The sequence below is a fragment of the Eufriesea mexicana genome, unplaced genomic scaffold (genome assembly GCF_001483705.2).
Source record: "Eufriesea mexicana isolate 0111107269 unplaced genomic scaffold, ASM148370v2 scaffold5767, whole genome shotgun sequence".
NCBI lineage: Eukaryota > Metazoa > Arthropoda > Insecta > Hymenoptera > Apidae > Eufriesea > Eufriesea mexicana.
This window is the reverse complement of record NW_016913695.1, coordinates 834,349-898,854: the sequence shown is the minus strand read 5'-3', so window position 1 is coordinate 898,854 and position 64,506 is coordinate 834,349. Positions and strand designations below refer to the sequence as shown.

Genomic DNA, 64,506 nt, shown 5'->3' with positions numbered 1-64,506 from the left:
ACGTCTTACCTGCTAATGATTATTCAAGAAAAGAACCATTTGGTTGCCTGATTTGTAAATGACTAAAGATTTAATATAAAATATTATTGACGAAGGATTTTTTTTATTATAGGAGACTTACAAACATGAGTAATATTTATATGCAAGAGCCAGCCACTAAGGGTAAAGTAATAAGTATTAGCTAATAATATTTCAATGGATTGTATACCTGTTTTTAAAACTTTAACCGATATACAATATTTACTTCCTAAATTTCTATATTAATATATTAAATAATGTCTAATTTGTATTACAATAATAAATAATAAATTTTAATAAATTTAGTTTTAAAAGTATATTACATTAATAAAACTAATATATTTGTTATAACTAGGTTATAATGAAAACAAATGTTGGTGGTATTGAGTTAGAATTATGAGCAAAAGAAACTCCAAAGGTATGTGGAAATTTCTTACAATTATGTATGGAAAGTAATTAGGATGACGCTGTATTTCATAGAATTATCAAAGGATTCATAACACAAGGTGGTGATCTCACAGGTACAGGAGGTAAAATATATGGAGAACTATTTAAAGTGAGACTATATTTAAAAATAAAATGAATTCCTTTTTTATTCAAAAATAGTTATTGAAGATATGTGTTTTAGAGCAAATTTCATACAAAATTACGTTTTTGTCGACGAGATTTAATTGCTATGGTTAATGCTGGAAAAGATGACAATGGTTCCCATTACTCTTAGTTCTTTGCTCTTACTTTTACACCAGATTTGCAGAATAAACATACAATCTTTGATAAAGTTACTGGAGAAACTATATATAACATACTTAAACTTGAAGAAGCACTTGTAGATGAGGTAAATGTAATGTTTACAAGAAAATATATCAAGAATTGATACAAATATAATATTTCCTCTTTTTTGTAGAATGATAGACCACTTTATTCTCCAAAATTGATGAAAACTATAATATTGAACAATCCATTTTCTGATATTATACCTAGAATAATAGGACAGGAAAGTGAAGAAGTAAAGGACAATGTATATGTGAAATTTTCAAAGTAAATAAAAAGTTCCTAAGCATATAACCATCGTAGTTTCATTTTATTTTTTACCAACAAAATCACTCGCCTTCATCTGACTTCATATATGTCTCTAATTAATTCATCAACCTTTATAACAGCATCGTAAAGGCATAGCCCTAGCGAGCTTTCTAATATAATGCTAAACATGAATTCCTTGTTATTTAATTCATTATTGGTGATTATTGCATACAGTGTTTGAGCCATTGCCGAAGATACTAATGGTTTGTCTTTCCATTAATATAATGGAATAATTAATAATTCCAGTTCATGAATTAATTATAGAAATTTGGAATTTTTCGCAACAGAAATGTATTTATAATTGCTTCATTGATATTATTAAATTAAAGAGACATCGTTTGATATTTTACATCGATACTTTATCATATAGCTATTTCAAAGATGCAACATTTTACCGCTACAAAAATACCTATCGTATCCGGCTGCAACCAACTTCCAGTTGGCGGCAAGCGGGCATAGCGGTAACAAATGGTAGAATATTCTCACGCGTCAAAGTGAAACATTAAATCTCAAAACGTTTCGTGAAGTAGTGATATTGCTGATTGATTTTATAATTATTTTACGAAGTTCAAGATTACTAACTGTGAACATTTCTTCACTGGTAATATACTACATGTGAAAAAAGGAATCTTGCATAGTGCAAATCGTATAACGATACATGTGGAAAATAGAGTGGTGTGAGTGAGGGATCCTATAATACTACCGCATTGTCCGTTACTATACGCTTACTATACGCTATTCGATCCTAGATTTCGACTGATCATTGAAATATTTGATCAACATTACTCTGAATAGGCAGTTTTTTAATAGTTTTTTTCAATTTTTCTTCGATCTTGACGTTCCATTGCAACATAGTTATGTATTATCTCTTTTCATTCTAAATTTTAATTGTGGATTAGAATATTTCGTTACTACTGCCTAGAATAGGCTATTCTCCAACCAATAGGGCAATTATATTACGATTGAAGGTGCATATATGAAACAAAGTAACGGAAAAACAAGTGCCTGTGAAATCGTTCTACACAGTATACTTTTTTCGCCTATATTTCTGAAATTAGGCTTTTCGGTTAGATTTTTCCGGTCTAAAAGCGTAGAGTGCATTCTTCCTTAATGGGATTGGATACTTTTTTTTCGATTCGAGCACGCGTTTTCGAAAAATAGTGCCGAATATGTCAGTGGCCGTCAGATAGTGCTACGCAGATTACTTTCTTGGTTTCTATCTTCAAAATTAGGCTTTGGTCTGCGGTTTTTTTCATTTATCAGCGTAGAGTGAATTCTTTCTTAACGGGATTGGATACTTTTTTTCGGTTTCGAGCGTGCGTTTTCGAGAAATAGTGCCGGAAGTGTCAGTGGCTCTCAGATCGTGCTGCGCAATTTACTTTTTTGGCTTCTAGTTTTTGAATTAGGCTTTTTGAATCTGATTTTTCCACTGATTCGAGTAGAGTGATTTTTTCCTTAACGGGATTGGATATTTTTTTTCGGTTTCGAGCGTGCGTTTTCGAGAAATAGTGCCGGAAGTGTCAGTGGCTCTCAGATCGTGCTGCGCAATTTACTTTTTTGGCTTCTAGTTTTTGAATTAGGCTTTTTGAATCTGATTTTTCCACTGATTCGAGTAGAGTGATTTTTTCCTTAACGGGATTGGATATTTTTTTTCGGTTTCGAGCGTGCGTTTTCGAGAAATAGTGCCGGAAGTGTCAGTGGCTCTCAGATCGTGCTGCGCAATTTACTTTTTTGGCTTCTAGTTTTTGAATTAGGCTTTTTGAATCTGATTTTTCCACTGATTCGAGTAGAGTGATTTTTTCCTTAACGGGATTGGATATTTTTTTTCGGTTTCGAGCGTGCGTTTTCGAGAAATAGTGCCGGAAGTGTCAGTGGCTCTCAGATCGTGCTGCGCAATTTACTTTTTTGGCTTCTAGTTTTTGAATTAGGCTTTTTGAATCGGATTTTTCCACTGATTCGCGTAGAGTGATTTTTTCCTTAACGGGATTGGATATTTTTTTTCGGTTTCGAGCGTGCGTTTTCGAGAAATAGTGCCGGAAGTGTCAGTGGCTCTCAGATCGTGCTGCGCAATTTACTTTTTTGGCTTCTAGTTTTTGAATTAGGCTTTTTGAATCTGATTTTTCCACTGATTCGAGTAGAGTGATTTTTTCCTTATCGGGATTGGATATTTTTTTTCGGTTTCGAGCGTGCGTTTTCGAGAAATAGTGCCGGAAGTGTCAGTGGCTCTCAGATCGTGCTGCGCAATTTACTTTTTTGGCTTCTAGTTTTTGGATTAGCTTTTTTGATTAGGTTTGTTCTACACATCGGGGACGAGTGAATTTTTCTATAAAGGGATTGGATTTTTTTTTCAGTTTCGTCGGTGCGATTTCGAAAAATAGTGCCGAAAGTATCTGATGCCGTGAAATCGTGCTGCACAGTTTACTTTTTTCGTTTTCAAAAGTGTGTAGAAATTGCGTACAATTATGGAAGGTAATGGTGACACTATATTTCATACAATTATCAAAGGATTCATAATACAATTTGGTGATCCCACAGATACAGGAGAAGGTGGTAACATATATGGAGAACCATTTGAAGTGAGACTGTATTTAAAAATAAAATGAATTCCTTCTTTATTCGAAAATAATTATTAGATATATGTGGCTAACGCTGGAAAAGATGACAATGGTTCCCAATTCTTCTTTACTCTTAATTCTTAGTTTTACTGGAGATGCTATATATAACATGTTTAAACTTGAAAAAGCACTTGTAGATGAGGTAAATTTAATGTTTACAAGAAAATATATCAAAAATTGATATAAATATATTTCCTCTGTTTTGTAGAATGATAGACCACTTTATCCTTCAAGATTGATATAAACTATAATATTGAACAATCCATTTTCTGATATTATGCCAAGAACAATAGTACAGCAAAGTGAAGAAGTAAAGGAAAATTCAAAAACTAAAACAACATCAGTAAAATTAAAATCATATGTATTTGCAGAATTTAGTCCTGATAGTATTATTTTTTACAATGAAAAATTTTGTAACAGAGATTTCAATCTTTTATCATTTGGTGAAGAAGCAGAGGAAGATGAAGTAGAATCTGTGATATTAAATAAAAAGTTTACTGATAAGGGCAAATCAGCTGATGATCATTTAACTGATCCAAAGTTAAGCTCACAACCAGCTGTTGAACCACCTGAACTTGCAAATAAAAGAAGGAAGGAAGACCATAGTAGCGAGTGGGAAAGTGACGACAAAGTAGAAACTCAAGAAGAATTAGAAATTATGAGGAAAAAGAAAGAGTTAGTTTATATTGTTTACATTATAGCTCTGCTATAGAAAGTAGAAATTTTTATTGACTGTCTTATATTCATAGTTTCAGAGCAATGAAGGAAAGGATAAACAGTAAATTGAAAGTTACAAGAAAAGAACCAAAGAATTATGTTGTTAACAATTAGCCTTAACAATTAGTTATGTGCATATAACCATCGTAGTTTTATTTTCTTTTTACTGAGAATAAAATCACTCGCCTCCATCCGTGACTTCATGTTCGTCGGACTGTTAAGTGAATAAAGAGAAGGGAGGAAAATGTTATACTTTTTATGTCGGTTTATGATTTTGTTTCAACGCATCATGTGTTTGCGATTCTTCTACTGCAATCAGCGCCATTTACGATGGTATGTAAAAGAAGTTATTATCAGAGTTTTGTATAGAATGTTTACGAGTATTACTCGAGTAAGATTACTCTGAGAGAAAGCGAAATAGAGTGAGTGGAAATGTGCTTTAAAAGGTTCAAACAAAATACTTGTAATTGAAACATTTTTATATTTTTCAAAGTTATATAAAAAATTGCAAATAAAGTTATAAAGTGATTAATCTATAATATTTGAAATAAATTTAATTTCTTTATATATTTTAAGTGTCTTTTTTTTATTCGTAGTTAAATAAAAGTTTCATATTTACAAAATTTGGTATTTATCTCTTTTAAGATAATTTTTATGTTAATAACTTCTTCCAGAAGCTAATTTGTATTTTATGATATTAGAAATAAAAATTAACGACCATAACAGTATCTAATAATACGAAATTAACATATATTTCGATGTTGTAAATTTGTTGACAATTCAAATATATAAATGTGTATAATGGGAAACAAATTTCGGTCGTTGATCACAGTATTAAGCAGTAAAATAAATAAACATCAATTGTTGAATGATACAACTACAAAAATTAATAATGTCAGCGAAAAGGCACAAGAAAAGTTGAATGATATTCAGAATACTGTTGCTACAAAATATAATATTTTTGTAAAGGTAATATATTCGTGTTATTTATTAATAATTAAATAAAATTATAATATTTGTGTTTTTAAATATAGATCATTGAACATTTCTTTTTCAGCGAGTTAATGATGATATAACATTATTTCAAAATTCAAGTATACCCCAAATACAACCAAGTCCATTGCCAAAAAAAGTTGTAAAATGGTGGCAATGGTACCAACAATTAACAGGTTTTGATATAGTTGAATTAACTAAACAGCAAGTGGTTAATGCACAAAACAAATTATTTGAATGTCAAGATAAAAGAAGAACCATGAACCGTGAATTAATTCTCATCAATGATAAATTAAAGGAAATATATTCAGAATTAATTCAAACTAAAAGAGATGATCCAAAATATGTGCAATTAACAATAGTGGAAAATAAAAATCTGCAGAACCAAACAAAAATTGTAACACAGCTTAATTTACTAGAGAAAGAAGAAAATTGTTATTTTACATTATTAGCAACTTCCATCAAAGAATACCATGATAATCAAATACTATACAATCAGAGACAAAAGTATATATCTCTTATTGCATCTGCTATAACAGCAATTGTGTTGTTAATATGTTCAATGATTTACAATAATAGCAGAATAAAAGAAATTAAAAATGTTGTGTTTGAAACGCAACAAAGAAATGAAAACATTTTTCAAGATAATATCAATTCTTTGCAAATGAATATAAATAGATATTTGTCTAATATTGTTAGTGATATTAGAAATAGAGTGAGCATTAGATAGATTTGTTCCAACTGACGGCCATTAATCGTGTATCGATAAAGATGCGTCATCTGATACCTAGTAAAAGTTCAATTTTTTCTATTTGTTAATTAAGATCTGGACTGTCTTCACTCTTCTCTCACCATATATGTAGTAAAATTGTTTCAAACAGTTATACGAAAATAGTTAATGTTATAAAGATATTAATGGCACTTTTATTTTAAAAATATATAAATTATTGCGCGCATTATTAAAATAAATTATCCAAAGTATAATTGTGATCAAAATTAGTAAATTCTTAACTATAATAATAGAGACCATCCTTTTTATGATCGCAGTTACATAAATTTCTGTGGAAGTTATTTGTCCTTTTGCCATCGTAAGGAACACATCGATAATTTAACCGAACAGATAAATTTTTATTAATTAATTAATTAAATAATTCTTTGTGATTTGAAATTTTGCTTTGATTTCGGAATTGCTCATATTTCATTTTAAATATTATTTTCCTTTTCTTCTACGATTTTCAAAACTGCAGAAGTAGTAATTCGGAGATTGTTAACTTGGAATGGGTCGAGAGTTAAATATGCAAATTACTAATCGAATATGTAATATATTTAGCATATATATTTATTCGTATCTTAACTTTTACATGAAAAAATTAAATACAAATATAGATTGAATAACGAATTCTCTGTATTTGATTTTACAGGCGACTAACGGGAATTACGTTTTATTATTTGAAAAAATGAAGACTCTTGTATAAAAAATAAAATTTATTTACGAATTCTTTTAAATAATAAATACGAATGTAGTATAACATAATTACAAAGCATATAAAAACTTATACATTATGTATGAAAACATATTATAAAGCGTTAACTAATTCTAAGGTAATCCTACCACGCTTGGGATCTACTGAAAGTACTTTCACCTCCACACGTTGGCCTATCGAAACTGTACCATTTTTTAGCCATCTCGTTGGTATAAGTCCATCTTTACCCGCTCCTACATCCACGAATGCTCCGAAGTGTGTACTGTTTCGTATTGCACCCGTTAATGACATCCCCACATTTATATCATTAATATTAAACATACTTCTTCGAAATAGAGGAGAATTGTACTTTAATCGTACATCCTCATTTTTCTTCATAGATAAACCCTTAATTATCACTTCCATAGTCGCCTCATTCGTGTCAAATTTCTTAGCTAAGGTAGATATTCCTTCCTCGGCACACAACTTTACTTTCTCTATGAACTCCGTAATTCCCAGGTTTTCTATGTTACAATTACAATACTTCAGAAAACGTTCAGCTATTTTATACGATTCAGGATGAATCCAAGTTTGATCTAATAAATTACATGTTTGTTTAGATTTGTTAATGCTTTTGCATTTCTCTGAATTATCAGTAATTGAAGTTTCTGGTAATATCCTAATAAATCCAGCACATTGTTCAAATATTTTGCTTCCAATTCCTTTCACATCCATTAATTGGTGCCTATTTTTAAATGGACCAAATTTAGATCTCCATTCTATAATATTATTTGCTTTAGATGTATTTAAACCTGCAACTCTTTTCAAGAGGCATCGAGATGCAGTATTCACATCCACTCCTACAAAGCTCACAACCTCTGAAACAACCTGCAATGAATTTTTTCCTTTTATTCATTGTATCAGACAATTATTTTAACTATTGTGATTGTACTAGGTTTTATACTCACTTCGTTTAGTGCTGTTAACAACTGCTTCACTGGTAGATCATGCTGATACATACCTACACCCAAATGTTTAGGTTCTATTTTTACTAATTCAGCAAGAGGATCTTGTAAACGTCTTGCTATAGAAACAGCAGAAATTAAATTCGTGTCAAGATTCGGAAACTCAGATTTTGCTTCTGAACTACAGCTGTAAATTGATGCTCCTGATTCATCAACTATTGTGTATGAAACATCTATCAACCCAAATGCATTAGATTTAATTAATTTATTTATAAATGCTTCAGTTTCTCTGCAAGCTGTGGCATTGCCCAATGCTAAAATTGTAGCTTTATGTTTAGTTACTAAATTTATCAAAACATTGACAGATTTATCATAAGATCCTTCTACATTTTTGTGTGGATAAATTACACCTGTTTCAAGTATATCTCCTTGTTCAGAAATTACTGCTAGTTTGCAACCATGCAAGAATCCTGGATCTATACCAAGTATAATTTTTCCTCTTACGGGTGGTGTAAGAAGTAACTGTTTAACATTAGTAACAAAAACTTCAATAGATGCTATCTCTGCCTTTTGCTTCATTTCACTTCTTACTCGACGTACTACTAGAGGTTTAATAAACTTTGTATAAGCATAGTCAATGCTCTCATTTAATAATTTAGAATGTATTTTAGATACATTCATGGCTACTTTATACTGTTTGTAACAATGTTTTTTAAAATCTCTTTCAAAAGAATCAGGTAAAGTTATTTTTATAGTAAGAATTTTTTGTATTTCACCTCGATTAATGGCTAATATCTGATGAGGTTTGATGTATTTAGTGTTTGTATTAAAGTCATAATATGTTTCATACTTTCTGTGTATATCTTTTTCTTTATTATCTGTACGTTTACTATTGGTTTTATACTTTGTAGTTTCTATTTTTATGACAGATTCACTTTGTAGTTCTTTAACTTTATCAAATACTATTTTATTTTTATTTATAGTATCTGCAATAATATGTATAATTCCATCTATAATTTGTTGTTCAGATTTTAATCCATCTTTTTTACGATCAATAATTGAAGATAACGCAGGCAATGTATGACCCTGTAACACAAGGTCACTTATAGTTCCCAAACCTAATTCTTTTGCTCTTTCTGCTAAAGTTCGCTTAGATGCTGGTTTAAAAAGAGAATATATATGTTCTAAATCATCTAAGCATTTGACAGATACAATAACAGAATATATGTTAGGAGACCAATGTCCTAATCTATCAATAGCTTTTAATATAATTTCAGCACGTTGTTTAATCAAATTAGCATGATTAAGACTTTCTTTCAATGCTCGTAACTTATCTGGTTCCATGCCACCAGTCATATCTCTTCTATATCTTGCAATAAAAGGAATTGTATTGTCATTACTAAAAAGCTTCACAACATTTTCTGTTATATGCCTTTCAACATTATTTGTCTCACTAATATAATCTACAACATCCCATTCTTTACATTCCACAGAATTAAAAGGTATATCTTCCAATATTTGTTTAATATTTTTTTTATCTAAATCTTGTATCTTTTCGTATTTTATTTTCATATCTTTATTCTGTATCTTTTTCTTTAAACCTGTTGATTCTACTGCAGCATTTGGAAATTCTATTTGTACTTTTTCATTTTCGGATTGCATTGCTATTTTATATTGATTGTCCTTTTTAAGTAACTTTTGGTTATTATCATTTGTAATCGATATTTTTCTCTTTTTCCGAACAATTTTAGAAACTGCTTTCTCAGGAACATAATTATCATCGCTTGAGATATATACAGGTTCATTTTCAGAATCACTACAAGAAATTATCACTTCTGGACGAGAAATTTGTCGTGCACTTCTTTTCATTATAAATTTTTCTGTAAAGGATAGATAAATATTAAAATTTCTTAAACATATAATAGTAATGACATAAAAGATGTAAGGTTATCTATTAAATGCATCAAATATGTTTATAAATTTGTTATATTTTTTTTACTTTTCAGTTTCTTTTAATTTAAAATTGATATATAACAAAGAATATAAAATTTTTGTAACTTTTTACAGCAAATGATTATAATACCCAACTGCCCAAACCAATTTGATTGTGATGTTGATCTAACCTTTGGAAATGTGCTTTAAAAGGTTCAAACAAAATACATGTAATTGAAACATTTTTTATATTTTTCAAAGTTATATAAAAAATTGCAAATAAAGTTATAAAGTGATTAATCTATAATATTTGAAATAAATTTAATTTCTTTATATATTTTAAGTGTCTTTTTTTTATTCGTAGTTAAATAAAAGTTTCATATTTACAAAATTTGGTATTTATCTCTTTTAAGATAATTTTTATGTTAATAACTTCTTCCAGAAGCTAATTTGTATTTTATGATATTAGAAATAAAAATTAACGACCATAACAGTATCTAATAATACGAAATTAACATATATTTCGATGTTGTAAATTTGTTGACAATTCAAATATATAAATGTGTATAATGGGAAACAAATTTCGGTCGTTGATCACAGTATTAAGCAGTAAAATAAATAAACATCAATTGTTGAATGATACAACTACAAAAATTAATAATGTCAGCGAAAAGGCACAAGAAAAGTTGAATGATATTCAGAATACTGTTGCTACAAAATATAATATTTTTGTAAAGGTAATATATTCGTGTTATTTATTAATAATTAAATAAAATTATAATATTTGTGTTTTTAAATATAGATCATTGAACATTTCTTTTTCAGCGAGTTAATGATGATATAACATTATTTCAAAATTCAAGTATACCCCAAATACAACCAAGTCCATTGCCAAAAAAAGTTGTAAAATGGTGGCAATGGTACCAACAATTAACAGGTTTTGATATAGTTGAATTAACTAAACAGCAAGTGGTTAATGCACAAAACAAATTATTTGAATGTCAAGATAAAAGAAGAACCATGAACCGTGAATTAATTCTCATCAATGATAAATTAAAGGAAATATATTCAGAATTAATTCAAACTAAAAGAGATGATCCAAAATATGTGCAATTAACAATAGTGGAAAATAAAAATCTGCAGAACCAAACAAAAATTGTAACACAGCTTAATTTACTAGAGAAAGAAGAAAATTGTTATTTTACATTATTAGCAACTTCCATCAAAGAATACCATGATAATCAAATACTACACAATCAGAGACAAAAGTATATATCTCTTATTGCATCTGCTATAACAGCAATTGTGTCGTTAATAAGTTCAATGATTTACAGTAATAGGAGAATAAAAAATATTCAAAATGTTGTGTTTGAAACGCAACAAAGAAATGAAAACATTTTTCAAGATAATATCAATTCTCTGCAAATGAATATAAATAGATATTTCTCTAATATTGTTAAAATGGTAGAGAATAATAATGAACGTATAGTGATTAAGGAAGTACCTACTAATGTAATTAATGATGCAGTTAATGAAACAACTTATCAAACGTGGAAACAGGTTTATATTAAGTTAGGATTATGTGTGATTAGTATTTATATGATAAAGTTATTAATTAATTAAAGGTTATTTTGTAATATATAGTAATAAATAACTAGTGAATTAATGTTATTATCCTACTTGATATTTTTTTTAAGGAACTTATTTATTTTTAATTATTTCATAAATAAATATATAATACAATATATTTAATTATACAATGAAATGAAGAATACATTAATACGTATATATAACAATGGCAATTATATATAGACCTTTTTAATTTATAATTTAGTTACATTTAATGCATATAATTCTATTTTATATAAGAAACAGGGATTTTTCAGAAAACTATATATATATAATAAACTGGGGCAAACATTAATACAGACAATCGTTTAACTAATTTTATTTTTAATAAATGATTTTATTAAAAATAAAAGAAATTGTGTTAAATAATAAGAAATTAAAATTTTAATTATCTGTATTGTTTTATGTATTCCAAGGTTTCCATTCCATACCATCTGGTAGTTTTACTTCAACTTTACCTTTGCTCACTTCTGCCCAATTTGTGCTTAACACTGTACCACCAGACTCTTGCTATGTTTAAAAATATTACTGAATTAAAATCAGTGAAATATATTTATTGTGTCTTATAAGTTGAAATACTTACAATGGATTTATTCATTGCACGTTTTACTTCATCAGATCCACTACCATATATCTGTTGAAATAAAGCACAGAGAGCAGCTTCCCCTACTAATTTCTCTTCTGCTTCTTGTTTCTCAATTTCTTTTTCTACTTTATTCCAGTCTCGTTGTTTTCTTCCAGTTACAAGATTCTTTTCTGGTTGATTTCCAGCTTGTAAAATTTCTTAAAAAATTACAATTTCATCTTCATATAACAATTTCAAGCAGGTATTGTTTGGAAATAATATTAAGATCAAGTTTACCTTGAGGTATAGGTTGTACTGTTTTTTGTGCAATAGGATTTCCTTCCAAAGTAGTCCACATAATTCCATCTTGTTTCTTCAACTTGATTTCTATTTTAGATGGATCAACTTTGTGTGAACATTGATCTGTTACTATTGGATGAGCTAAATCTAACTCCAAACTATATTCATTGCCCGATGGTAACAGAGCAGTTACACTTAACTAAAATCAAATAAAAACATTTTGAAATATAATTAGTATCAATCAAAAGATAAACTTATTTTCACGTAAATATGACCGACAGAAAACGAAACACATTGATTGATGAGATATAGGTACATCTTGCATGATAATATTGAGTACTTACGGATCTTTGCTCGTAAATAACTTTAACATTTTTTGCACCTTTCGCAAGAACTGGAACTACAACATGACTTTCCGTTTGATACCAATCGTGCTTTATTTTTGGAATTGGCATCTGTAAAAGATTAAAATTTTTATTTTACATTAGGGCATCGATGTATTTATGTTTATTTCACGATATATATTTAATTGCGTCTCTAACTTCATTATTATTTACTGCGGTTGGAGTTTCTTCGTTACCCATTAGGTCGATTTTTTGTAATTATCAAACACAAATTATTGAAAGATTTGACACAACATTCGTGTATGCCTTGCTTCTCGAAAGTTCATATAGATAATACAGATCAGGACCGTAATAAGTGATGCTGAACCATCATAGAGTAAAGTTTTAATTGTTTAATGTTTATGAAATATAAAATTTGAACAACTAAATTGTTTGTACTAATATTATTGAATATTATTAATCAAAATATGAAGTAAATGGCAATGAAAAATAAATTATGGTGTGTTCTTAAATAAGTTTGCACTTCTATAGATAGCTTAGAAATGCAACCAAACTATTTGTACTTCCGACAAGAATAAATGAAAACAAGTCAATTTCCGGAGCCGCTCCAATGTTTATACACGAGTGTTTCAAAAATCTAGATATAAATAGATGTGATGTTTTAATTATAAAAAAGAAGTTAAACAATAATTTTAATGAAAAATGAAACGCCTACTTAAAGCGATTATTGAAGATGTAATTATAGAACCATCCAAGATTCAGCCAATCATTGGTATTATATTTGTGTTTATTAAAAATTACTTCAATATTTAAGACAACTCGTGTTCATATTTTTTCGGAGAAAATTTGTTTATTTTATTCATTTTTCTTTTAAGGAAATTTATGTATATCTTTTAATTGTAATTGTGACTTATTTCTCCAAATTTAGTTCTAAAGAAAAGATGGAAAAGCAACTTGTACATTTGTCAATTTATACTGTACATGTTACACGTTTTCGTCTCAACTAAATATTTATAATTATCTTACAGTTAATTTTCAAAACGGAGAACTCAAAGATGAGGAAGCCAAAAAAATGTCATGTGGTTTATTTTATGATGAAAAGAGAAAAAAAACAATGTTGGCTTTATCAAATGGACAGATTGTTTATAGAGGTTATAAACCAGATACAAGCAAGGACTTGATGCGTACTATGCTTGTACTTCATAACAAAAAAACAGGAAAAGTGAGATTAGTTCAGGTTGAACGTTGGCAAGTGACTCCAGTTTTAGAAAAACCAATTGTAGAAGATAATAAAGGTGCAGAGGATGAAAAGATTGCTACATTAAACAAACAGTTTGGTTCCAAAAAGGTGAAAAGAAGAACAGAGCAATATGAGCGGTTAAAAGTGAATGTAGAATCTGTTAAAGAGCAACTAGAACAAACTGTATCTAGTAAGAATTTACTTTTATAGTCATTTATGAAATATATGTATAATTTTGTTACTTTATCTAGAAAGAGTTCAATAAATTTATTTTTGTTTCAGGTGTTGAAATTGATAGAATGGAATTATCAACACAGTTGTCAGATAATGAATATATTACAAATACAACTTTGCCAGATTGTAATAGAGGTGCAACTAATGTAAATGATGTATATAGTATATATGATATTGTACCAGAAAGTAAATTGGAGACTCTGTACAACAATGTTACAGAAATTTTAAATGAACATCCTAGTAGTTCAGAAAGGTATGTTCACTATGAAGTTACTTTAAAACTGCTTTCTATGTCATCAATATTGTCTATAATAATTGTATTATATTAATTATATATATATGTATATATATATATTGTTTTTTTAGAAGTTCAAAATTCTTTAGCCAAATGTTAAAGTATGTGAAGTCTGATTCAAATAGTGTTAAAAAAACTGCATTACTTCTTTATATTCAAGCAGTTGCAACATGGTTAAACATGCCAATCAGGGATGCTAAGAAACGAGGTGTTGAAGTTTGTTCAGTTTCTCATGATATTAACTTGCATGTAATAGATACATACAGTGTCCAAAGTAATCATGGACGGTATGTATAGAAATGTATAATAGACATCATAAATGTTCAATAATTTAATAATTAATTTTAAATGCATATCAATTAATTTTATAGGATGAGACCAACTAGTATAAAAGATAAAGGAGTATTACATTGTATGATTTTGGCTTTAATAATTTGTAACTTTTCACTAGATTTGGAATTATTTTCAACTATATTTAGTCATCGTATAGGTCTAAAAAAATTGACAGACCTTGCCAGAATTATTGGTGCATTACCTAATAAGGAGGATAAGAAAATTGTTACTCTAAAAGTTCCATTGCCAGCACCTGTATCTGTTGTAAAAAAGGGAAAGAAAAAATAGTTATAACATGGGTATAATTTTTACTCTAACATTGTTTTCCCACAAATAAAATAGGCTTAAATAATCTAATGTTTTTTAATATCATAAGAAATCATCTTATACACATTAAAGCCAGATCTATATTTAAGTATAAGAAAAATAAACATTTTTTTTCATAACATGGTAATTTTTAATGTATTTAGTACTTTAAATTTTCCTCCTTATAGTTCTTTTAGTTTTTCAAAATATTTCTATAATTTCTGCCAAAATATAAGTTATAGAAGATCATAAACCAGTTTATGTGTGCTAATTGCTATTGACATAGATTGTAAGGAAGAAAATTATTAAACCAAAAAAATACCAACAGGATTCAAAAGGACAAATTGAAAGGAAAGAAAGAAATAGGAAGTTAATACAATTACGTTAGTAGAAGAGTAATATAATAGGTAGGCCTTTTGAAAAAAGTGGAGGTAAATTAATGGGCTTAAATAAATGGTTAAATGACTTTAATATTATCCTAGAATATCTAGCTTATGTTAACGGAGGGTAAGGTCGAAGAAACTGGCACGTTGGCCGGCCCTGAGCAACTCCCTGCAATGTGGGTCGTCGTCTAACTGTTCCACGTACCGTTCTGTCGACTCTGTCGTCCATTAGTCAGATTCAACTACTCCTTCTCTTTCTTACCTCCATCATTTGATAACCGTGAAATACGGTGGAGTATCTTGACTCTTCTTTTCCTTCCTCATTCTATCGACATCTACCACGTACTAAGGAATCTTTCTACAATCAATTTCAACATTAAGAAAACCTTTGAAAGTTTATTCCTTCGAGCGTGTTATATTTTTTATGAATAAAATAATTGGATTTTTTATTCGAAATAATAGAATGAAATATATAATGAAATAAATAATATTATTTTTTAAGAATTAAATAAATTTTATTTTATAAAATTATAATAAATTTTATATTAATGGAAATGAATTTTTAAAAAATATTAATTATAAGAAAACCCAGAAATGGTAATATTTGCACAAGAATTAGATAAAATCAATAAACTAATATTAGGATAAAAAGTGAAATTGATATTTTAAAAAATTCACAATAGTTAACTATTCAGAAAATTTAAAAAAAATGTACTATGTACTAATTAAAATATATTATCCACTTTAATTTTTTTTAGTATAAGTAATATGTAAAATATAATACAGAACTAATAAAACAAAATATTAAAAGTTGATTTGTTACACAGCTTCTGAAAATTAAAACTATTCAAATTCAGTGATCTATTGTACTTTCATTCTAACTGGAGAATCTTCTCAGACCATCATTTTCTTCCCGTATACTTTCGTTTTGCTCCTGCAGACTGTTTCATCCACGATCCTTCGTGTTTCCACCTCTTCGTCTTGCCGCCACCACTTTTGTCGTCTTCCTTGCATCACCTGGCCGTTAAAGCACCTCAGTCGATGTGTGACTCTCTATCAGGGCTGCAAGTTTTCATGGTTTCGTCGTATGTTTTATTCACCTTTGTCGTGTTCGCGATTCTCGATTGCTTTCCTCGTTAGCAAAAAAACCGAGAGTGACGAACTCAAAGGTAATTAGAGTTCGCGTACATGGAACTTTAAGTGCTGCGCAACTCTGAAAGTCGTTCCGAGACCACTGGAGAACATTCGCGTTTATCCTATTATTGGATCCAGGTAATTGTTTTTATTGCGTATTAAATTTTAATTACAAAAATTAATTATTTTCAAATGAAATAGTATTTGATATACCAAATGCAAAGAAAAATATTTTTTGTATTACAATTTTTCTATTTGTCTAGTGATACCAAAATTACTTTTTTTTATTTTAACTCATTTATTTGATTCATTCTTGAGGTTTAGTTAATAATGATTTTTTTCATTCTTGTTAATATTTATTTATTATCACAAATAAAATAGTAGAAAATAACAGAAAAATTGTTCGAACGAAAGTTAATGAAAGATTAATAGAAAAAGATTATAATAATAATGTCCGATTTTATTTAACAAAATTATGTCATTTTATGGTATATTAATTATATTTAGTTAGCTAAATAGATGAGAATATGGTAATACAGTATATTATTATGAATTTTATGTAGGCAGCGTGAAATTAGAATATATATTCTACAATTTTGCTACCGTTATAATTAGACCGAGTTAGTGTTGTACTAAAAATTTTAAACAAGGGAGCATAAACTAATAAGAATTGCATTAAAGCATCTTAAAAATTGTGTTTGGAATCGGTTACCCTCTGCTTTGCTTTTTTACATAACTCAAAAGGCGAAGAAAGCGTTGATGATTTGACGATTTAACTATCTTAACGCCATCTCCCTATAATAACCCTAATTATTAATCGTCGGTAAAGGAAGAAATGAAGGATCAGGAAGGAAGGAACAGAATAGAAGAAATTCTGAGTTACTAAGCTCTATTAAGATCTTTGTATCTAAGGAAAAAATAGGAATTGGAGAGTGATTTTTTATCAAAAACATCATCTTTTCCATCTATCATTATAATAATTGTATTACTGATAAAACATAAGTAAGTACTTACAAGAAGAGAGTACTTCAAGATCTTATAAAGATTTGAATAGGAGTCCAAAAAATTTCGAATAAAATAAAAAGTGTTATCATGTCGATTAGAAATTCTCAAAGTTCAAAATAATAATTCGAATTATGATTCAAAATAATAAAATTTCCGGATATTAATGGACTAACTATACGATATATAAAATAAAAAATGGTATAAAAAAAACGAAAGATTTTTAATAAAATAATTCAAGTGCTCTATAAAGATCCTAATAATCATATACAAGATTACAATGAACCATTCACAGAAGCACCGTAAAAGAAAAAGAGGTCGAGAAGGAATGGCAACGATGAATATTATTACGGTTCTCTCTGGTAGCTTTGGTCACGGAAAAGTGTATGATTCACGGACCTGTTGTAGTTGAAACAGCTCTTGAGGATGAAACCCCGAAAACAAGCCGGTTAAAGTGGGTCATCCCGATGAACAGTACACGCGTTTCTGTTTCGTGTACCAGTCACCGAGTTAGGAGGCGGTCACGGTCACGAACACGTTAGAGACGAACATTATGGTCATAGGACTTTGGGCTGTGATCTCAGAGATATCAACAACAAAGTATTGTTTGGAAAGACTTGTATGAAGTTTTATGATAGAGTATTTCGTGATTTATGAGAGAATTTATGGGAAAGTTACTTGTTTACAAAATTGTGCAATTTTGCATGAAAACTTATTATTGAAATAAAAAGACAGGATACACTATTTAATCATTAAAAAAATGGCATCAGTGATTTACATAATCAAACAAACATACTTATAGCAAAAATAACTAATTGAAAGGTATAAAAACAATTGGTATAACCTAAAAAATACACAATATTTATTAATATCATAAATGTCCTTTGAATGTATTCCTGACGGTATAGCAGAAATCCTTCGAAACGCTGGTCTCGTTTTGTTTGTGACAACGAAAGCTCTCTCGAAAGTGCGAGTAACAAAATGCTAATGCCAAATACAGTGATCGAGATTGTGGTACAACCTCGACAAAAGCTGCTGGAATGCCACAGGAAGAGCATGAGAAAGAGAAAAAGAGGGAGAAGACGAGAAAACCCGTTACGCGTTGGAACGCAATTCCGCTTGATGAAAGATGTAACAGCCTGTCCTTATTTATCATTCTATTGTGTTGATGATTCTTTCCACGGTCAGAGGATCCGTTAATTACTTCCAGAAGCTTAATATATCGTCAACAATAAACGATTTTGATTTTTGTTTTTGTATAAGATTGAATTACTAAATTTTGGAGATTACTTATGCTTATTCACATTTGATAGTATCTTTTAGAAAGTTTATTAAATAATAATTCCTACGGATGCTGCATGAAATTTCAAGATATAACTCGAATACTTTTATTATACTTAATTATTAATTAATTTATTCCAATCTTTAATGAATGAAAAATTCCCTCATTTAACGAAAGTTAAATTTAAGTAAAATTTAAATTTCTTTGTTTCTTTTTAAATTGTCAAACTACTTTTATGTAAGAATTATAAATGGTATTACAAATAATAGGAAGTAGTACTTTTAAGTTAAGGATCCTAGTAGTACATCTAGATATGCGTTTATACGGTTAATTAATTAATTAATTTGCATTTGTTCGCGTTGTTCTTATTTGAAGAAGGTGATGCACGTTCGCTGACGCGTTTACAGTAATTTCAGTCATGGTATAACGCGACAAATCCGGTGGGCATACCATGAACCGTACGTGTATCCCGTATGCATATTTCACAACTGTATCCAGATATATTAAATGTAGGACACAAGGAACGAAACCTTTCCGGCCTTCTATTTTACCACCCGACACGCTGACAGCCTAGAAAAACAAGCACCATGAATATTCTGAAGCTTCATAAATGTGTAAAATAATATGGTAGCAGCAAAAGAAAGTGGAATATATTTTTGGATGGTTATAATAATCGTTATTTATCTTTGTAAAGAAAAATGTAGAATCCACAATTCAACTGGATATTTAAAAATACAATACTAAATAAATGCAATACAATACAATATAACAATTTGACATTGAAATTTTGTATAAGTGCAATGATATCTTCATCAATAATAACTATAACGTAATACAAATAAGAATCATAGAGTTATATTCTCTTCTAATGAAATATTTTCCATGTAATTAGGTTTTACTTATCATATCTGTTCTATAGTTAATATTAATAATAGTAAAGTTCGTAAAATATATAAAAAATATTTTCATAGATAATTGAAAGTTTTTATTTTATTGTCAATGCAAAATACTTCCAGATTCATCAAGAATGATGGAGTGCAGTTTGTGGATATTCATGGTTATGGTGACCTGTGTGACAGGCGCCTTGTCAGAGTATTTAATGGGCGGCCATATGGACAACAGTCCACCAAAGTCTTTGCTGGAAGAAATTGAATCATCTCCGAGTTTGGCAAAGACGGCACAGCTGGATGACCTTGACCTGGATCTTGATGCAGAAGAGAGCACCATTGCCCTCTCAGCGTCAGACGACGAAGAAGCGCCACGTTATCACCTTCCGTATCCTTTCGCCTTCAATGGTGGTAGGCCGTTCTCATTGGAAAAGGATCCCATCACTGGTAAAATTGACTTTGAGAAGGCACCGCCAGTTAAGGCCCTGAACTTTAGTAATCGTTATCAAGAACATATGAACGAGAACGACCGGAGCAATAATAAGAACTTTTCGAAAGAAAACAGTTCTTACTCAACGAAGAAGAAGGAGAACGACAAGGAGACTGAAGATGTTAGCCCTAATGAGATTAATCCCTATTCACCTAATTTTCACGATTTTCTTAATCTTCCAGTTCATTATTCATCTGATAAGTATGGCAAGGACAAATACCCATTGATTTCAAGTTCCTATGCAAATACAAAAGTTCAGAGTGGATCAAATAGCTATAGTACATACAATCATAAGCCTTATCACGGAGAAACCGTAATGTATTACCCTACCAGGAAACCGTATTTACCTAAAACAAGTTCCATTATGTCTATAACGACGACAATGACCTCTAAACCAACGCCATCTATTACAACCAGCTCTACTACCACTTCTACAACTTCAAGACCGACAGCTTCAACGTCGACAACTACTACGAGTACTACTACTACTACTACAACTACGAGTCCTCCGCCACTTACCACAGTTTTCACTTCTACGAAGGCACCTATCGTGACTACTTGGAAGCCTCCAATCTCCACTCCCAAACGATATGTTGATCGTTTGGAGGATTATGATGATATTCTTCCGATAGAAAAACTTCAATCTTCAATGTACGGCAATAGTCATCAAGAACCAAATAACGTAGAGCAACATAATCGGGACCCTCAGATAAAGCCTCCTATAAAGCATGAGGAATACATTGATAGTTACGAAGATTATGAAATTGGTGAAGGAGAGGATGTAAAGGATTATGTTTCAATAAATACTACGACTAATGAAATTGTAAGGACTAGCACATTGCCTACTACAACATCAACTGTTTCTAATATAACCACAACCATTGGAGCACTAGAAACTACCACCATGACAACAACAACAACGAACGCATCAGTTCCATCATCATCTGTAATGTATTCTTCACTGGCATCCCAGGAAAATAGTTTTCAAAGTAACTCGTTACCGTTTCAAGCTGTTTCTTCGCGTCCAGTAACATCCATGCCTTTGGATAACGAACATAGCGTGTCATCAGCGTTTGAAAATGATAATCGAAGGCATGGTATCGCAGATAATATTATCGTGAATCAGGGGTATCGTCCAAACACAGTTATTAATCAGAGACCAACTGGATTAGGAGGGATTCTGGTAGAGAGCACAAGTAACATAGTAATACCACCTGATCAGGATACAGTGTCCTTTGTTCTTGGAAATAGGCAAAACGTTGAAGGTGGGTACTATTCTTTGGGTACTGCAATTGGGGAGAATCCTTATGGAGGTTCCACTGGATTTGATTCCTCTTTCCGGCCTCTATATAGTGTTCTACCGGATAAAAATGGTTATGATCCACAATCGGACACTCGTGGAACAGTCGGTTTATCTTCAGTATCAGTATTGGAAAATAATCCCACTTATGCGGCTCAAACACGGAGACAGCCTAACCCTACTGGGACTCAAAAGCTGGCTAATGAAATAGAACCTCCTAGAACACAAAATTCATTTGTAAAAGGCTCTGTACTTTTGGAACAATCAGAAGATAAGAAAGATGATAAGGATGTTAACTATGTAGTATTCCCCAAGGATGAGCCTAAACAACCTATTGAGGAACATATCGTTGTCATAAATGAAGCTGATGGTACGGTACATGAAATAACACCTTCTTCTACAAAGCTAAAACCTGTAAGAGTAGATCCTACTGTTTCAAATGAAGAACATCTACCACAACTTTCAGAAAATTTAACTCCACCGGCCGAACGACCAAAGCCAGCTCCACAATTTTATTATCATTATCATCATGGAGGTACAGTAAGACCAGATCATCTTCGACTGCAAAGGTTACCACTACCCTCTCGTGGAAAACAGCCATCACCCCCACTTACACCACCTCCACCTCCTCCTCCTCCACCTCCTCCTTCAGAAGCCATAGGAATAAGGAGACGTCCTTATTCTCCTGATTCTACTTTACCAAATATTCTACCACAATTTCGTCCTAATGCTAAAACATCACATGGACATCGTGGATCAGAGACGATTGGAACAATTACAGCTGGTCAACCTTATTCCACTAGAGTAAGACAATCTGTTCAGCCTCATCCTCCAACTAGAAGACCTTTACCTCCACCTCCATCTTATCTTCAGAGATTAAATCCTCCTCCTCCTCCAATCCACGCTGTCAGACTTGCTGGTGCAGCATCCGCAAAAGCTGATAATATAGTGCCTCCACGAGATACAGAATCTACAGTCAAAAGGTTTCGCCTCCCATCAATGCCAGCCACATCCAGAGGAGAAAACGATGTTAAATTAGTGCATCGATTATCCAACCAAAAATTGCGACTCGAAGAAGAAGAACGGTCAGAACGTTACTCAGAGGAACCACCACAAATGCCACCAAGACCACCCTTGTTTTCCAAGCGAAGAATAGCAGATTCGCCACATGTAGCCACACTTCAGATGATTCAACAGCATGGAGAATTCGAAGAAGACGTGACAGAACGAAATTTGTCCTCAATGAGTGCAAACACAAGTGATGAATCAGACAGAATAGTGACTGAACAAAATGCTGATAGAAGGAAGTTTGATAGCCATGAAACAATGGCTGAGCCACCAGTTTACGTAGTATATCCTGTAAATACTGCTGTGAATATTCACCCTGATGATTCTAGAGAAAAAGACGAGAGCGTAGTAGTTGGAACAAGAGGTCCCCATCGTCCTCTTCCGCCAGAAACATTGCTCCAAGACAATGAGGATCAAGAAATAAATGAAGAAGTAAGACCTTCTGTTCACAATATATTTAATGGACGACCAGTTGCTTCAGACTTTCCATATCCTCTGGAACGTCCTGATCCTTCCATCTTTGTCAATGGAATGAGGGAAACGCCATTATTGGTACCCAGTGATCAACGACATGAAGAGGTCTCTGTGCAAGAAAATACTGAAGAAAAAGATGAAAAGGACTCTAATGTAAACGTTATACCGTATTTACAAGACTTCGTACCTTTTCCAGCGAGGAAGAATGATGTTATTGCGGCTACACTTCATCGTTTGCCAGCCTTACCATCCTCTACTCCAATCGCTTACGTTTATACGCCAACAGCACAAGCTTCTCATCGTCTAGATGTGGATGTGCGGGATGAGGACAGTTCTAAGATTGACAAAAGTGACCAGAAACCCGTTCTGTTACCCTCTCAGCAACCTTCTAGTTCCTCCAGTTCTGCACCTTCGCCACAGAATTTCATGGCACCATTTGTAGCAAGTATCAGCGCAGAAGCTCCTTCAAAAAATGGCTGGAGCGTTGTTGTAGTTGAGCCTACTATTAATAGAAAATCAGATGATGATTTCTCTGAGACTACGTCAAATGCAGAAGAGACTCAGACGGAGAAAACTGAATTCGACGCTGAAAATTTCAAGCCACAACTATTTGGCGGGTTCAAACCAATTTACGAATTTCCATCGGAAGACGGGAATCGGTCAGAGCATCGAGAATCTAGCGATGTGGATACAGAAGTTAGTACTCATCTCCAAGAGTCTATAAATTCGACGGTTTGATGAAAAAATGTGTTTATTAAATAAAAAAGTATAGTAATTAAACGAAGATAGATATGGTTTCGAATATTTTGTTAATCACGGTTTCGTTCTTTTTAGCATTGCCATCTTTCGCCAAAGGTAGAAAAATTGGTATGAATTTTTTCAAGTAATCTTTATAATTAGATAATTGAAGACACATTAATTGAAATGCTACATTGAAATAGAAATCAAGTACCTCGAAGCTATATATATCAGTCATCTGGGACAATTTGTTGTCTTCAGGAAGAGAGGAGGGGGGATGTAAAAACAATACAAGTCTGAATATTCATATGATCTTTGGTAACTTTAGATCAGTGAATTTTGTGAGAAGGGTTAAATGCAATGAGATGCAAGCAATGTGCTTGAATTATGTATTTTTAAAAATTTAACAATAGACTTGTCTATTTTGGTAGTACAATATATTATAAAATATTTTATACCGAAGAACCAAATTTTGTTAAGTGTATTTGCATTGCTTTGCATGTAATCCTCTTAAATACTTACAAGGAATCATTTAAAACGTTTATTATATTAATAAATTACTATATTTATATTAATTTATCTACTTTATTGATAGACTATATAGTAATTTATGAAATCTTATTGTTAAATTAAAACTATCATACTTTGTACATCTAATTCATACGTTATCATATGAGTTATACATTTTCACATAGAAGTTAGGATGAAAGATGTATATTACATTATTTATTTTCTATTTTTTCCTTGATAATCACAATTATATGCTAAGTATTTAATGTAATAAATTATTTTTAAATTATTCATTTATACCCGATTTATTTATACTAATGCCCTCCTAAAATGCTCCCTATTTTGTACAATATGTTTAACAGAAAATAAAAAATGCTTTCTAGTTACATACTATTAATCTTATAATAATAATAATAATAATAATAATAATAATAATAATAATAATAATAACAATAATACTGTAGATTGACAAGAATATAAATAATTAAATTCTAAGGAAGACTAAAAATTAGTATGATCATTTGAGCTTTATACATGATATACATGAACAATAATAGAAGTATTTACTTCCTTATAAACTAATACCAGAATTACCAGACCCATATTATTAAAATAATGCATTGAATAACACTTACTCATCAACTTATTTGAAGTATAATAAATATACAATAAACTGTTTTTTTATATTGTTTTGTATCTCTAGCAGTCACTTATAATTACGAAAATTATCTAATTACATTAAGGAAAGAAATTATTCTTATAAGTAATGATATGGAAAATTTTGTTGGCAGTAATAATTGTAACTATTTACCTAAAAATATGAATCCTTTTATCGATTACCAAAAAGTCGTAGATCCAATTTCATCACAACAATGCCTTTTTCAACTTCATGTAATTGAATACGTTTTTGTATTGGTCCACATGAATCTCTACTATCTCTCATTATGTCAGCAACTCTTATTTCTGCCCGTCCAAGGAATTCTAATGTAATATTTAAAATAACAATTTTATTTTGAAATATTTAAGATTATATTTATATCAGAAATGAGGAATTAGGTTTACCATCTGGGCTATAGTAGCCTTTATCAAAGGCTGTGATACATAATGTATCTTCGAGTAAATCTTTTACTTGGAACTGCATTGATGTATCCCATAAGGGACAATCAGTACCTGATACAACACCTGTTCTTTCTTCTTGTGAACCCATGCTTACTTTACAAAATGTATTACACTTTCCTAAAAAATTAATCGTGTATTATAATTATGACACTTTTTATTATAATTATTCTAATTTTATGTCAGAATAATTTACAATGTTAATACTGTTAATAAAACAAAATGAAAGTGTAAATTGCAGTTGCATAAATTGCAGCTTTCAAAACCAATATATGATAGTAATGTTACTTAGTTTAATGTTATTAAATACTAATATACTATTTCAAAAAATAATTTTTCTTGAGTTTAGTTATAAACAAATTGCATGCAGAATGTCTAAGAAAAAAGAAAACAGTACATATTAAACACAAACTAAAAGCAAAAATTAAATAAAATTTAGATAAAAAATACAATGCATAATTTAAACCTTTGTTACATTTATTTTACTTTATTTATATATCCACCTACATACTGGATTGCATGCAAACAAAAAATTTTACCTTTTTTCAATATAACTAAATCTTCAGCTTCCACAATTACTAATCGAAGTTTACCTTGGGGTGATCTTCTGCGAACTACAATCATGCCAGATTTTTGTTAGTAAAAATGCGTTGTGTAGTTAAAGAAAATAATTTCAATATAAATGATTCTCGGTGTTTTTGCCTTACTTTGTAGATATTAGTATTTTATTTTACTCCCTTTTACTATACATTGGTGCAAAAGATAATATGTAATATCAAGCAACCATACGCAAGCAAAAGCACAAGCATGAAAAAAGCAAATAACTTAAGCATACATATTCGCTTACCCTGTATTGTCTTTAAATTGAAACCTTCAAGCACTGTAACAAGAATTCTGCCACACGCTCCAAATTGCGCCTGCTCTGTTTACTCACACATGTTACATATTATTATATGTCAAATTTATTAACAAATATTTTTTATATGATATATTATATTTATAACATTCACTGTTGCAATAACATTGCAAGGACAAATAAAATAGGACATATTGTAATTTAACAATAATGTTTGAAAATAATAATAATATGACTTACTCGATCTTTGTCTTTGCAAACGCGTCTTTTCATTCTCCATAAATTTCTTCCTTGCTTCTGTAATTCTTCGGACCCATAATGAACATTCACTTGGAGAAGGTGATAATAATATTATTGGTTTCTTTTGATCTTTTAATCTAAGTATTTTAGTTAAGTTTTCTGTGCTTTCACTGAAACCTAAACTGACATCACCATTTGTGTCTGCATCACCCAAGAATGATAATTCATTTAAAAATATTGGCTGCAAAAGAGAAATATTTCAGGTATTTTCCTATTATTACAGCTAGGTAATATCATTATGATAATATGTTATAAAATACCTTTCTATACATCTTAAATTTTTGGTGTTCATTTCTCTCAAATGAAAACTGTTGTCCATTGAATAAAGACTTTTTCGTAAACACTGGTTGAGCAAACAGTAGAAAATCATTTGTGAGAAATCCAACAAGTTCCTTTCCACTTTTTGCCTAAAAAAGATATCAAAATTGTTAGTACATAAAAAAAATGTAATTTTAGATTTGACTTGCCTTATGAAGTATACCAAAATGAAGAAGTTTTCGTGGACCTAAAGAATTGGTTAAAGAATTAAAAATAAGTTGCTCCTCAAGACCATCACAAGCCACATGTGTTTGCAGCCATTCTAATCTATCACTATTTTCTTTCTCCCTAACTCCTTCATTTACCTATTAAAAAAATAAACACTAAAACTTTGTTAGTAATTCTTTTAAGCTACATAATTCACATTTCTAAAGCTTCACCTGAGTACAAAATTCTTCTGCTTTAGCCAATGCTTCTTGAAGATATTGCCTATCAGGATGATCAACTTGAGTATGTTCTAAAATCTAAAATATACATAATATATGTAATAATAATTATTACATCATAAATGCAGTAATAATGATTTGTCATATTTTAATTAAGGACATATGAAGTATAAAAAGTGAGAATACTTTGCCAATTATAAGAGGATATTTTGTTATCCTTTGCATTGGTTTTATTAGGAAGGAACTTAAAGGCATTCCTTTTGTACGTGGATCTTGTTGACAAACTTGAGCAACTTTGACAAATTCTGGTACTGTTTCTGTTAATCTTTGTAGGTAAACAGCAGCAGATATCTGACAGCTGCAAAATCTTATATATGCTGACATTCTAGGAATCTAAAATACAGAAATATATAAATATTAAACTAAAATATAAAATTAATTACAAACAATAGAAAGAATTTACATTTTCACATAAAATGTCTCCAATCATTCTAACAATACCTCCTTCGCTATTATCTCGTCGTATTCGTAAAGTTCTGAAAAATATTTATTAAATAAATACATATTTTTGTAGAAATTATTATTGAAATTATTTAATTTAAAAAAATTTGTTTAAATTATTATTTTGAATAAATATTAATGAAATATTTATTTTAAAAAAGCTACCTTAAAAAGTTATCATTGCATGCAATGATATCTCTCCAATTAACAAATATTTTGTCCACTTCATCTACAGATAAAACTAAACTTTCGATGAGAGGTTTTTCAAATACCTATAAAAAATTTTCAGTTTTTAAAACACAAATTTATGTTTATTACATATAAAATTATTTTGAAAAACTTAAATACCTCATGTACAAGTCTCATGTCTTCTATGTATGCTTGTTCAGTTGTAATAAGTTCTTTAATGTATTCTTGTCGTTTTCTTTCCATAGAGTCCAATCCAGCCACTAGTAAGTCAGTTGTCATCTCATTCGCTACACATAAAATGTATGGAAGTTCATTCAATTTCTTTTCATCTCTCTACAAAAAATTTACTCTAGCTAATTTTAACTGACTTACTCTAAACAACAAATTATGTAGATTCTATTAACAATAATAATATATAATCTTCTAAGAATAAAATCATTGTAATATAGAACTTAAAAAACATAAAATATTCCATAAAATAATATTTTAAATATTTAAATTAGTCATTGGGTTACACTAAGTAATTTATAATTGTTGTACACAACAATACTTTACAACAGACAGATACTTTATTTCAATCAGCAGTTTTGTGAACACGTCTGTATATTATGTATGGATATGTGTACATATGTATAAGAACAGCGTGTATATGCATGTTAGAAATGTCAAATATATCCACATGAAGTGTGAACAAAAACTGTAATAAATACAGAGTGATTTGAACTTGTTCACACTCATACAGTGTCCTTCACTCCAAAGTATACCACACACAATTTGAGATTCATAATGAAATTTGACGGTACAACAAACAAACAATATGGATATTTTGCAAATAGTAACAACCTTAAGGATATAGTACTACACAAGTATTTTTCATCTAAGTATAACCAGTTGCATAACTTGCTTTACACATTGTCAACATGTTCAGATAAAGATTACAAGATTATTGGCGTATCTAGAATATTTAATATTAAGCACACAATATTTAATTTTACAATCAAGCATATTTATACACTTTTTTGTTGCAAAGAGTTATATAGAACGTGTAAAAGGATTAATTAGTGTATAAATATGCTGATCTACTGTGCGCTTTTGCGATTATTCGAAACTAGTTATTCCATCAAACTTCTGAATGTTTCAATGGAATGAATATTAAATATAATATAATTCGATACATTTAACCATTTTTTTTAATAAATATAGAAGTAGTATTACATTACTTCTCAAAATTTGTATAGAATTTTAAACATTATAAACGTAAGAATATTGGAATATTTTATAATGTATTCTATATAAAAAAAATTTAATAGAAAATAGTAAATTATTTCGAAAATAATTGCTTAAAACAATAATGCAATATTTAAGTATTTCAACACCGAGATTCATAATATTAAAGCAATAAATATAAATAAAAAATAAGTCAGTAGTTAAATAAAACATATATATGTATAATATTTAAATATCCTATGTTTAAATTGTATAAACTATTATACTCAGAGGTAAATTGATGGAAAAACTGGTTTACGACAATATAACATTACTTAACAAATTATTCCCACCAGTGGTAATAATATCTATCTAACTTTATGATTGTTATTAGTGATATTTTATTGATGATTTAGGCTCTATAATAAAAGGCTGTGAAGAAGGAGCACATCATCTTATTGGACAAATCAAAGAAAAACAAATAACTATACATATACAGAATAAATAAATAGGAACAACAGATTTGGTTAAACTTATTGGAGTTACAAGAGAGCAATATTTTCATTCCCTTTCGTAAATATTATGCATGATATTACAATATTACTTTTCGATCTTTACACTTATCTAAAGAATTTTGAATTTAAACAGAATTTATGGACTGTGTAATTATTAAAAAATTTTATATAAATATCTCCTACACATTATAATCATTTCCTTGTTTATGTGGTAAAGAAAACGTGAAATGACATATTTAACATTATAATTTAACAACTCCTTCTCCCTTTACATTGAAGGCAAGCAAAAAAGTAATATTCAGTTGCCAGTACTTTTGCTCTAGGCCTTGGCGCAGTATAACTGTACAAACCATCTGTATTGTGCACCAAATAACATACTACTGCTAACAATAAAACGAAACAGGCAGTTTATAAATATTAAAAAAAAATTTCCTTAAGGTATTAACTATACAAATTTAGTACTGCTAGTAACACTTACACATATAATTTTTATTGAACTAACACTTTAAGCCCGATGTTGACTATTTAATAATGTTTCTATATTTTTATTTACACATAAAGCTGTTCAAATGTTGTTAAATACATAGAATAGTATGAATGTTTTGTAGATAAATACTTAGATGTTTATTGTCTTTGATTCTAGCAGAAAGTATTTCTGTTCCACTATAGCTATATTTTCAGATATGACCATCTTCTGTGTATTTTTTTTAATTTTTTTCTTCGAGCTAAAAGTGTTAGTATAAACAGGAAACATATTTAATATTCTTTAAAAGCTAAACTTTTGAAGTAAATATATGTTGTTTTTCATGTTTATTTCATATATTAGCTATTGATATATATTACTCCAAATAAACAAAGAAATTATATTCATCATTTTTTAAGCTCTGCCCTGAATTAATGTAGAGAAATGAGGTAGAATTTGATGCACATATCAGGTGGTTATGATAACATGATATTAAGTTATATAGTTACTCAATATTTAGTACTCTCCTGTACGCGTATATTTATAAATACTGCGCTATGGTAATCGCGTTAGCAAACCATACATAGAGATTCAATAGTTTAAAGGATAATGATTATTAAGACATATGGTAACAATTTGAACGACAATAAAAATAATGGACCGAGTATGACCCCGAACCAGAAGAAAAAGACTCGTAATAATACAGAGTAATACAAAAACGAAGAACCAGCCCTGAGTCTTTTTTTTCTCTTTTTTTTTTTTTTTGCTTTCATTTTTATGCTCACTGTCTCCACCGATAAGACTTGTTGGTTGTCACGTTCAGCGTAGAGACTGCTATCATTCTTATTGCACTTGAGATGCTTTTATTTTAGCCTGCAATGCTGCGGTGCTGCTCTGCTATCCTTTATGCTGCATGTTAAGCAGAGGCGAAAGATAACAATTAGTAAAAAGGATTGTTTCCAAGTATTGTAAGCAAATGACAGATGTTCAAATTCTTTGAAGTAGCTATTTCGTTTTATGGTACTACTCTCAACATTATAATTGCATTTAAATACTTTCTATAGATATGATTTAAAACAGTAAAGCAAGTTCACAATGTTAGTATAAGAAAATAAAATAATAATAATTCAAGTTAATTTCTATTATAATAATAAGATTTTTAATTTTAAATAATATATATTGAATAAAATATTTGACTAATTATATAACTCTTTTTACATTAATGATATGATACTTATAAAATAAGAATATACTTAATATTTTAGATTATATATTGAATAAAATGATGTAATTTTATGTTTTTCACTTATATGCATACGTACGTGCACGCGCGTGTATGTGTGTGTGTGTATATATATATGTATAAAAGATATAAATATTTTATTGAAACGAAGTAGCTACCTCAAACGGACAGACGGACGAACAGGCAGGCATGCAGGTAGACAGGCAGGCTGTATAATAGAGAAAGTACATTTCTCTGATAATTGTTTCCGCAAAAAAACTACCCGTTACAAATAGACCAGAAATGAAATAACGATTATTGTAAAGTACAGATGTACCGCTTTCCAAGCCAAAGTGCTGAATTTTAATGCAGCCATATCAGAGCAGGAAGCACACATAACACCCGTTTTAAAACGATATCGTTTTCACATAATTATCATCAACTAAAATATAATTCTTATAAACCATAAACAATGAAAAGAGGTAAATAATGTTTATATATCTAACTTAATAGAAAATTATGTCGAAATATTTAATAACTATTCTATTTATGCTTGTAACCTATATTTAATTTCAAATAAATTTTATAAGCATGTAACATTATTTAAGTACGAAGGTCATACAACTAAATATAATATATATTTAACATATTTATAACAATTTGTCTAAAAATATATCTTTATCATGTCCTTATAAACATTTTTGATATCTCAACAATCTTTACAAAGTTATACAATATGAAAAAAAATATTAAATATATTTGATTGATAAAGTAATATTTAAAAAATTACTATTTTATCTGGTCCTGCTAAGCGACCATCGTATTAAGTTATACACTACAATTTCAAAATTTTAAATTCGTTACTGTTACAATATCGATTTATATTTTATAAGGATAAATAAAAACTGAAACCTGACGGTCATCCGTCTATCCGTGTATTACAAAGTGAGAATACGCTATAATGATCATATTTGTTTTATATTATTTCGTGTAAATTTTATAGCACTAATATGCTATAAAGTTGCTCCAAAACTGCTTCTTAGTAAACACTAATGATAGACGCAAATAAATTATGTTTCCAGTTCTGTAAACGAAATGTAAAATTTGGAAATGGCAAGAAATACTTACACATAGAGGATACATAATTACTGGGAAAGACGCCAGATACACCATTTAATTCGCCTTTCCACCATGCTGCTTCATCTTTTGCAAGTACAGTTATAACATCACCTTTCTCGAAACTTAATTCATCTTCATTTTGTGCTTGATATGGGTATAAAGCCATAACGCGTTCTACAATAATAGAACGTATTATTCATTCTTTATATTCTTTATATCTAGTGTACATAGAACAATATTAAAGTTAAAAACTGCTTACCAACATTTGGATCTGTAGGGGAATCTTGATATCCATGAGAAACAGGGGTACTTCGATTACTACTACTAGACAAAGGTTTAACATAAGATGCTGGGAACCAACCAATTTGTCTTTTTTTACCACGTGCCTAAACAGAATAGAAATAACATATAATATAATAATTATTCAAATAATAATTTTACTATATTAGACATGTAACGAATAATAAATTGTTGTACCTGTAATTCTCCTTCCCACCAACCACTATCTGTTTTCTTACGGATCATTATTAATTGTCCTTTTTGTAAATCTAATTGCTCAGAACTAGTGGCTTTATAAGGTGCAATAACTTGTACAATTTCTGGTTTTCTTCCTCTCTGTTAAAAAAAAAGACATTAAAATTCATTATGTTTTTTATAATTTTTATATATTATTTCTGATATATATATATTACATATTGTGATATATATATAAATATATATATAGAGAGAGAGATATTGTAATAAAAATAAAAAATATCTCAAATTTAAACAGTTATTTACAAAGCTGTAACATAGATAGTAAGCATAATATTTGAAATATAGAAGATAGAAAATACATTTTGTAACAGATAAAATACCTTATGATACTGCAATAACAGGATACCAGCAATAAAATAAAAAAAAAAAACAAATTTTATTAAACAATTATTATTATATATCTGGTAACTACATATATGCCATAAGCAAATTTTAATTACCTGCTGTGCAGCCATTGCAGTAAAATCTGGCAATTCTGCTCTATCTTCCGCAGCTGTTCTTTCATCTTCGAGTTGCTCAGCAGTTTTTTCTGTTTGCTAAACATGGGATATGTGCATCTAGCTTTATACATTACATGCTAATTATTAATATTACGCACATAAAATTATATCTACTAAGCTTTTTACAATATACAGGAAATATATTCTTAAAATAGGCACACAGTAAAAATATTAAAATCAAATCTTACGAACCAATATTGCCTGGACAACAGAAGCAGTTACTTCATGATTACTCATAGTTGTATCTCCAGTTGTAGTAACTCCAATTGTTTCAGATACGTTAGTAGTTACAGAGACACCCTGATTAATGTTATAGATGTTAATGTTATATACCTTATTAGGAAAGCATTTCATTGCTTTATTCAATAAAAAGTGGAATAAGTTATTCAAACTTCACTCAATAAAAGGGAAAAACAACCATCGTTTTACCTCTTGATCTGGAGCTTCGCACTTTTCTACGTAATTGGCAGGGAAAATTCCATTTCTATCTGCTATGCTACCAGTCCACCAATCACCTTCTTTTTTAGTAACTAATATAACTTCTCCTTGATTGAAAGTTAAGTCTCCAGCTTCTGTAGACGTATATGGATATAAAGCTACGTAATATTCATTAAGACCATCAACCACTGCAGTCTGATTAGCAGTAATTTCTTTCACATATGATTTAGGGAACCAACCCTTAATTCCACTACTGGATATACCATACCACCAATCACTCTATATTAAAAATAAGTATATTAATATGTGTACAAAATAAATATATTCTTATACTAACCTGTTGTTCATCAACTTTAATAATATCTCCTTTTTCAAAGGAAAGATGTTGTTCCATGGTTGGACGATAGTGATATAAAGTTGTTACTTGTATATCACAAGCTACACCTAATCCAAGAGTAGGTATAATAGGATCAACGGGAGGAGGTTCATCACCGAGTGATCCCGTATCAGATACATTTTCAGGAACTTCAGCAATTCCTCTATAATAAATGAACATAAGAGTAAATTATAAGTATCTTTAACAATTAAATATAAATTCAAATTAATTAACTAACTCTAGCGTTCTTTTCTCCACACTATCTTGTTGTATAAAAGCATTATCATTTGTACTTCCGGTATCTACTGGTTCTACGTAAGATTCGGGGAACCAACCAGTATGGCCACGAATTTCACCTGCCATCCATCCTGGTTCTGCATTTTGAACAGGTGGTACCTGTTAGAAGAATAATTTAATTCTTACTTTTTCTTTTATATTAATTTAATGTATGAATATATTTTTATAATAATACCAAGATAATGTCACCAGGTTGAAATGATATTTCATCTTGATTTCTAGCTACAAATTCGTACAAAGCTCTATATTTCATAACTCCAGGAGTGGTTTCTTCCACAGTGTTAGTTGTAGTAGTATCGGTGATAGGCCAAGTAGATTCGTTGACTGTTGCTGGAGTATCATTCCAAGCATTATCACCCCATGCAGAAGTTGTATAATCGGTACCAGTTCCGGTACCACCACTTGTTCCGAGTTCTAAAACTTTTAATTTTTTATCTTCGAAAGTTACATATAGGTTCTTGCAATCAGTCACTAAAGTTTCTAGTTGGGTTTTAATATCTTGAAGCTGGCCATTATTATTTTCTATATCAGCCATTTTAGCATCAATCTATGAACATTAATTTCATATTACAAACTTATAATATTTCTAATTTATTACACATTATACTATATTTTAATATACCTGCTCTTGTAGATCAGCAATTTTATCTCTCATCTGTTTGAGGGTAATTTGTTTATTGTCAAATGCCATTTTAATAGCTTCTTGACCTGCTGATTCCATAGCTGTATTTAACTTATTCTTTGCTTCAATTCTAGCTTTCTCTTGACTCAAGACTAATAATCTTTGGTTCTGTTCTCGAAGTTTATTTTTTAAAGCAGCCATTTCTTGCAATTGTGCATCACGCGTTGATCGCATTCCATCAATTGTGGTTTTTACCCCAGATACACCCACCCGAGTGTCACAAATTTTTTGAGACAGTTCCTTCACTTTGTCGTTCTATATTACAATAAAAATATTATATAATACAAATATATTATTAATAATAATTTATTCAATACTTACAAGTGTTCCTAATTCAATGGTTAATGTCTGATTTTTTGCTTTCAATTTTAATAACACATCTTGTTCCTTTTGCCTCTGAGTTTGAAGTTCTTGTGATTTTTGTCTTTCCCATTCTAATTGCCGTTGTCTTTCCATTTCTCTGTTAAACAGATAAAATTCACATTACTAAAAACTTTAAAAATTTTTAAAGATACAAATTTTCATAAAAGATTTCACTTGCTTTCGTGCTGCTTCTCTTTGTTCTTGAGCTCGTTTTCGTTGTTCCTCTTTTTCCTGTTCAATCTCTTTTTGCCTTTGCATTTGCTTTTCAATTTCTGCTTGTCTTCGTCTTTCTTGCTCTAATCTATATAATATTTCTTTCTCGTCAATAAAACATTTTAATGCACACTTTTATTTACGTAATCTTCGGCAAACATTTATTTACCTGATTTTCTCCTGTTTTTCAGCCTCCTCCCTTTCTTTTCTTTCACGTTCTTCTTGTTCTTTACGTTGAATTTCTAACAAAGCTTTACGTCTACGTTCAAGCTCCGCTTGTCCTTTTTCGAAGTTTTCTTTACGCTTGTCTTCAAAAGAGGTCTTCAGAAAAAACAGTTATAAGATATATTATTGCAATTATATAAATTTTCTAATATTAATATACAAAAAAGAATGAACTTACCTGTGGCATACCGGCTGATGGATCTACATTTTCTGTTCCAGGCTGTGAAAGTGTTAAACTACTTTGTCGTTGACGTCTAAATGCTGGTGGAATAAGTTCAATAGGTAATGTAGTGGGTATTTTTTCGCCATTCTTAACTATGTCACATAAATGCATAGCTAATACAAATTCGTCACAACTCAAACGACCATCCGAATTCATGTCTGATAATGCCCTAAAAAACATTTATAATTTATAAATTATATTCTGTAGAAATATTAAGAAGGAATTAATATTTATTGCTATATTAATATACCATATCTGTGCCAACACTTTTTGAGGTAATTGTGATTGCACCATAATGTTCCTAGCCTGAGGGCCAGATAGAAATCCAGATCGTGTTCTGTCCCAGGTATTGAATAATTGGGTATATTTTAATTTTGTTTGATGAGGTACAGCCCATTCTACAGATTGTGGAGAACCCACTGAATGCTGACTATGTTGTGAATCAACTGAGCCCACCCTATCTATACTTGGTGGACGTGCAGTTGTACTTAATGGTGTACTTGTAGATACCGGTGTTTGAGCAATTACACCATTTACTAGTGTGCCATTTGTTGTGGTTGTTGACATTAAAGGCAAACCTACAACTGGAGGAGTTGATACTACTCCAGTTCCTAAAAAAGAAACATATAAAAGATAACAAATTACATAGTCAGATAATAAACCAGAATATTTTAATTACCTGTAGGCATTGATGCAACAGATGGTACTATAGTGGAACTAGCTGACATCGGAGCAACCATACCAGTACATAATGGTTGCATAGACATTGTTTGTCCCATACCAAAAGCAGCAATTGGTGTTGGATTTGTATTTAAGGGTGCAATTGGTGCTACTGTAGGTATTCCTGTTTAAACATATTTTTATTAAAAATGAATAATATTAAAAATGCTGTTAATCAACAGAATATAACTTAGTTAATAATGTTAAATTATTAATAATCATAACTCATTTATTAATAATATAAAATAGTGCAACTTCAAAAATACCCCTTATATTAGAATCTTAACTTAAGGTATAGGAAAATTAAAATTTAAAAATACCATAAAAAAATATTTAAGTTTCATAATTTATTAGTTAAATTAAAAAAAGATAACAAAACTATATTTTCTACAAAATTCATTTAATAAAATATACCTGAAAATTCAAGTTCAAGTAAATCTGTAAAAAAAGAATAAAACATCATCCATAAATCAAAAGATTCTGTGATTGAATTATATCTATAATAAAAAGTTAAAATTTAAATAAATATTAAAGAAATAATAAATAACAGGTTCATGAAAAAGTGAACATATAATTTTACCCATAGCAGATGTAGTCATTGGTTGAACGGGTGGTACGGGAACTGTGGCAGAAACAGGTGGAACTTTCACTGGTGAAATTCCAGCAGCAACAGGACTATTAGGAAATGAAGGTGGTGCTGGCTTTGGTGGTGGACCACTAGTAGCAGGTGAAAAATTTGCTCCTAAAAATAGATAATTTTACTTATAAAGAAAAAATCCTATTCGAAAATTATCTTAATAGAAATATATAAAATAGAAATATGATAATAGTAAAGCCAAAATAAAATAATATAAATAAAATTAAAGCTGCATCAACTGGAAAGCTTAGCAATAAAGACAAAATTAATTTATAAATATACAAATGCATGTATTTAATACATTTAGATGATCTTCCATCAAAGTAAGCTGTCTGTTACAAAAATGTATGATACAAAAAGGAATCATTTCTTTATATTAAATTTTAATTCTAAAAATGTGGAGAACTACCTAAATTTACATGCAATTTTATTTATTGTATTTTAAAAAAATAGTTATCTATTTCTCAAAGTTCTTTTGCACTTTCAAACATACCAATATTTGTGGGTGGTGCAGGTCTTTGAGGAGGACCACCACTAGGGGTAGTGGTAATGGTAGTAGTAGTACTTGTAGAAGGCACGATTCCTTTTTTTTGCAGCACAAATATTATATTATTGTATAAAAAGTTCCATAAGTGTGCACAGATATATATAGAAGAAAAAATAGAGTAAAATATGTATATGTGTAGTCAGTAAACAAAGCCATTGCAACATTGATTATACATATAGTATTACGTATAACATATGCAATAAATTTTTATCATTAGATAACAACATAGATATAGACACAAAGCATAAAAGTATGTTCTTTAATGATACATATTTATGTTATCCTTTAATGGTATGTAAGTATGTAAAAAAACAATGTAATATCACTTCGATGATATTATGTATGTATTATATATGCTTGTATTTAGTAATATATATTTCTTATATTACAGGTTTTATTATATCATATTTTAATGCTAATGTTTTGTAGAATTTCACTAATTTATATTATAGTGATAAGTAAAATATAGTACAATATAAACAATTATTTAGAATATAATAATATATTCTTCATGCAAAAATGAGTCTTTGCATTCAAAATATCGATGCATGTAGCAGAGCACATCATAATATTATATTGCTAATTATATCATTCAGTAAAAGAAACCATATGCCTTAAAGAATTATAATATTTTTATAAGCTTAACAGAAACATATGAAATAGAAGAAAATTCAGACATAATCATCCATACATATACATCTACTTCTTATAACATACCCACAGAGGGTGGTGCAGGTCGAGCAGGTGGCTTTGACGCTGTGTGAGTTGTGGCATGTGTAGTGGCAGCCACATTCTGTCTACTTTGTCGTGATGCTGTGTAGTATGATGCATAAGTAAAATAATGCTAAATAAGGCTGCTTGTTAATTAAGATGTTTTTTTTCTGGCTATAATAATCATAATGAATAATGACAATAGCTGAAGTAGACTTCAATTTTGTTTTGATAATGAAATATTTTGTCATGGTATGTACCAGCTGCAAACTCAACTAAGATATGATTGTATTTGTTGTGAAATAGAATCAACAGTAGTGTAAGTGTTTTGATGAATTCTATGAAAATTTATATTTCTTTCATCATATGCATTTATTTGTATATGCTTCAGATATCTGAGCATAAAATTTTTAATATAATTACCTGGTAAGGTCATTGGTGAAGCAGGTCTAATAGTATGTCCTGGTAATGGTCCATTTGCAGGTGGAGGGCCTATAAGAGGGCGTGGAACAGATCCAGTCATGGGCATCCCACTAATTAAAGGTTGTACTGGAACTTGTGGTAGACCAGATAAATTTACTAATGATGCAACATTATTCTGTGATGGAATATTAGCAGCTCCATTTGTTAAACTTGTAACATTAGTATCACCTAAACATTATCAAATAACATAGGTCATAATTATTGATTCAAATAATCTTGATATTTCATACTTACTGGTAGAAAGTGATTTTAAACTCTGCACTAAAGTTGGAGGCAAAGTTGTAGGAAGTACAAAACCACGTAACTTTAAATTAATTAATTTACAGGCAATACTAAATTCATTTATATCCATTTTTCCATCTGCATCTGTATCTGATAAAGCCCTGTATAATTATATTTTTACATTACATGTATGATAGTTTTTGAAGACATTAAACAGTTAAATAATGTAAAAATATAATATTAATACCATATTTCTGCAAGGATAACAGGTGAAAGCTTAGATTTTAGTAAAAATTCTTTTGCTTGTTCGCCAGTAACAACACCATTAATTGGATTTAAGGAATCAAATTGCTCTTTATATCTTGCATGTTCTCTAGGTTGGATTACATAAGGGTTCGTACCTAAAAAAAATGGCATTTTTTATTTTATATTCTATAATATTTACATAAATAATTTCTAATGAATAAAAGTGATAGTATTTATAGATTAGCTTATTATTCAATCAATAATATTTATCAAATCAGACACTGTAAATAATTTCTGTTTTCTTGTATAGACAGTTACTGTCAACATGACAATTAAACTAGAACATGCTTAGACTTACAAACGAAGAAAAAATTTACTTACTCGGAGTTTGAGGGGTGGCCATCTCTGTTCACCCGTAGGTGGCCACCGAATCGAATCTGTAACAAAAGAAAATTGTGTTTTTCACCGAAACTCATCGAAAAATCAAGGAAAGAAATTTGTGATTTCAAGGTTAGGTTACCATGATTTAGCTTAGTGATAGTAACTCAATAGGTACCTCACGAAAGAAGAATTGTCGAAACGCTATTAATTTAGCGTAGATTCAATCACGAATAAACCCAATTAACTGAATAAATGTGGGTTCGTGAAGTTGAAGATTGATCGCCTACCCTAACGCACACGTATAAAAGTAGGATTTTTCTCACGCCAGTAATACAAACATGCAACAATGAGCCACTTCCCTTGCTTATGAGTCCCCGTTTACAGTTTTACTAAAAGAAATTCATGGTCGCATATCGCGATGTTAGTGATCCTTTCGCGAGAAGCAGAATCAAGCAAAACTTCTTAATTATACCGACGATACGCGGGTCGGCCCACACTACTGACGTACATACGTCACTTTCACGACCTCGGTTATTTCCGGAAATCTTCGGGAAGAATCGATAGTTAGTCCGAAACCGTTTCGTTGATCTTCGACAGAAATCGCTATTTCCGCAACCCTTAATTCAAATGTTGTACACTTCATTCGGTAAAAAAATGAATTCTAACATGTTACGAATATGTTATATTCATTCATAATACGCTGTTAAATTAATTCTATAATTTATTGATAATTAGTACTAAAATAATGAAAGCATTATATTTTCTTGAAAATTATTCATTAATATAGTTGACCTCGTTGAGCATTACTCGTGGCTGAAACTCATGTCAATTGAAATTAAAGAATAAATTTGTCCAATAGAATAATAAGATAGTAATCTAATATTTTACTAACAACTTAGGGTTAAAAACAGTCAAGTAGAAAATTCTGCAACAGTTTAGATCTTATTACACCATACTGAACGATCAATACATTGTTTACCTGTTTATAAATATAATCTTACATCGTTTCTTGAGACCGGAAGTATACAAATATAAACAAACTTCAAATTATTGATTAATCGTTATTTGTAAAGAAGAAAATCATTTATTCAAAATATCAGTCATATCACATGCAAAATACAAAATATACATTCGAAATGCACTACTTTCGTTCAATGAAGATTAACGTGAATTACACGAAATTACAAGTAATCTATGGTTAACACGTCCTTGATGGTATCTGTTTCGCGCTCACTATAGGTAGGTGCACACGATCTGAAAATTACAAAGCTACATTTCATTGTCAGTTAAGCTCGTGCGAATGTTCAAACGACTACGAATCGCAGTGAATCGGTTTGAGCAGATGAAACTCTCTTGCGGGACATGGAGAACACCGCTCCGTGGAATAAAAGAGGTTTTCTAGCCTCGACATTTTCCGAAACTTTATGGAAAATCGAACTTTTATAGTTTGCAAACATTCGATCGTAAGTTCGACCATAACAACTGTACATGCAAATATTTTTCTTGATCGATAGTATGTACCTGCAGATATCGTCAAACAGTGTTTGTGCTTTTGTTTGTCATCATTTTGAACGATGTGATTATGTAGTAATAATATATATGGAATCTTTTATATTTATATTGTTCAAAATGATACAGTTTTACGTTCAGAATGAGTGATACCTATATTGCATATAATCAATGACTGTGGAACAATTGAAATTTCATCGGATCCAAAATTTAAGTAAGTATTGTTTTATGTGTCTAAATCTAAATGTCACATTTTTACCATGATGATATATCTCATAAAGATAACTTTTTATATTTAAATTTATATGTTTATATTGCATACTTTATTATTTTCCTAGACAAATTTTTAAACATTGCAAGTCTAATAGATGGTCGTATTCTATTCTAAAAATTTTGATTTCGTTCAAAAATAATCGTATAATTATAATTCCGGTAGTTAATATACTCGTATCCATTCCTGTCCTATTATTTGAATACGATCTGTATAACATATTAAGTGACACACTGTAATTATACTGTTACAACGATGTAGATTTAAAAATAGAAATATGATAAGGTCTGAAAAAAATAAAAATAGAGATACCTAGAAATTATTTGTATTTAAAGATTAGTAATTAAATAATCAATGTTGTAATACTGATTTATTTAATACTTTTACTATAATAATAATTTATATCAATAAGGATGTTCTACTACTTACATTTGAAAATTTGATCTAATTTCAATACAAAAAAAAATGCTGAAGAACATTTTCAATTTATTTAGTCTTTTTCATCAATTTAGAATTCAAAAGTGTTATGCACTCTCTCGATATCTGCATTTCCATTTCCGTTTATGACGTAATTAAACTTTGTAGATAAATTATCATTGTACTAATTGTTTATTTGGTAGTAGTGGTATTAATTAGTTAGCTACCACTCTAATAGTTCAATGTTCTATGGCATACCAATTATATTTTAAATTTTCTCTTGAACTCATATATACACGTACATCTATACATATACATATTGTATATAAATTATTTGTTTATTTATATTATATATAAATTTATAAATGGAAGCATAGTGTTGATTCTTTTTATAGTACTTGTTACAGTATTCTATGTTGTCGCACAACTGGACTGTGGTCCCATTCAGAATATTGCACTGTTAATATGAGGCGATTACGCGTTTGTCACCAGTCAATGCCAATCGTATCGAGTAGAGAGTCGGTAGAATTCTACGTTAAGGCATTACAATACGAATTGCATTTATGACATGGGGATAGCAAAGTGCGATAACCTACAGAAAAGAAAGAAAAAGCACATATTTCAGCGTTTTAATACGATTTAAAATAATAATCGTCCTTTAATTGATTTCGTAGTTATATTGATCATGTTTTAGAAATAAAAAAACCATGATTTGCTAACGCCTAGTAATTTTTCTCTTTTTCTGCACTAATAATTCGAAAGAATTGATTGCATCTTGATGATAGATGCAATCCTATACCTTTTTAACTAATAAAATAGTGTTTAGAGAAAACACGCATGTAGATATTGTATATGAAAATGAATAAAACATAAATACTAAATATAATTTTATTTATCAACTATGATAGATATTTGCAAAAAGATATATTTTACATATTATCAAACAGTCTAAAAATAATACCAAACAACTTAAAAGTACATTATTGTAATAAACAGAATCGCATGACTCATATTAGAATCGCGTATCTAATATCAAATGCATTTTTGCTTTATATATAGAGTTGTCGAGTTAACCACAAGTAATATAAATATAAATTAAAAAATAAAGTTCAATATAATTATTATTCTTAATATTTAATACCTGTACTAGAATTAGTGTTTATTGCCTTTAAGGATAAAATAATCTTCTCTGTTTGAGGTTCTGTTCGTTTTGCATGAAAATGTCGAACAAATATTTTAGATTAGGTGTAAGCATGCATTTCCTCCAATGCTATCAAACAATATCGTCTATATGAATCAATAATGAAGCCTACGTGAGTATAGAATACGATGAGAGGTCAAGTGCAAGTATAATGTACAATACCAAAGTACAATAGGTCAAATATATTGTTTACTTTTATTAAATAACCTATGTTATACAAACCAGATAGGAATGCACACGAACAAATAATTTTATTTATAAAAGAATAAAGTAATAAAATTTTTAGTTTAAATAAAAAAATATTTTCTCTCTTATAAGTAAAATATAAAATGGGACGTAACATAGAATATAAAGTTTAAAGAGCATTCTAATTATGTAGAAAGATATAATAAATGGACAGATACTCAATAATTTGTAAATCGTATGGACTGCCATCTTTCGATGGCTTTGGAAAGCAATCAGTATCATAGGGTCTTCGACCTGTCTTTTCTCGTTGTATGTGCTTTTGACGTTTTACTGTGTGCCGTGAGCCTTAAATTGCCTGCGATTTGCTGAAAAATCTACGATTCTGTGACAGAAGTAAACAGGTATAAAAGGTCGATGTATATTTTGCACGCAATATAAACCACAAATTATTTCACCTGTTGTGGAATTATGATTTTTAGCGTTCGTTAGGTTTTATCGATTAACTGTGCATATTTGGCCGGCCGGCGAGCAGTCGCTGCCAAGTCAACTAAACAACCTATAAAATGTATCTATGAACGATCGCTTTCGCTATCTTCGAACACACGAGGACCTATAACCATACGTCAAGTGTGCTAAGAAATAATATTGGCAGGGGATTTCATACGAAAAGGGTAATTATATCATTGATAATTTTTCTGAAACAATTTGGGTTATTGGCATGTCAGCTATGCGCGAGCGTCTGCTCAGTAAATTTGTGAATGCGCATGCTCACAATACAAAGTGCACGCGGGAGAATATTGCAAACGAGGGCGTAAACGCAATACAAATATTTGCTTTTAAACTTAGAATTTAATCGAATAGGTTAGGTTTTTAGATTGCGCCGTGTTCGCATGTTATATTTGTATATATCTTTATGTAATAAAATACGTATTTGTAATAAAAGTGTTATTATAACAATAGAGAAAATAAATTTTTTATGTATTTGAATATTACTTTGTAATAACCACTCCATGTATTTTTACGTATTTTTTATGCATTCTTTTTTATAGAAATATTAACTTGAATGCACGTTAAACAATACGAAACATGGAAAGTTGTGAAACTTCAATGTTCACCTTGTATGCAAAGATATAACGTACCTTTTGACATAGAGACATGCTAATGAGGAAGTAAATTTCGTAAAATCTTAGGCCTTCAAACATTATTGACCGTTAAGTGCGTTAGCACTATACATCATCAGTGTTTCAACCATTCACGTTATGTCGATTATTCATTTAAAAAATCGCCTAAAATTTATGTTGCTTGCCTTGAATCTCTAATGGTGTTCCTATTCAAAACAGGGCACATATTCAATATCTCGTCATATTTTTAAAAATTAAAAGTTGAGAAAAATAATCAGAAACAGATATATTAGAATGTGTTAGAATTTAGTTATTTATAAATTAATTATTAAAAATTTACGAGAAATATGGGAAACAGAATTTTAAAAGAGAATAGTACATCTTGTATTTTCATTTTTAACAATTTACTAACATTGTTGCATTTTGTGGCGTTAATAGATTTTTACATAAGGTATGATAATTTCTTTTTGTTTTTGTACAAACATTAATTTTTTTCCTTCTTGCAAGGTAGAATACATTAAGCACTGGATAACGATGATTCATATATTTAGAAGTCAATACCGAGATTTGAACCATATGATTAATGTTTTGATATTCACACTAATCGCTCAACTTGGGATTGTAAGTACGGGAAAATAAATATAACATTATAAATTAAGATAATTTGTTTTTATCATACGACAATACACAATTAATAAAAACTGACATTTTTTAAAAACATGTTATAAATTGGTATTACAAAATAACATACATTAATATTTCATTTTATTTCAGAATATTTTTAAAATTCTAGGATATAATTAGACCTAAAATTAAACCATTAAGTATTACATTTTTTAAAATGTACCATACAACGACGTATAATATAGGGAAGAATTGAGGACACTCCATTATAAAAATTAACAGTATATAAAAAATGAGTTGAGAATTTTAGTATATCAACTATCTTTCATTACAATACGAATTGCATTTATGACATGGGGATAGCAAAGTGCGATAACCTACAGAAAAGAAAGAAAAAGCACATATTTCAGCGTTTTAATACGATTTAAAATAATAATCGTCCTTTAATTGATTTCGTAGTTATATTGATCATGTTTTAGAAATAAAAAAACCATGATTTGCTAACGCCTAGTAATTTTTCTCTTTTTCTGCACTAATAATTCGAAAGAATTGATTGCATCTTGATGATAGATGCAATCCTATACCTTTTTAACTAATAAAATAGTGTTTAGAGAAAACACGCATGTAGATATTGTATATGAAAATGAATAAAACATAAATACTAAATATAATTTTATTTATCAACTATGATAGATATTTGCAAAAAGATATATTTTACATATTATCAAACAGTCTAAAAATAATACCAAACAACTTAAAAGTACATTATTGTAATAAACAGAATCGCATGACTCATATTAGAATCGCGTATCTAATATCAAATGCATTTTTGCTTTATATATAGAGTTGTCGAGTTAACCACAAGTAATATAAATATAAATTAAAAAATAAAGTTCAATATAATTATTATTCTTAATATTTAATACCTGTACTAGAATTAGTGTTTATTGCCTTTAAGGATAAAATAATCTTCTCTGTTTGAGGTTCTGTTCGTTTTGCATGAAAATGTCGAACAAATATTTTAGATTAGGTGTAAGCATGCATTTCCTCCAATGCTATCAAACAATATCGTCTATATGAATCAATAATGAAGCCTACGTGAGTATAGAATACGATGAGAGGTCAAGTGCAAGTATAATGTACAATACCAAAGTACAATAGGTCAAATATATTGTTTACTTTTATTAAATAACCTATGTTATACAAACCAGATAGGAATGCACACGAACAAATAATTTTATTTATAAAAGAATAAAGTAATAAAATTTTTAGTTTAAATAAAAAAATATTTTCTCTCTTATAAGTAAAATATAAAATGGGACGTAACATAGAATATAAAGTTTAAAGAGCATTCTAATTATGTAGAAAGATATAATAAATGGACAGATACTCAATAATTTGTAAATCGTATGGACTGCCATCTTTCGATGGCTTTGGAAAGCAATCAGTATCATAGGGTCTTCGACCTGTCTTTTCTCGTTGTATGTGCTTTTGACGTTTTACTGTGTGCCGTGAGCCTTAAATTGCCTGCGATTTGCTGAAAAATCTACGATTCTGTGACAGAAGTAAACAGGTATAAAAGGTCGATGTATATTTTGCACGCAATATAAACCACAAATTATTTCACCTGTTGTGGAATTATGATTTTTAGCGTTCGTTAGGTTTTATCGATTAACTGTGCATATTTGGCCGGCCGGCGAGCAGTCGCTGCCAAGTCAACTAAACAACCTATAAAATGTATCTATGAACGATCGCTTTCGCTATCTTCGAACACACGAGGACCTATAACCATACGTCAAGTGTGCTAAGAAATAATATTGGCAGGGGATTTCATACGAAAAGGGTAATTATATCATTGATAATTTTTCTGAAACAATTTGGGTTATTGGCATGTCAGCTATGCGCGAGCGTCTGCTCAGTAAATTTGTGAATGCGCATGCTCACAATACAAAGTGCACGCGGGAGAATATTGCAAACGAGGGCGTAAACGCAATACAAATATTTGCTTTTAAACTTAGAATTTAATCGAATAGGTTAGGTTTTTAGATTGCGCCGTGTTCGCATGTTATATTTGTATATATCTTTATGTAATAAAATACGTATTTGTAATAAAAGTGTTATTATAACAATAGAGAAAATAAATTTTTTATGTATTTGAATATTACTTTGTAATAACCACTCCATGTATTTTTACGTATTTTTTATGCATTCTTTTTTATAGAAATATTAACTTGAATGCACGTTAAACAATACGAAACATGGAAAGTTGTGAAACTTCAATGTTCACCTTGTATGCAAAGATATAACGTACCTTTTGACATAGAGACATGCTAATGAGGAAGTAAATTTCGTAAAATCTTAGGCCTTCAAACATTATTGACCGTTAAGTGCGTTAGCACTATACATCATCAGTGTTTCAACCATTCACGTTATGTCGATTATTCATTTAAAAAATCGCCTAAAATTTATGTTGCTTGCCTTGAATCTCTAATGGTGTTCCTATTCAAAACAGGGCACATATTCAATATCTCGTCATATTTTTAAAAATTAAAAGTTGAGAAAAATAATCAGAAACAGATATATTAGAATGTGTTAGAATTTAGTTATTTATAAATTAATTATTAAAAATTTACGAGAAATATGGGAAACAGAATTTTAAAAGAGAATAGTACATCTTGTATTTTCATTTTTAACAATTTACTAACATTGTTGCATTTTGTGGCGTTAATAGATTTTTACATAAGGTATGATAATTTCTTTTTGTTTTTGTACAAACATTAATTTTTTTCCTTCTTGCAAGGTAGAATACATTAAGCACTGGATAACGATGATTCATATATTTAGAAGTCAATACCGAGATTTGAACCATATGATTAATGTTTTGATATTCACACTAATCGCTCAACTTGGGATTGTAAGTACGGGAAAATAAATATAACATTATAAATTAAGATAATTTGTTTTTATCATACGACAATACACAATTAATAAAAACTGACATTTTTTAAAAACATGTTATAAATTGGTATTACAAAATAACATACATTAATATTTCATTTTATTTCAGAATATTTTTAAAATTCTAGGATATAATTAGACCTAAAATTAAACCATTAAGTATTACATTTTTTAAAATGTACCATACAACGACGTATAATATAGGGAAGAATTGAGGACACTCCATTATAAAAATTAACAGTATAAAAAAAATATTATTTAAAAATACTTGTAATACTTCTTTAGCTCTAAATTACGACTCCTTTTTTCAGACTAAGAATTCTTGAAATTTTTGCAATAATATAGGAGTCACCAAAAAATATGAATTTCTCAAATTTATCTTTTATTATAAAAATTACTATTGGTAAGTGAAAATAGATCGAGGATCGTGTAATTAAATGGATGACTTGATAATCTAGTTTCCCGCCAGTGTCTCGAGTTCGGTGCTTGTATTCTTACACTAAAATTCCGCAGAGGGGGATGTAAACGCCTCCAGCGCCTTTCTTGTTTCCTCCGCGGGTGTAGTTCACGAGAGCGCCCTTGCAAGGACAGCGGCCTTTCAGGGCTTTCAGGCCTTTCAGGGCGAACGTTTAAAACGAGGCAAATGGACAAGAGAAGGCGAGTCAAGACGAGTATACAGAGAGAACCAGCCGTCTTCTGTCGCCTTCTTGTCTCTTTCTGTTACCTTCTCTTTCTTTCTTTCTTCACCGTACCACTCATTCTTCCTTCCTTTCATTTACCTCCCTCCAGAGTTCAAATGCTTCCCTTCTCTTCTTTCCTCTTCTCTCTGGCCCGCAGGAAACCAGTCGCGATTTTTCACGCGGTGGGAACTAGAAGCCGCTCCCTACTATAAATAGCCTTCGAGTTCGCTCTCGAGCTCTGCTCTCTCGGCCTCCAACGGCGATGGGAGTAGCTAAAAGGGGGTAGCCATCCATGGGCGCCGACACACTGATGTTTCAACATTATTTTTTATTACCTTCTAATTTTACATTTTGCTTCAACAAGGATGTTACGTTCCTTCTTTTTTCAACCCTGAGATTCGCGATTGCAATTCCACGGTACCACTCCTTTATTCGAAACGAAGATACAGATTTAGAGATTTAGAGATACAAATTATCACTGATTTGCTTTATTTCCCTTATAATGATTTTCATTATTTTTAGTAGCATCGATTAATTAACTAAATAGAATTAGTTATAAACAGTTATTAAAAATTATGAATACATAGCCGGGGGTTATTTCTCACTCTTATACTTTAAGTAGAAATTTCTTTACAGGGACATTATCCTTTGATGTAATGGAATTTTAATAGGATACATGTGATTTTTTTTGAAGTATTGGATGATAAATGAAATCTTAAACAAGAAACGTGTAATATTGGAACGTTTATGAATATTGTCTTTGGGTAAACAAAGGTAGTTTGATAAATTTTATTCGCATATTTCAGAAAACACGTTGCTTAGAGTAAGCAATAACGCTATTAGAAATTGTTCGTTTCCGCAGTATGTATGATAACTGTAAAACGTGAGCGTTCCGAGAGAATGTCTGTCCACGTGGGTCGTAGAATCACGCGTCAAGGGAAGGCGTGGTTGCTGCGACCCCGTGCAAAATAACATGCTAATCAAGTGGATGTACGTTTAATAATTTTTATACTTTTATCTAGATCTTCATCATATTTTAGACATTTCTATAATTTCTATCATAATTTATATAGCTTAGCAAATAAGTCAAAATTATCTATTACAGCAAAAATTCAAATTTCACAGGATATGGACCTATTTAATAAGGCAACGAATGTTAGATTTTAAAAATGACTAATTTCCCCCACTTTAAATAAAATTCTATCGGCGCCCATGTAAGTCATGACTTTGTACGCGCGCGACAGAGAGGTAGAGGGGATGAGCGTTGGAATTTTTATGGAAGAAGAAAAAAGGAAAAACTTCTTGTCTGCGACCAATCGAAGGGGCGACCGGTGAGCGCGAGGAATAGGCACATCAGAACGAACAATTGAGATAACTTGAAAAAAATTATATAATTCCAATTGGCCGACACCGTAAAAAAGAGGACACTACTATGTGGAATCTCAAAATTGTTGAATGTTCTCTCAAAAACATTACCAAAGGAAGATATAGTTCTTCAACTTATATGATAGAAGATAAACTTCCAACTTTCTTTGGTCTGATAATTATTGGTATAATATATATATATTGCATTAAATAATAATCTATATGATTGAAATTATTGCAAAAAAAGAATATTCCTGTTAAAAAATGTTACGTTTTATTTAATTGTTTAATTATTATTTCATTCGGTGTTTCAGTTATCAATTGAAATTTATTGTTTACTTTGGTGAGATTAGGACCAGAAAATTTCAATGCGTGGAGTTATTTTTCAAATCTTCCAACATTGCATATGGTTTAAAGTTTTTCGCAAAAATTAAATATATATGTGATGGAGCGCCTCGTTGAACTTGTGAACACAATATCTTGGAATGGTTTTTCATCGTAATTCCAAAGTTTAAGGTATATGAAATAATTACACAGTAAAAAAGAAATATGAAAGATATTAAACATTACTGATCAAGATTCATTGACGTTAAACAAGGTATGCTGTTATGTATTTCGAGTTATTGTTGCTACGTTTAATTGACGAACAAAATGTGAACAAATCTGATTTATACATACATAGTCTGTCTCCATTTAGTAAATCTATCTTGATGGGATGTCCTTTGAACATTTTCGGAGATGAATTATTAAATGTGAAGTTCCCAATATACGTGACAAGTATTTTGGATACCATAGTTTGTGATAAGATTACCCTATTACGAGCAAAACCAATAAGTTTGTCGAACTCTTCTATCTAAAACGAATATTCCGGTATAATTTTTTCTAATGGATAATCTAGGTATTATAAGCTCTATTTTGAAATATAAATTTAATTAAAAGATAATTAATTAACTGCAATAAATATTTTTGATATCGCCTGCCTACATATTGAAAAATTTCCATATCCATTTCGTCTTTAGACGAATGATGGAACTATTAAAATGTTGTAATACCATTGTAAGACACTTTTATCTTTGATCTTCTAAATTTATCAGCAATAATTTTCATCAGAAAATGTAATTTTTGCATTACGGAAAGTAATGGATGTTTTTGGAAACAGATATTAAGTCATGATCTTAAATGAGTAACAGTAAGTTCACTACAAGTTACGTGTTATCCATAGAAGGAATTTCAAGAATCTTTCCTAAACCTAGAGAGTTACAATCTCAATTAGGATCTTCTCAAAATAACCAAAGAATCGTCTACTAGAATAAAATGATCAACATGAAAGTTATTCTAGGATGGTATTTCAAGAATTCCTCTAAGGTTTGCTACTTCACGTACTTATAGACAGGAAACGTCTTACTGTAATTTTAATGAAAAAGAAATTTACTTTTAATAGAGATTCTAGTATAAAATCTATCTTTAGAAAATAATTATCCTTCTATGAGAATATTTTATTTTCAATACAAAAAAATATTCGCGATATTTATACAGACATGATACTTAAAGTAACCTTATCAAATAATATCGGATAACTGTTCTTTCTATAAAAAAAACAGTGTTAAATGTATGGAAATTTTGGTCGATAAATGCCAGTATTATTACCTATCATTTTTTTCAATCTTTTTTCAACCAAACAATTTTTTTATTTCAGTAGGGCAATTTTTCAATCAGAAGAATCAACCATAACTTTTCATCAGTGATGCAAAGAATGTACAAAAAGAAAACAAACAAAGAGGAAGAATATCGGTGGACACAAACGATAAAGTTACAATTTGCGTGGCAATCAATGTAAAAACCGGTTGTCGGCTGAGAGCATAATGTTTTTCAAATCAATTCGTACTCGACGGGAAATACACCTGTACCTCGGCTTCTCGCTTTCACGCTCTAGCCTCTCAGCACTCGCCGCGAACTCGCATAAACGCACACATGCTATTTATAGATAGCGTAAGGCTGATTACTTCTTTCACGAATACTCGCCACTCGTCCTTAGAGTTCCACTATAAATGTAGGATGGGAGAAACATAAACCAGCGTGGCGAGAACGAGAGAACAGCAGGATGAACGGTGGTCATTCCAATGGGAAAAAATAAACAATACTCTGTCTTTGCTTTATCTGCCTGTGCTCTGAGCACTAAGGTAAAAGATTTTGAATGATTGCAATGATTGCATTAAAATCGCTCGATGATTATGATTTGTTATAGCCTGAGCTAGAATTTATTGTTAGTTTTACAATTATACAGTGTTAGTGGAAACAAAGAGTATATAATATTCATTACACTAAGTAAAAGAAATCTTATTTAATAAGGCTGTGAAATTTTATTTAATTAATTCTGGAGGAAATATTTTCATTCTGATTATCTATAAAAAGATTTCTGCGTATAAGTTTCTCATTTTAAATGCAAATGTGGGATCATTACAGGAAAAAGTTATGAATACTTTAAAAATTTCACATGCGTTTCTATATCTAAAAAATTTAAATTAAGCGAAATGTTTAGACATATTTCAGAGTTCATTCGTAATACTCTGTTAACATATTGTCTTTTGCTTATTTTATTAGGTCTTATATGTACCTGAATTATTCGATTTATCTTTCGGATAGAAAATTTCACTATAACGACTTAAATTATAAATGTTTCTAATAACCCCTATAAATTTGCAATATTTTTAACATGTATTACTTAATGAAATTTAAATTTTTAGATTTATTGAAAATGTTATTCATAAAAGCACTTCTTTATTACGTTTACAGTTTGGTTCAACAGTTCTAAAAGAAACAAAGTAGCATAAATGAAACTCAGTGGGAGAAACGTTCCAAATGTGGCATCATCCGTATCTTCCAGCATAATAACTTCAATTTCGACCTGCAGTATTGCAGTTTACAAAGAATTGGGGTAACTATCGAGCATCCGGTTATAGTGCGCAGGGTACGCGCAATTATGCGTTTCTTTTAAATACACCAGACGCGAAATGGAGTAGAATAAGCGTGACAGAGAGAGAAAGGGAGAGATCTATACTGACGAGACAAAGTGTTATGATCTTTAATGTTACGGGATATAATCTGGCGTCTGAACGAGTGCACGTTTCAGTCATGCCCGTCAATGTTTTTCCACGAACGAAAACCTGTTGCAAATTACATCTCTGCTTCTCGACCCTCTTTTGTACTTGTCCTTCGAGGGAGATCGTTCGCGCGAAGATCACCGAAGAATCGTAATTTACAAGATCTCGTCCTCCGTGTTTTTCGCGTCTCCTACCACCGTGCACCCTGAATAATTTACATTTTCTTTCAGTTTCCATCAATTTATTTACTTTATCACCGGGTCACGATGTTGTAGTACAAACTTCATTTTCGAAGAAATGAAGTAGATACAAGGAATGTACAGTAGATAAAAGGATTAAGAAAATATTGTAGGCTAGATTGAAAATTAATGGTAACTGATGTAACATTTTCTTTTATATTATTGAAAATAATTATTTGGCAACATATGTACTATGAAAGTATGATGTCTTAATTATTTAATAGCTTTTCTTGTATGTCATAAATCTAGGCAAAAATGATCATCCGGATTAAAATAGCTCTCTAATATACAAATAAGTCTTTTTTCACTTCGAAGAGAATTCAACAATTTTAAGAGGACTATGCTTTGTCGAATTAATTCACGAAAGCAAATGGTCAAGCAGTATCTTCTTGAGCAATCGTAAATATTCAAAAAGTTCCAAAAGGACTATTCTGAAAGGATCCCAAAGATTCGACCGGACCCTATAGGGCCACATTCTCCAGCGGTCCTAAGCCTTCTTCGTGAACGAACATCAGACTCTGCTTCAGCACGCGACAGAATTGCCGCGGTATGTCGCGAATGTAAATGACCACTTTTTACCTTGTCATCGTTTCGAACGCGTTATACGCACACAGCACGATCAATTCGTCCGACTCGTAACATCAACGCCTCGATGCCCGATCCGTTTGCATCCTGAGAACTAGCATGATTTAATGTACATAATTAGGTCCGTTCGGTAACAGTGAATTTTCTTCTGATTATTGTTTGCTTATAATTACTGATGTCAAAATTTGTTATTTTCCTCGACTTCTTTCCACATATTCAATGCTGATTGTGTTTGAAATTAATCGAAATTGATTGATTGTTATATAAGCTTCATTGGCTTTTGAAATAGGTTGTTTATCAGTATCAATACCTTTGCTTGTTAAATTGGCATGAAGATTCATAATGACTTTTTACGGAAATGTAGGAAGAGTAATTTTAATGCAATATGGATAAATATTTCCTTGAATTACTAAAAGGGTACAAATACTGACACCCCGAAATATTTTTTTATTCAAGATATTTACACGGTACAGAAATATTTACATATTTACATAATTCAATCAACATTAAATCTTGCAATGGGAAAAATAAATATTTACAGTGAGAATAAATAGTATTGCATTTTATTGATGGTACAATGGACCACCGTATATATATTAATTTTTTAAAAACTCAACTTGATACGAGTGCTAAAAAAATTGGTATTGAAAATAACTTTGTATTCATATAAGATAGTGATTTAAAGCACATCGCTTACAATACAAGAATGTGGACCCCACTATTAAATATTAGTAGGATTATCTATAATGAAAAATTCGGAAACATAGAATTACATCTAAAACAGATTTAAAAAATGTTTTAATCAGCAAATGAAATAATGTATCTGGCAAAATCATATCTAATTTAATTAATTCAATATCTAGAAAGTGTTTAAATTACTTGGAGTTAATTACATTACGAATTACTTATTTAAAACATGTTATTTAATTATTTTAACACTTTAGACGCAATTTATTACTGTATGAATACTTTTACACTCACTGTATTTAAGTCGTTAACATATGAATTACACATCTAAAGATAATCTTCTGTTTATAGTGTCTTTCTGCCTTACAACATTATACGAGCAGAGATAACATTTACTTGTTATGCTTCCTTTTACAACAAATTAGAGACCAACTTATATTACTTTATTTTGAAATAATGGATATGACAAAAAAGTATGTCATCACGTCATTTTTACTTGTGTAATTGAATATAAGTTTTAATCCTTTAAAAAACATTTTAAATTTCAATAAATACTATAAGTTATCTACATGATATCTAATGGATTAGAAAAGTTAGAAAAATTAAAGGATCTGAATACTCTATTAATTTTCTGAGAGACTTTATTGTCTCCAACTTGGAAGCTGTACACAATTCATATGTTATACCTGAATATAATGGAAGCATTAAGATAATAGGTAGAAGATCCAAAAGAACCCCTACGTCAATTCAGGATGGAATGCAAAAAGCAACGAACCTTCGCCAGCAACATGACCTCAACGATGTTCTCCACACGTTGCTGGCCGATTTCCCCTGTTCATCCACCTTGTCCAAATGAATTTGGCACGGTGAATCATTCGATTCAACGAGGAGCAACAGGTTTGCCAGTGTCTGACCAGGGTAAGCTCAAGAAGACGAGCGAAATAAAGAATTAGAATCTTTAGCTTCTAATGAGGTCAAGTCCAGGGATTTAGAGGTTGAATAATCATAAATAAAATCTTTAATGACTTATGCACAGAAATTTAAAAGTGTTCTGAAGATTAAAGGAGGAATTCTTAGTTAGTAACTACAGTTAATCTTTTTTAGTGCCAATAAGGATGAATTGAACGGAAGCAGAAAAAGGCAGAATAAAAAGTTGAAAATTGACATTTTCGAATACAAATAACGACAAATTTAAAAACACATAAAAAAAAAAAACAGGAATGACGGGTAAAATTTTTAGTTTATTACTGAAAAAAGATCTTTTAAAGAAAGATATTAAAGATTTTTTTGTCTATTTTACAATCCTTGGTTGCAACGAGTCGCCAGCATTCAAATATCCATTTGGGTCGGGCGACCGTGAGGATCCCGAGGGTAAGAGAAATCTGGTGGGAGTCCCGGTGGATGACGACGTTGACCGTGACGGAAAAGCCAGGGTAGGAGGAGGGTAGGCTCGTTCAATCGATGATGGTGGTGGTTGCGGCGCCACTGCTATACCTCTGAGGAAGGGTCATATACTTGGGTTCCTGTGTATCATCGGCCAAAGCGCCGACAGTCGTCGTCCGGCCTTCGTGCGCGCAACATTGCTCCGCGATCGTTTGTTCAACAACTCTTCGATTTCTTTAACAAGCGTGTGATAACTTGCCATATCAGTGAATACACTCAGTGGAGAAACACGTATGAATCTTTTAACTCACAAATATCCAGTTGAAATGCGATTAGAATATCTAATACTGGGTATACGAGTGTATTTTGTACAATATAGTAGCACGTGACGTGTACAAACATGTTGATTATATTCTTTTGAGTCCTGCAAAGACAAAGATATAGTTTTGAAGTTGATCCGTTTAGAAAGAGAGACATGTTTTTCAATTAATTTTAAACCTTAAAATTGAACTTATACAGGTCAATAACAATTTGAGAATTTTTATAGTCATTCTACTGTATTAGAAAAATATTTGGCAAGGTTGTACACAGTTTTGCAAAATTTATATCCTTCTGATAGGATAATAATAATAGATAAAAAGGGAATGAAATTTATATTGTTAATACAATTTCGGTAGCTTTGTATTACCTTTGCGTACGCTTTGAAGAAAATCTTTTGTTAATTGATTACGTATTGAAGCTTCCGGAAAGAATTGTACTGTAATATAGGCATCACTTCTTTATAAATTATCTACTTGCAGAAGCTTTCAATTAAAAAATGGTTCTACAGTAAAGGTTGCACGAGGTAGTATATACGTTTGATTCATACGTTCCATTGAGTGGAAGCAGAGAACAGTTAGTTCACTGTCATTCTTCAGCCTGACACGCGAGTCAGCGCGTACTTTCTTCAGGAAGTTTAAATGATATTGCATAAGATCTCCATACACGCACCCATGGTCCTATTAAGTTCATATTATACTTATTTAGCAATATAAATATTTGTATGTTTCACAACATATTTAATCTATTCATATACGTGAAATCAGTTGATTTTCAATTATAGACTCATTTTCATATAGTTTTCAGGTACAACTGAAATATACCGTAAATAGCAGCTATTTGGAATTGTTCCCATTTACGAATTGTTCTTTAATTAGCTAACTATTTCTTAATTCACTAAAATAGAAGTCGACTTTGTATTTACGAATTCATAAGAGAAACTGCTTTGTGACGATAATTAGTCTCCGTGGAAACTGTTTTTCAAAAATACATTTACCTTAATTTGTCTAAGCAGATTTACGTACTATCTGGATTACTATTCAACTCTTGATTATTTCTTCCCCAGGGTACTTCTTATTAAGACATTAATAGTTATATGTATTGATAAAAGTTGTTCTAGACTTATTTATTCGGAGGCTACACTGTTTTAAAAAACTGAATAAATTTAATTTAGTGCTATAACTTATATATGACACGATAATTATTATGAACTTTAGATAACTCATGAATTCTATTTAAAATAGATTAGGAAACTTATTCAAGCAGATTTATCATTCGCTAAATCGTAAAACTCCAATAATTCGAGTGATTTAAATATTCGTATACTTGTTTAAATCTTCTCGACTCGTTTTAAGTAACATACATGAAGCGTCTCAGATTTCTTTCATTCCAGAAATTCGATTCATTTATTCCGCTTCTTTTTATTACCATATCCATTACATACTGTTTCATTTTTCATTATTAGTATACCACGGACTTTGTTATCATTCTTGAGTATCACCTATTAAACATTCTTGTCTGACTTGATGTTTATTTTTATCCGGAGAATAATTCACGGTAATTTTCACGTTACATAAATATTTCTGTTAGAAGTAACATATTCCAATGAATGTTTTGATCAAACACGTACTTGATGGCGTCCCGTAGTTAGGTTGAACTCAAACCGGTAAAACCGAGCAAGTGTGTGTTAAATCATTTGCATTATTAATGGTTCGATAACACGTAGCTCATGTCGCAATACTTATCGCATCGTATAGCGTTACAAGGTATCCCGGTCTGAATGAGACGTCTGTTGGTCCCGATGATCCTTGATACCGCTCAGAACAGCATTATACCTCCAGAATGGAAAGCTTCGTCATTATCCAGTCGATTTGCATATCCTTTACATTACAAACAATTATACTTTTTAATCGCGAATAGTACGTGTTATATGACTCATGTTGAGCTTAATTTTGATTTTACTCTATTTTAAGTCCCTGAAACAATGATTACTGAAATAGTAATTTTTAATGGCTCTTTGTTAGATTAGCAACGCATTATTCTCCTATTACGGTAGTTCTGTCGAAGTTATAGAGAAGCAAAGATTATGTAGAATAAATGAATACTTTAAGATTACATCGCACTATTCCTTTTCTTATGTCGTCGTTATCTATCTTGATATAAACATCGATAGAGCTAAATAGAAAAAGTGTTTTTTTTCTTTAAAACGCATGGTAGGATAAAAGGAATGAGAAAAAAGAAGAACAACAAAGCACTAATATGCAATTATGTTCTTAAACGATTAATTTTGAACGAACAATAGTACTTCATTTTGTGACCATCTGAATGATTATTTAATTATTTTTGATCAACGTTCGTACTTGATTTACCAGTTTCACTTTCAAAATTAGAATTGCTTAAGCTTTTATGAAGGCTGATCATAAATCTCACGAACTTGTTAAATTTCTGAATTTCAGGGTGGAAGAAGAAGATCCAAGTATACCAGAATTCGAGCCAGCACAGTCAATCATCAGGTCTTAAATCAGCTCAAATCGCTAAAATCGATCAGCTCAAGCCGCTACTCATATCTCTATATTGATACATTTAAGCTGTTTTATAACAGAAATACTTTAAAGTATTGTAGCATTGACAAAGACTTTGATAAAACTTTTATTTCATTAAAAATGATCTAATCTGCCAACTTTGATTTACACGTGCAAATTAACAAGAACTATTATATGAACTGAAACGTAATTTAAAGAACTTAAAATTTGAAATTAAGGACAAACAAAAAAATACCTTAGTTCTTGGAAAAAATATAAATAGAAGTAAAATATTTCTTCCAAAGAGGAAAGGATAGAGGAGCATTTTTTAAAAGTTGAAACTGGTGAATCGAATTATTCGATTCATTTAGGCAGCATAGGTCTGAGGACCTCTTTGTGGCAAGAATTATTATTTCCGGCGAGACGGATTCAACGACAGCAAGAAATTGCTTTAGGAGCGTATCCCCAAACATAAGGACCACGGGGATTTGGAGACGCAAACGAAGAAGAATTAGGAACATCAAGGAAAAATGGCGTACGATGATGTTATACTTCGAATGGGAGAATTTGGCCGCTATCAGCGCAGAATCTACCTGTTGCTTTGCCTGCCGGCGATATCTTGCGCCTTTCATAAGATCGTAGGTGTCTTCCTGAGCGCGCAAATGAACGCTAGGTGAGAATTGATTTCTCAAAGGACTTTGCATTTTACCATGTTTAGGCTAAGGCTGATATTTATTAGGAAGTATTTTCTGACATTGACTAAAAATATACATTGAGAAATAGAATATGTATTTACAAACATTATAAATTTTTATTTTAGGTGTCTCTTACCGCACGAAAATCCAGAAAACGCCACATATATTTTACCGCCACACATGATGAATGCAAGTTATCCGTGGGACTATGATCATGAAGAATGGTTACAGTGTTTCAGACTTGATGTTCCCAGTGTGATTAACAAAACTAGGATCAATAGGTACGTTGATACATCGACGGGCGACACACTCGGTCAAGATCTGGTCACTCCAAATAGTCTCAACAATCAAGGATTGAAGCCATGCGAGACATATGTCTATGACAGAAGCAAATATAAAAGCACCACTATTTCGGAGGTACATTTGACATGTATTTATAGTTCATTTAGTTCATATAATTCAATAAATCTGAATTTCTTACACTAAACTTTATGCAATTGATTGATATTTCATTCAATAGTACTTAACATTTTTAATTTTTGAAAATAAACATTTATTTCTTTATTTTCAGTGGAACTTAGTTTGCGACAAGGCATGGTTGAAAGCTACGGGGGACTCGTTGTTTATGGTAGGAGTCATGCTTGGCTCGATGATTTTCGGTGGTTTGTCCGATAAGTTTGGGCGTAGACCAATTTTCTTCCTGTCTTTAGTCATACAGTTGGTCGGCGGTATACTAGTCGCAGTTTCACCTGAGTTTATTTCCTACGTTATCTTGAGGTTAATAGTTGGCTCGACTACCAGTGGAGTCTTCTTGGTTGCCTACGTTATAGGTAAATTTTTACGAATTTCGTACACTGATTAAATCTCGTATATCCTTTACTGGCATCATTTAATATTATAGCGATGTTATAATACTGACAATGAGAACGACAACGTTGCCTTTCAGCCTTGGAAATGGTAGGCCCAAGGAAGCGTTTAGTAGCCGGAGTTGGCTGCCAATTGTTCTTCACCACTGGATATATCCTAACTGCTGGTTTCGCGTATTTTATAACTGATTGGAGAATGCTACAAGTCGCTATCACTGTACCTAGCATTGCATTTCTTCTCTATTGGTGGTAAGACAAATGCTTCTCCTATTCAGTATTTTTAACGAAAATTATATTTTCTCATCTATTTTTCAAATATTATTTTCTTAAATTTTGTAGGTTCATTCCTGAATCTGCACGTTGGCTATTAACAAAAGGTCGAGTACAAGAAGCGAAAGATATTCTTCAACGGGCATCCTTAGAAAATGGGGTGGAGATGCCAAGTGAAGCTTTGGATACGCTTCTTAACAACAATAGTGAAGATAGTACACCGGATTATAAAAAGCCATCATTATTCGATCTTTTTCGGTATCCAAATTTGAGAAGGAAAAGTATTCTACTATCTTTTAATTGGTACGCTTTATATCAATTCTTTTTTCAGCTTTAAAATATTTTAAGTATTCAGTATTCACTACCACCATGCCATTGTTTTCTTATTTATAGGCTTGTAAATAGTGGTACATATTACGGACTTTCTTGGCATGTCTCCAATCTTGGTGGCAACGATTATGTCAATTTCGTAATTTCTGGATTCGTGGAAGTACCTGCTTACACATTTTTAATCTTCACATTGAATCGCTGGGGAAGAAAAATTATCTTATGTGGTTGTATGCTGATATCTGGAATTGCACTACTTGGTATTTTGTTTGTACCTACTGGTTAGTAAAAATATTAAATTTCATTATTTTATCTTTTAGTAAATAATTTGTTATTCTAATTCATTAATGTTTTTAGATGCTCAATGGCTTGTAGTATGCTTAGCAATGATTGGTAAGCTCACGATTACGTCCTCCTATGGTGCTATATACGTTTTTACTGCCGAACAATTTCCCACGGTTATTCGAAATGTTGGTCTTGGAGCAAGTTCAACCTTTGCACGAATCGGTGGAGTAATTGCTCCATATGTCATTCATTTGGTAATTTATAATTTTCATTTCCTAATTACTTTGTGTAATATATTTATTAATAAGAAATACGTTATTTTGTAGTCTAAAATCTGGATGCCTTTACCTTTTGTTATTTTCGGATCATGCGTACTTTTCGGTGGAGCAATGTCCTTACTCCTTCCAGAAACGTTAAACAAAAAACTCCCAGAAACTATACAAGACGGAGAATTATTCGGAAAGTATGTCAAATAAACTGCTTTCTTTTTTATTCTACAAAATGGAGCTCATTTATAATTTCATTTCCATGATTTTAGGAAATCTTCGGAAAAAAAGAAGAAGCAACAATTAGATGTAGAGCAACTAAATGAAATTGATGTAATAAAACCATTGAAACCACAAGAAAATGGTATTCACGAGAAGCAAAACGGATGACGTTAATTTATAAAGCAAATATCGGTTATGCTCAAAGTATATACTTCAATCCTGTCTGACTGTATTTTAGGCACTTTTGTATACGCATTTTACGTATACTAATTTTAGAGTGGCCATTACAAGATTGCAATACCAAAAACAAAAAAAGAAAAAGACAAAATCACATTAGTTCTTCAAATTATATTACCAATGTGTAGGTTGCTTTTAATCGAGTGGGAAATACAAAACATGAAATCAAAGGACTATGAGAAACTTACACTTAAACTGTCAGTTTGTTTTAAATATAACAAAAGTCAGAAGGTAATATTTACCTTCTGTTTATATGTACATGAAGTATACAGTCTTTGTAATTAATAGCATATAAAAATTCTGCCAACAAACATATCATTTATTCTAATTTCTAAATGTCGTTTACGTGTTAAGTGACCTTGAAATATAAAACTAGAAAAACTCATTCAAAAAATTCGCGTTGAAAAATAATTATATTTCTGCATAGTGATTACGAATAAAAAAAATAAAAACACTTTGACATTATAATTGTACTTTATTTCAATATTAGTAACATTATTAACATATATCCTATCCTTTTGTTTTAAATGATTTTAAAGAATATTAGTATTAGAAACAAATTTTTTAATTTTATAAAGTTTATAATTTGTGCTGACATCTGCCGGAAAAAGTATCAATTTTCATCGACGTTTCAAACTATTGAAAAAATCGATCCTTTGAAATATATCGAATCTAAAATATATCGATTTCTTTACTTTCCCGCGTAAATTACTGTAGAAGCTAGAAGTATACCGGTCATTTACTTGTGTATTATATCGAATTTTATAATTAAGGAAATATTCGTGTAAATAACATTGTATTATAATAATCATATTAGTTTAACTAAATATGGATAATCTTGATCGAGATCAAAGACTCGAAGAAATACAAAGAGAATATATGGACTTTTTAGATGACATGGTAAGTTCATAAATCCTAATTTGATACAAATTTTTTTTTATTATTGTTACTTATTAGGAAGATCAAGGGATTTATACCACTCTTGTTAAAAATATGATTGAAGAAGGCAATCACAGATTATACGTAAATGTTAACGATTTACGAAAAAAGAATCCTGCTCGTGCAGCAAGGTTTGTATACTAGATTTAGCTTATTTATCGTTATTATTTTATAATATTTTATTCAATAGTGACATACATTTTTTTCTAGTCTATTAAATAATTCTTTCGAGGAGCATCAAGCTTTTCAAAATGCATTGAAACAATTTGTTGCAAGCATTGACACAGACTATGCAAAAGAAAATGTAGATTTTTTTATAGCGTTTGAAGGCAGTTTTGGAAACAAACATGTAACACCAAGAACTCTTACATCACATTTTTTAGGTAACTTAATATGTGTTGAAGGTATTGTTACAAAATGTAAGTTAAAATTTACGTATCATATGAATTTTGTATATAAATTTTATTACATTTTCATCAACAATATATTTTAAATTTTATTAGGTTCCTTGGTACGACCAAAGGTTGTTAGAAGTGTTCATTATTGTAGCACGACAAAGACAGTAATGGAACGTGCTTACAGTGATTTTACTTCATTTGAAGCATTTCCACAGTCTGCTATATATCCAACTGCAGTAAGTATCTATATTATGTTTTGTAATTTAAAAATAAAATAATATTTTATATCATATTACTAAGAAATTGAATGTAGGATGAAGATGGTAATCCATTAGAAACAGAATTTGGTCTTTCTACATATAAGGATCATCAAACATTAACTATTCAAGAAATGCCAGAAAAAGCCCCAACTGGTCAGTTACCAAGAAGTGTGGATGTTATATGTGATAATGATTTAGTAGATCTTTGTAAACCTGGAGACAGAGTTCAGATTGTTGGAAGTTTCAGATGTTTACCTGGTAAACATGGGGGATATACAACAGGAA

General features: G+C 30.4%; 9 protein-coding genes across 11 annotated transcripts in view; 6 read left to right on the top strand and 3 right to left on the bottom strand.

Annotated features, from left to right (window-relative positions):
• Positions 1-5,231: 5,231 nt before the first annotated feature.
• LOC108552187 (uncharacterized) lies at positions 5,232-6,153 on the top strand. Its single transcript, XM_017906602.1, has 2 exons — positions 5,232-5,399; positions 5,488-6,153. Exons 1-2 carry the CDS (start codon positions 5,232-5,234, stop codon positions 6,151-6,153), a joined length of 834 nt encoding a protein of 277 aa, XP_017762091.1.
• An 845-nt stretch (positions 6,154-6,998) lies between these two features.
• On the bottom strand, positions 6,999-9,720 carry LOC108552219 (S1 RNA-binding domain-containing protein 1). Its single transcript, XM_017906651.1, has 2 exons — positions 7,855-9,720; positions 6,999-7,774 (listed from the first exon to the last, which is right to left on the bottom strand). The coding sequence occupies exons 1-2, from the start codon at positions 9,718-9,720 to the stop codon at positions 7,001-7,003; spliced, it is 2,640 nt and encodes an 879-aa protein (XP_017762140.1). The 3' UTR covers positions 6,999-7,000.
• Positions 9,721-10,352: 632 nt separating this feature from the next.
• On the top strand, positions 10,353-11,406 carry LOC108552186 (uncharacterized). The gene is made up of 2 exons (XM_017906601.1): positions 10,353-10,520; positions 10,609-11,406. The coding sequence occupies exons 1-2, from the start codon at positions 10,353-10,355 to the stop codon at positions 11,404-11,406; spliced, it is 966 nt and encodes a 321-aa protein (XP_017762090.1).
• Positions 11,407-11,671: 265 nt separating this feature from the next.
• Sgt1 (suppressor of G2 allele of skp1) lies at positions 11,672-13,017 on the bottom strand. The gene is made up of 5 exons (XM_017906708.1): positions 12,820-13,017; positions 12,622-12,732; positions 12,275-12,476; positions 11,996-12,195; positions 11,672-11,922 (listed from the first exon to the last, which is right to left on the bottom strand). The coding sequence occupies exons 1-5, from the start codon at positions 12,859-12,861 to the stop codon at positions 11,815-11,817; spliced, it is 663 nt and encodes a 220-aa protein (XP_017762197.1). The 5' UTR covers positions 12,862-13,017; the 3' UTR covers positions 11,672-11,814.
• A 306-nt stretch (positions 13,018-13,323) lies between these two features.
• On the top strand, positions 13,324-15,057 carry LOC108552185 (DNA-directed RNA polymerase I subunit RPA49). Its single transcript, XM_017906600.1, has 5 exons — positions 13,324-13,393; positions 13,650-14,051; positions 14,144-14,348; positions 14,462-14,677; positions 14,762-15,057. Exons 1-5 carry the CDS (start codon positions 13,324-13,326, stop codon positions 15,009-15,011), a joined length of 1,143 nt encoding a protein of 380 aa, XP_017762089.1. The 3' UTR covers positions 15,012-15,057.
• A 3,239-nt stretch (positions 15,058-18,296) lies between these two features.
• LOC108552257 (uncharacterized) lies at positions 18,297-24,058 on the top strand. Of its 3 annotated transcripts, XM_017906707.1 has the most exons (4): positions 18,297-18,370; positions 18,460-18,679; positions 19,847-23,745; positions 23,884-24,058. In XM_017906707.1, exons 2-4 carry the CDS (start codon positions 18,589-18,591, stop codon positions 23,920-23,922), a joined length of 4,029 nt encoding a protein of 1,342 aa, XP_017762196.1. In that variant the 5' UTR covers positions 18,297-18,370; positions 18,460-18,588; the 3' UTR covers positions 23,923-24,058. The 3 variants fall into 3 exon arrangements, with proteins under 3 accessions (XP_017762196.1, XP_017762194.1, XP_017762195.1); XM_017906705.1 differs by lacking the exon at positions 23,884-24,058 and having other exon boundaries at positions 19,847-23,787; XM_017906706.1 differs by lacking the exons at positions 18,297-18,370; positions 23,884-24,058 and having other exon boundaries at positions 18,453-18,679; positions 19,847-23,787.
• Positions 24,059-25,126: 1,068 nt separating this feature from the next.
• Positions 25,127-40,774, bottom strand: Dap160 (dynamin associated protein 160). The gene is made up of 38 exons (XM_017906704.1): positions 40,465-40,774; positions 40,290-40,345; positions 39,910-40,063; positions 39,675-39,823; positions 39,381-39,608; positions 38,964-39,059; positions 38,193-38,282; positions 37,643-37,804; positions 37,477-37,500; positions 37,022-37,186; positions 36,593-36,953; positions 36,298-36,511; positions 36,064-36,215; positions 35,860-35,982; positions 35,640-35,778; positions 35,259-35,573; positions 34,812-35,183; positions 34,578-34,735; positions 34,301-34,502; positions 33,955-34,242; positions 33,718-33,825; positions 33,466-33,561; positions 33,346-33,354; positions 32,966-33,103; positions 32,748-32,874; positions 32,498-32,662; positions 28,123-28,250; positions 27,940-28,046; positions 27,737-27,809; positions 27,460-27,666; positions 27,268-27,351; positions 27,037-27,192; positions 26,830-26,976; positions 26,510-26,750; positions 26,261-26,335; positions 25,953-26,027; positions 25,360-25,533; positions 25,127-25,278 (listed from the first exon to the last, which is right to left on the bottom strand). Exons 2-38 carry the CDS (start codon positions 40,309-40,311, stop codon positions 25,127-25,129), a joined length of 5,676 nt encoding a protein of 1,891 aa, XP_017762193.1. The 5' UTR covers positions 40,312-40,345; positions 40,465-40,774.
• An 18,751-nt stretch (positions 40,775-59,525) lies between these two features.
• Positions 59,526-62,604, top strand: Orct (Organic cation transporter). The gene is made up of 9 exons (XM_017906608.1): positions 59,526-60,129; positions 60,277-60,568; positions 60,723-60,981; positions 61,098-61,266; positions 61,357-61,590; positions 61,681-61,895; positions 61,972-62,153; positions 62,226-62,362; positions 62,438-62,604. Exons 1-9 carry the CDS (start codon positions 59,987-59,989, stop codon positions 62,553-62,555), a joined length of 1,749 nt encoding a protein of 582 aa, XP_017762097.1. The 5' UTR covers positions 59,526-59,986; the 3' UTR covers positions 62,556-62,604.
• An 848-nt stretch (positions 62,605-63,452) lies between these two features.
• Mcm3 (minichromosome maintenance 3) overlaps positions 63,453-64,506 on the top strand; it is a 3,281-nt gene continuing 2,227 nt past the window's right edge. The window contains exons 1-5 of the mRNA XM_017906599.1: positions 63,453-63,524; positions 63,582-63,694; positions 63,774-63,982; positions 64,067-64,197; positions 64,275-64,506. The exon at positions 64,275-64,506 is cut by the window's right edge and continues 7 nt beyond it. Of these exons, the coding sequence (XP_017762088.1) occupies positions 63,453-63,524; positions 63,582-63,694; positions 63,774-63,982; positions 64,067-64,197; positions 64,275-64,506 (757 nt within the window). The remainder of the gene's footprint in view (positions 63,525-63,581; positions 63,695-63,773; positions 63,983-64,066; positions 64,198-64,274) is intronic.

Coding starts and splice junctions, on each gene's coding strand:
- LOC108552187 (XM_017906602.1), top strand. CDS start 5,232: ATGGGAAACAAATTTCGGTCGTTGATCACAGTATTAAGCAGTAAAATA. Junction 5,400..5,487: donor AATATAATATTTTTGTAAAG/GTAATATATTCG, acceptor TTTCTTTTTCAG/CGAGTTAATGATGATATAAC.
- LOC108552219 (XM_017906651.1), bottom strand. CDS start 9,720: ATGAAAAGAAGTGCACGACAAATTTCTCGTCCAGAAGTGATAATTTCT. Junction 7,775..7,854: donor TGTTAACAGCACTAAACGAA/GTGAGTATAAAA, acceptor AATTCATTGCAG/GTTGTTTCAGAGGTTGTGAG.
- LOC108552186 (XM_017906601.1), top strand. CDS start 10,353: ATGGGAAACAAATTTCGGTCGTTGATCACAGTATTAAGCAGTAAAATA. Junction 10,521..10,608: donor AATATAATATTTTTGTAAAG/GTAATATATTCG, acceptor TTTCTTTTTCAG/CGAGTTAATGATGATATAAC.
- Sgt1 (XM_017906708.1), bottom strand. CDS start 12,861: ATGGGTAACGAAGAAACTCCAACCGCAGTAAATAATAATGAA. Junction 12,733..12,819: donor CCGCAGTAAATAATAATGAA/GTTAGAGACGCA, acceptor AATCTTTTACAG/ATGCCAATTCCAAAAATAAA. Junction 12,196..12,274: donor AGTACAACCTATACCTCAAG/GTAAACTTGATC, acceptor TAATTTTTTAAG/AAATTTTACAAGCTGGAAAT.
- LOC108552185 (XM_017906600.1), top strand. CDS start 13,324: ATGAAACGCCTACTTAAAGCGATTATTGAAGATGTAATTATAGAACCA. Junction 14,052..14,143: donor ACTAGAACAAACTGTATCTA/GTAAGAATTTAC, acceptor TTTTTGTTTCAG/GTGTTGAAATTGATAGAATG. Junction 14,349..14,461: donor CATCCTAGTAGTTCAGAAAG/GTATGTTCACTA, acceptor TTGTTTTTTTAG/AAGTTCAAAATTCTTTAGCC.
- LOC108552257 (XM_017906705.1), top strand. CDS start 18,589: ATGCCACAGGAAGAGCATGAGAAAGAGAAAAAGAGGGAGAAGACGAGA. Junction 18,680..19,846: donor AATTCCGCTTGATGAAAGAT/GTAACAGCCTGT, acceptor AAATACTTCCAG/ATTCATCAAGAATGATGGAG.
- Dap160 (XM_017906704.1), bottom strand. CDS start 40,311: ATGGCCACCCCTCAAACTCCGA. Junction 36,954..37,021: donor TGTTGCATCAATGCCTACAG/GTAATTAAAATA, acceptor TTTCTTTTTTAG/GAACTGGAGTAGTATCAACT. Junction 25,534..25,952: donor TTTAGTTATATTGAAAAAAG/GTAAAATTTTTT, acceptor TTAATTTTTTAG/GAAAGTGTAATACATTTTGT.
- Orct (XM_017906608.1), top strand. CDS start 59,987: ATGGCGTACGATGATGTTATACTTCGAATGGGAGAATTTGGCCGCTAT. Junction 60,982..61,097: donor CTTGGTTGCCTACGTTATAG/GTAAATTTTTAC, acceptor GTTGCCTTTCAG/CCTTGGAAATGGTAGGCCCA. Junction 61,267..61,356: donor GCATTTCTTCTCTATTGGTG/GTAAGACAAATG, acceptor TAAATTTTGTAG/GTTCATTCCTGAATCTGCAC.